This window comes from Drosophila gunungcola, chromosome 3R (genome assembly GCF_025200985.1).
Source record: "Drosophila gunungcola strain Sukarami chromosome 3R, Dgunungcola_SK_2, whole genome shotgun sequence".
Lineage (NCBI taxonomy): Eukaryota > Metazoa > Arthropoda > Insecta > Diptera > Drosophilidae > Drosophila > Drosophila gunungcola.
In genome coordinates this window covers 29,858,246-29,930,334 of record NC_069139.1, presented here as the reverse complement: position 1 = coordinate 29,930,334, position 72,089 = coordinate 29,858,246, and the positions used below count along the sequence as shown (strand labels likewise).

General features: G+C 39.6%; 2 protein-coding genes and 1 pseudogene across 2 annotated transcripts in view; 1 reads left to right on the top strand and 2 right to left on the bottom strand.

The window, feature by feature from the left end:
* LOC128252567 (nucleosome assembly protein 1-like 1) overlaps positions 1-776 on the bottom strand; it is a 2,722-nt gene extending 1,946 nt beyond the window's left edge. Inside the window, exon 1 of the mRNA XM_052980360.1 lies at positions 707-776. Coding sequence (XP_052836320.1) covers positions 707-776 — 70 coding nt within the window. The remainder of the gene's footprint in view (positions 1-706) is intronic.
* Positions 777-13,468: 12,692 nt separating this feature from the next.
* Positions 13,469-69,575, bottom strand: LOC128266400 (neuroligin-2). Its single transcript, XM_053002894.1, is given in 11 exon segments — positions 13,469-16,297; positions 17,795-17,910; positions 18,605-18,756; positions 23,761-23,950; positions 40,545-40,712; positions 42,970-43,101; positions 56,786-56,957; positions 57,021-57,425; positions 60,288-60,485; positions 64,470-65,354; positions 69,165-69,575. Coding segments are annotated over 10 exon segments (4,098 nt in total). The 5' UTR covers positions 65,023-65,354; positions 69,165-69,575; the 3' UTR covers positions 13,469-14,285.
* LOC128266403 (centromere/kinetochore protein zw10-like) lies at positions 48,054-49,966 on the top strand (annotated as a pseudogene).
* Positions 69,576-72,089: the final 2,514 nt, after the last annotated feature.

The following is a 72,089-nucleotide window of genomic DNA, read 5'->3' as shown; positions in this document are numbered from 1 at the left end:
TTCTCTGCTACAACGGGCCACAATTACTTTTAGCACATTAGTTCGGGTCGGGACAGGGGTGAATTATATAATTTAATATTTATTTCTTTAGCACTTTTCGTCGCCGAACTCCTCCGCTCGCTTTGCGAGGCGGTCGCGTTGCCACTGACGCCCCTCCCTCGAAGCACTCCAGACGTAGGCGGATTTCGGTGATCGGCCTTAAGTGTTCACACTAGACTTCGCTTCGTTCGGGTGTTGTGAAAAAGATACAGCAATGCTGCAGGCCTAATGCGAACAAATAAATTTCTTATACTTTTGCCACCACATTTTTTTTTCTCTTTTTTTTTTCCCTCTATGACGCTGGGTCTAAAATAAATATCTTTTTTACCTGCCCCTTATCCCAATAACTCACCTAGTTTCGTTGGCTCTATTAGCACTTTGAATTATTGGCTGTGTATAGCGTCTCTCTTCCTTCCGATTGAAAATTTCTGGCACCATAAAGAAAACTTTTGACTGCGGTATCAACCTCTCTGGTGGAAGGCTCAAAAGGAAAAGAACGCTGGTGCCGCCCAATTATGGCGGCTAGCCCCTTAACAGCGAAGGAATAGAAATGCTCTCTCCCGATCAGTGCTTGACACTTAGCCCTGTTGACCCGCCACATTTGCCACGAACTGATTCCGCCACCTGCTCGTAGATGGCGCCAGAAACTGGGTTCAGTTTATGCTACCAGCGCTACAGAACTCATCGCAGTTCTCGGTTTCTTCGGATTCTTCGTGCTCTTTAGTCTGGGTAGTCATTATTAACTTGCAGAGGGTTTTATAATTTCAGACAGGGTTTTATAATTTGCAACGTAGTGTAGGAGACATTTACGGCCCTATAAAGAGTAAATGTTATTGATCAGCATCACAAGGAGAGTCGATCGAGCCATGTCCGTCTGTCCGTCCGTCCATTTCTACGCAAACTAGTCTCTCAGAAGAGATTCATTGTTTGTCACATTCAAAGATGAAGATGAACAGGTGCCAGGATCATCAAAGTCTTGATCTTCATAGCTTAAGTTATCCGAGATGTCAGCGAGGCACCTATTGGCATTGTAAGTGACACAAAGAACGGCCAGGTACCGTAAAAGCAGTCAACCTTCTGCTTTTCTCCTCCAATTCGATATGCCAGAAAGCATGTTTTAAATCTACGCTAGAGATGTACTTAGTTGTATTTATTCTACTTAAAATACTCTCAATGCTCTTCTGTGTAAATGTGTCTTTTATGGTGATTATTTATTATTTAGCTTCCTGGCATCTAGGCAAAGGCTGTTCTTCCCTGGCTTCCTTACACGAGTAATTGTGTAGCTCCATCCCACCCAATCGGAGCATTTCATCCACAAATCAAGTGAAACTTGGCCATTACTTTATGGTTAGGAGTCCTCGCATGTATATTGCTTTATTGTTTTAAATCTTTCACGTTAATGACTCCCACAAGTCTTGTGTCCTCCTGTTATTGTATCGCGAACTCGTCTCATGGGTCAGGTGAAGATTTTGCTTCTCAAGGCTGCTTCTTTATCCAGGAGATATAGATCCCAATCCCTATGATCGTCGTTCAGATACACTCTAATCCATTCGATATTTTAGATGTTTTGAGAGCAAAATTTCGATACTATCGATAGTATCGTTTACTGTACGGTTCTTTATCGAATGTATATCTCATGTTTTATATATTTTTTTTGCAATAGTACTTTAAACTACCACCACCTCTAATTTAAGTTAATCTAAAATGCATTTTTATTAGAAAAGTTTAATATTTTATTTTTTTCATTTTTCCTACCCAAATTCTGCAACCAAGTCTCGTGTTTTTTGCTAAGATAAGTGATGTAAAAACAAGAAAGAAAGAAAACTTCGGCAAGCCGAAGTTCATATACCCTTGCAGCTATTGCAAGAATTAAATATTTTTGAAAACATTAAAATTATGATTTACTTGCGTATATGTTTAAAAACATTGAAGCTATGATGATTTGCAGCTAAATTATTTTACATATATTTATTACTTCTATGGGAGCTATATGATATAGTCGTCCGATTTTGATGAAATTTAAACCGTAATTCTGAAATATTTAACCATTACTATATGTCGAAGAACTAAAAAAAAAATTAAATAACAGCCAAGTTCAAATTTTTTTTATTTATTTTTTCGATTGTTCGTATGGGAGCTATATGCTATAGTCGGCCGATCCGGCTCGTTCCGACTTATATAATACCTGCAATAGGAAGACAACTTTTGGGAAAGTTTCATGCAGATAGCTTTAAAACTGAGAGACTAGTTTGCGTAGAAACGGACGGACAGACGGACGGACAGACGGACAGACGGACATGGCTAGATCGACTCTCCTAGTCATGCTGATCAAGAATATATATACTTTAACGGGTCGGAAACGTCTCCTTCACTGCGTTGCAAACTGAAATTATAATACCCTCTGCAAGGGTATAAACAGCAAACTTATAATTTTTTTTTATTTATATTTCCGATTGTTCCTATGGGAGCTATATGCTACGTCCTATCCGGCTAGTTCCGACTTATATACTACCTGCAGTGCAGAGACAACTTTTGGGGATGTTTTATGCAAATAGCCTTAAAAATGAGAAACTACTCACGACGGACGGACAGACGAATTTGTTGCTGATCAAGAATACATATATGTATTTTATATGGTCGGAAATGTCTCCTTCACTGCGTTGCTAACTTTTGATTGAAATTATAATACCCTCTGCTAGGGTATAAATATAAATATCATAGCTTTGTACCTTACTAACTGATTTATTTTCTTGGAAGACCTATCACTTAACAGTCGTCAAATTTTATCCTTCTTAACTTGCACTTTTGCAGAGCAATGCTTGAAATGGTGCTGGCTGAAGCTTTTGAACTATGTGTCTGTTTCTAAGCAGAGTGCAGGTTATTTTAAGTTCAATTTGTTTTTTTTTCTTGAGGCGGTGTAGTCTTTTTACACTCCTTTTTTAGTGGGAGCATAGCCAAGCCTAAGACAAGAACAACATCAAGAAGAAAAGCTTGAAGCGCTTCTGAAAACACGATAAAACACTTGCTGTAAGTGGTGGAAGGATGCTGTGGTTGCCAGAATGTTACCCTAATATGATTTTGTTTCGACACAACTTTGTTGCAAGGCCAACACGAAAACCGAAAATAAATAGTTAGCTACAAGAAGAAATACTATAGTTAATAAATTTTACACGACAATTTAGAGCAACAAACAAATTATTAAGTTAACTTTTTTAAAACAACAATTTTAATAATTTTTAGTGAGTCGTTCATATAGACATAAGCTTACTTTCTACTATAAACATTTTCAAATTTAAACTGCAGAAATTCGTTGTAGACACCAAATTTTATTTTCTAAAGATTTTCTTCAATTTTTGTGTTTTGCATTACTAAAAAAAATAATTTAAAAAGAAAGGAAATTTTGAACATCCTACTGTTTACGATTTATTATGAGCTCTTTTTCGAAATGTCTGACAAGAATACATCACTCCATGACATATTAAGGGGGTTCATAAAGAAATTTTTTTTTAATGCAAATTTCCCATCTTTAACATGATAAACAAGAAAGTAAGCTAGCTTCGGCAGGTCAAAGTTTATATACCCTTGCAGTTTTAAATATACTTAAATTTCGATTTATATGCGTATATGTTTAAAAACATTGAAGTTGTGATGATTTTGGCAGCTATATGATATCGATTTCCGATTTGAATTAAATTAAAATCGTAAATCTAACTATCAAATTATTACTATTTCCAAAAGAATTTTTTAAGAACAATTCAAAAATAGAGAAGTTAATTTTTATACCCTTGCAGAGGGTATTATAATTTCAGTCAGAAGATTGCAACGCAGTGAAAGAGACATTTCCGACCCTATAAAGTATATATATTCTTGATCAGCATCACTAGGAGAGTCGATCTAGCCATGTCCGTCTGTCCGTCTGTCCGTCCGTTTCTACGCAAACTAGTCTCTCAGTTTTAAAGCTATCTGCATGAAACTTTCCCAAAATTTGTCTTTCTATTGCAGGTAGTATATAAGTTGGATCGAGCCGGATCGGACGACTATAGCATATAGCACCCATAGGAACAATCGAAAAATAAATAAAAAAAATTATAACTTTGGTGTTTTTTAATTTTTTTAGTTCTTCGAGATATAGTAATGGTTAAATATTTCAGAATTACGGTTTAAATTTCAACAAAATCGGACGACTATAGCATATAGCTCCCATAGGAACAATCGTATAGGATATAGTATAGGAACTATCAAAATTAGCTGCAAATGATAGTAGCTTAAATGTTTTTAAACATACACGCACAATTTTAACGTTTTCAAGAGTATTTAGTTTTTGAAATAGCTGCAAGGGTATATGAACTTCGGCTTGCCGAAGTTTGATTCCTTTCTTGTTTAAAAAAACTTAAGTTAAGAAACTTTCATACTTGCATTAAGAATTTTTCACACTCAAACCGATATTTTTCGCACTTTTTTCAAGTTTTTTTGAGTTCATGGACTGATGACGTTCATTCTCAAATAATCTTACGAAATACAGAAAGAATAAACAATTTTGAGTAATTTATTCACACATAAGACCTCGTGATTTATTAATACAAATTTAGCATTAAAACAATAAACTCGATTTAATAAACGCACCAAACCAAAAATAGATATAAACAATAAACACAAAAACTTAAAAAAAGGTTACGTTTTGACGTAATTGCTGAACAATGTTTCAGGCTAAAAAAAAGGAATCCCTTCTTAACATGGCAAAAAGGTTTGCCAAAAATTGAGGGAATATATGGGCTGCTAAACAGCATGAGGTAGTAACCTGTCCAAGTTACTATATCCTCAGTAAGAGTATGCTACTTGAAGGGGAGTCAATGGGCGGGTAGGCGGGCGGACCTGAAGGTAAGTCTCCAGCGAAATATGCCAACATGCATATGACATACTAACTAGCGCTGCTTTGCATCACCTCACGTCCAACCCCGCCCAATTTCCCCTCCCGGAATACCATTCAGCTGCGTGACAACGTACCCGTCATCACATCACACGCAGACATTGTCTTACAGTTATGACTGGCGTTGCTATTTGGAATTCGACACGTACGCGGTTGTCCCAGGACACGTAGGACGGTGTAATCCGGGGCAAGGATGTTCCAGGGGCGTTTGGTGCTGGCGAAGGGTGGGTCGAGGGGGCTGTATGTGCTGGTGTCGATTTTGACACGTTGCCCGTGGGTGGAAGCTGGTAATTGTGGTGTAAAACTGTAGAATAACAGCACTTAGCTGGCTGCTAATACGAGCACGTGTTTGCTTTGTTGCACAACACGGCGTATGCGCAATACTCATACTTCGCACCGAATCGATAAATAAAACTGCACACAAAAGCCAAACGTAGTGAACTCGTTAGGCCTTCAATTTGCCATTAGCATGCTGTTTTAATTAGGAATTTCTGTTGTTAATCAACAACCCAGACAAATGGCTTGTCGATTGGAATTAGAGAAACCTTTGCACTCAATATTGTCTATCGGCAGCATCTGTGCCGAGCAGATAATAATTATAATCAGCTTAGGGCGGGGAGTTTTCGATTAACTGCTGCCAGTTCTTATGCATATCCTTATTTAATTAAAGTCTAGGGTAAACAGCAAAGGAATGCTGACGGGCGCCGGTAAAAGCAATTGAAAGGGCTTCGATGGGTGGATGGGTGGATTCGACATATGGCGGGCCAAGGAAAATTCACAGATACCGAAAGTCACAAAGGCCAAAAAAAAAGGAAAAGAAAGAGGGAAAGCGCGGGAAAGACACGGGAAAATGTGGCACGCGGCATTCACCGCACAATTCCATTACGTAAAGCAAACATCAGATGGCGATGGCTGCGCTGCATGATTGGGTTTGCTACTTCTTGCGGCTCCCCGACGCCCTTTCCATGTGGGCGTGGCGCCAGTAAAAGCAACATATTGAATATTGATGGGCATCGATTTCGACTTGAAAGCGGGAAAAGTTCAAGCCAACAGCCCACACACACGCAGGCATGCTCTTTGTTTATAATAAAAACATGTGCAATTTCTTGCAGCTACGTATTCGATAGGACTCAACACTATGCAGCAAATTCATTTAGCAAAAAAGCCCAAGTTGGCCATTACTAAAACTTCGATTAAAATAGTTCTCAAAACCCGCTTACCGACGAAATTAACAAATATACGGCAAGCCGATGTTTATAAGGCTTTATAAGGATAGTTACAAATAATAAAGTCGACTTTCCGATCTATTTTTTAATCGTATATGCGTATATCGTTATCCTATTTAAAGAAAATCAAAACAGTAGTTCTGAAAGATCAAAATTACCTTATCAAAAAAGTATGTTCGTAAAACTTAAAAACAGTTTAGTCTTATTAACTACATGGCTCTTTCGACTGCGCCGATGTTCCCGTGTTCTCCCATAAAATATTTATTAACATGGTGGCTTGGTAAAGAGTATATTTGGAAAAAACTAAGTATTAAAATTTGCAGTGATTTTGAAATTTGTATAATTCGAACTGGGCTCAATATTGAAACTAACATATTGTACAACACATATCTGTATAAATTAATACAAGCAGAAACGAGATGGAACGCTTAGGTCAAGTGCCTTGACTATTAGACTTGGAAAAAGACTCTGATCAAGAAAATATATACGTTATAGAAAACGCTTCCTTCCATTATCCTCTTAAGTTTTAGTCAACGATTACAATACACCCTTTTACTTTACGAGAAACGGGTATAAAAAGGTCTAAAAAAAGAGTTAGCGTAAGCAAAACAATCATTACTCTTACCGTCATTTGCGTACTGGTGTAAGTACAGGATATAAATATATATTTTTACTCATCTTCTGTGCTTTTGCTATTGCACTTTTATGATTTGAAAGACTTTTATGAAGATAATTCGACTCCGGTCAAACTTTTGACAGCCGAGTGTAAGTGCACTCAACGCAGTTAACTGGCTGCGGCGTCTGCGAAGCAATTTGTGAACGCTCGTCGAGCATTTAAAACAATTGGTGCCAAACAATTACGCGGAGGGTGGCTCCTGCGATCGAAAGTGGGGCGGAGTGCGTGGAAGGAAGCCAAAGACTTCCTCGCCAAATTAGCGACAAATGTGTGGCAGCGGACGGGGGGCGTGGCAAGGGGGCTGGGCAGACAACGACCCAAATTGCAAATTGCAACAAACTTGAAAGAAAGTGGGGCAACGATGGCGACAACGAGCGCGACGATGGCCGCTTTGTCTGCGCAAGCTGGTAATAAGCAAATTAAACGCCAAGAGAACGCGGCCCTGCAAAGTAGGCAACAATAAAAATCCAGTGGCTTGCCAATGCGAACGGAGTGACTTGGCGCATTAACACCCTGATGCCGCCACATGCCGCCAGCCGCCACATGCAACCGAAGCGCAACATCATGGGGGTTAATTGCCACTCAATGTATGGGAGCACGAACAATTCATGGCTATGCTTGAGCGACCCACACGTCCCAATTTACAGTAGCAGAAACAGACAAAATAGCTGAGATAAATCTATTTTCACAGTGTTTGGCATTTTTTTCGTTACAATTTATTCGGTCTTTTTACAAATGTTTTGGCAGCTGATTGCGTTCTGATCTTTCAGCGCCTACTTATTTGTAAAAGCAAAAGATTAAAAGAAATACTTGAGTAAGGGTCCTTAAGATCTAGGATGTGGATTTTTAAATTTTAATGGGCCTTATTCTCTTGGCCCATAGTTAACAACGTACATTGCACACCTACTTGTATATGGCAAGCATCTGTGTCGCTATTAAATACATAAACCAATTCGGTCCTATGACTAAGTCGCAAAGTAAATAAATGTCAATGTCAAATGGTATTAAGTAAATATTCTTCTAAGAAGTATATAAATTCTAAACAGAATCAATAGCAGAGTCAATCTGGCCACATCCGTCTGACCGTCTGTCTGAAAGTCTGTCCGAATAAACATCGAGATCTTGGGAACTTTAAAGTTCCGAAATATTGGCATTCAAAACCAGATTCTAGTTATGCCTACGTAGGTTGGGGCCACGCAAACAAATCGCAAAAGTATGTCTTGACTTTCTGAGATAAAGTGAAATCCAGTTATTAAGCCTTATATGTTTTTTCGCTCAATAATTATAAATTAATACAAAACTCTTCCGAATCGCACTAAAATTGTAGAGTAAAAGAGTATATTCCATTCGTTGAAATATATGTAACAGGTAGAAGAAGCGTTTCCGACCCCATAAAGTATATATATTCTTGACACACAAATCGTAGAACTATGTACTGTCACTCTAAGTCATGCAAGACCGTAGGTGTTGCACTCTGTGTATGTGTGCCGGTCATATAAATACTTAAGTTGAGGAATGTTGGCTGAGCAACGACAATCTAATGATCGGGGAACTCGACTATAGCCATCTTTCTCTTATTTCCTAGGATCATAAGTGGAGAATTAAAACTTTTATTTAATAAACTCTTTAATTAAAAACATTATGAGAACTTTTTTTAAATATTGTACCTAGAAGTTATTTTTAAAAAGTTCGTTTGTTATCGCAGCTTTAAATTTTATAAACTTTGTATTTTTAATTTAAAATGGCTTCAATACATGTTTTTTGAGAAATCAGCATTTATGAATAATATTAGATTTTTGTTTGCATATATGGGTCATCTTTCAAAGTTATAGAAAGTAAGGTTCTTTATAAAGAATATTTTTTAGAGCATTAAAAAGTAGTTTGGACTCTACAAAGTTTCAAAGTTGAAGAAAGTCCCCGCTGTATTGACCATTTCGCCCACAGTAAACTGGTCCAAGTCACGTTTTTGAAAGTTTCCTGCGCTCTTCAACAATTTTATTTACTTTAAAAGGATTTTAAGCACAGTTTTCCTGCAGTTTTCACTATGCTTTTCCCAGTAATTTCAGTTTTGCAAGGAAAAAAAATGTATGATATAGGAAAAGCGAGAGAGCAAAATATGAAAACAACAGACGTCATGAAATATATGCTTATAAATAAAATGCGCTCCCCCATAAATCTCATACGTGTGAGTGTCCATGTGAGCGTTAGTGTTCCTGCGAAGAGGGATTTTTCGGTTTGTGCGTGCTGACTTGCCAAAGATTCTGGATCAAATTTATAAATTTAATAAAGGGAAAACCATGAAAGATGTAAATGCAAATGGGACAATTGCTTACAAACACGAGCTTTGCAATGTGTTTTGCAGATAGAAGGACATTTAATATATGCGCACAATTTTATTCATTTCAATGTGTTGGTGATAGACAAAACAGGCGGTTTTTCTTGCCAAGTGCTCTTACGCTAATTCGTCTACACCATACTTGCAAATAAAAGTATACACTTAAATAAAATCACTATGCGAAACTCATTAACATATTTTAATAGGTTTACAGCGAAGGATTTTTTTGCTTTTATGTTGGCCTTTTGCACTTGACCAATTTTAATCAGTTGTTGAATTTTATTTTGGTCCATCGAAATTTTATGTCCCATTGAACTCTCAACCGCAGAGAGCAACGGATAGGGTTAATTAAATAGTAAGAGGGAACGCTTAAGTCGAGTACTCCGACTATTAAATACCCATCACCCAGCTAACGAATTTAATTAAATATATATCCCCAGAAAACAATTGGGTTTTAGCTGGCGCCATCTGCCGAGCTGCAGTGTCAACACTACAAACAAAGAGCAGACAGACGGACTTGATTAGATCAACTCGGCTATTGATTCTGATCAAGAATTTATGTACTTTATAGGGTCGGAAACTTCTACATTTTACATCATTTTCAACGAATACAATATAGCCGATAACTGTACGAGAAATGGGTATAAATAGGCGTACTGAGGGAAAATGCCACAAAAAAAGTATTTAATTAAATATTTATATTATTATTATTTTAGCCCGTGCTAGGCGATGTCTGTACATTTGCAAATTTATATTCATTGAGGTTTTCGATGCGTTTAATTTGCATTTAACACATGCGCACTCGTGTACAAATTCGACCGCAAAATTACATTTAGTTTTCGTAGCCCGAAATTATCAACCAGCAAATCCGTTTATGCACTTGATGTCCTTAATGACTTTTGTTGTTCTTCTTCCTATTGCTGTTTTTAGTTGTCTATTCACCAAATTCAATTAACTAAACATTTTTGGTTTGCTTAGAGAATTGCGTTTTATAACCTGTGCGCCGTACCTTTATATTTATTTAAAAAATATTTACCGTCAAATTAGTCTGCGAAATTAAAGAAGATCTGTGTATATATAAAAAAATATACTAATAGAGAGAACAACTCAAACGATTTCTATAAATTTTATTGTATAGGACCCTAGTTTTATTTTGTAGAATTTAAACGTTTTATTTCCACTAAACGACATTAATTGTTGGCCCTTGAATGATTTACCATTGTTCATGTCCGCATGGTATTGTGTAATCTGGCACCTATTAAATTATTTAAATTTTCATTATAAAGTCAAACAAGTGATATGTATAAAAAAGGAAGAAAATAACGAAACATAATTTGCATATTTGTTTATTTGTTGTCGCTGTTTCGTTTTCTGTTTGCATTTACTTTGCCGGTTGGGACTCGTTTGTTCGGATTCTCATTGTTGTGGAATGTTTAACTAGTTTATTGTTCGGGGCTGGTGAATCGACGACTAGCGACTGCTCGCTATGTGGCAAATACAATGGTTAAATATATAATTAATCGTATGTATAACAAAAACACTAACAAAGTGCATTAATTAGTCATGAAGCACTTAAGCTGTTTAATTACAATCGAAAAATCTTGGCAATTTAAAACAGTTGTATACCATATGCATTTTATGTTATGCATGTCGCTCTCAATTAGCTTTAATTAAAAAAGATTAAATATGTAAACAGTAATCCGTTTCGTATCAAATTTAAACTTAATGCGTGTTTCCGTTTCGTATCCAACTTAAATCCAACTTACATCCTAGTATTTGGATTTCCTTGCCGCCTTCCAGACGCTACTTTGCATTTCGCTTGCTTAGGTTCCAGTACATCCTTCCTCCTTTTTGCCTCCTCCATTTAACCAGAAACTAGAGAAAAGTCCCCGAACAGTAAATCAAATCAGAGACCAGTCCCCGTACTAGTATTAATGCATGAATCGTTCCCCGTCTCCAGAAAGTTCCAACCAGTACTGTCCCCACATTCTCGTTATTTACGACTAGTACTCCCTATACATATTTGACTTTAATATACTCTTGAGTTGCTCTAATTTGTGGTTGTCAGCAAATACCGTAGTGCTGGGGAAAATCTGCTTTGGGAATTTAATTTCTCTTATTTCTTTTCTGCTGTTTGCTTGCGGCTGTGTTGCCTGGGAACTTTGATTTGTAAGAGCAAACTATTCGGCTTCTGTGGTTTTTCATGGTTGTTTATGAATTATTCAAAACGGGGTATCCGAGGCAGGAGAAAGAATTTACTAAATTGATTCGAATGCTTCATATTTAATGGGGTAGAAGTGTTTTTAACGTTTGCTGAATTGATTAAGAATAGACGGCAGTTTTGTTGTCTTTCAATTGCCAATGTGTCTTGCAGGAATTCTATTACAAGCATATCAAACTAAAAACTTCCATTTAGCACTTTACAACTCGCCACAAAAGTTGGGCCGAGTTTATTCACTTCAAGTACCATTTCATACACTTTGCACTTCACTGGCAGAACTCAAGGACTGGTCAGAAGGAATTTCTCTTGGCGAAAGAAAACATCAACGATACATGGGCCAAAGAATAAACTCGAGCAAGGAAACTCCAGAGGAAAATTTACTAAAAACTGGGCAGAGCAGTTTAATAGACAGGCACGGAAAACAGATGGTAAACTGGTGAAAACCAGCTTCTTGTTTCCATTCGAGCAGAAAACAAATGTCAATGTATCAGGTCCTCCAGACCTTTATTATATCAATTTATGTGCTTCAGTTTGATCGAACGACTCTGATTAATCTGTTTTTGCAAGGCTTTGTGCTGCCCAGGGTATTTTCTCATAATTAACGAACCTTTTGCCAACCAAATTAGTGCCAACAAATATGCGCAAACGAGAGGCCAAAATGAATCCAAAATGAAAACGCAAGAACAATCAATTGGGTCAAGCAATTTAATTACAAAATTTCAAGGGGGCTCAGGGGCAAAACATTTCTGTTCGTCCTGTTTATGACGGAGATTTTCAATTTCTCCGTAGCTCGTGGCAAACTTTCTGCGTAACCTGCGTGAAAAGTAAGAAAAACAACTCGAAGGCAAAACCATTTGCATAAGGGGCCAGTCAGAAACGACACAATAACTCAATTCGCCGCACAAAACCAAAAAACAACACAGAAGAAAAAACCAAATGCGCCACAAAGGGAGTAAGGCATAAAGCCGTCGAAAAAACTTTTCTGCCGAGGCAGTAAATCCTGCAGGATATGGCCCTAAGCTTAGCAACACAACGCACAACTATTCTCCGGTGTCGAGGGGACGACAACTTTGATGTCCTGGCCGGGAGGAGATCCGAGTTCAGGCAAGTGGAGAAGAGTTAACAACTATGCTCGAAACGCCAAATATTTGAAATATGTGTAGCAACAGAAATGTTGACATTTGAACTGATTTCCAAGCACACTCCATCTCCCTGCTGAGTGTGATTCTCTTATATACACTCAGAAAAAATTACATAGATATGGCGAAAAGTAGCCAGCTTAAAAAACCTGAATTTAAATAGTTTTAAACTTCTAAAATAGATGTTTAATTATAAAAATTGTTCGTGAATCACATAGTTAGTTAAAACTTAAGTATATTCAGGTAAATAACCTTTCCTAGTATCTCCACGTATAATCAAAATTTTCTAGCTCTTAAAGTTTTCCAAATCTCGTCGTTCCTGCGGTGAAAATACACAGTCAATAGAGTCGGAAACGTTTTTTGTAAGCCCCATAAATACTTTTCAATTGTAAATAACTCCATAAGTAAGAATTACCATTACATTACATTTCTTAGAAGGAAATTAACCGTTTTAAACAAAATAAATAGGCAAAAAACTATCAAAAGTTATATTGAAAAACTAGCTAAACAAATGTATTTTCTAAAACCGTTTATCCACCATAATGCTTATGCATAGTTTTTTAACCAAAAAGGTAATCGCGATCTTCTTCATAGAAGGGGTCCTATTTTGTACGAGTGATACAAATGGCAAAACGCTGTGGCAAATTAAGTTAGCGGCAGTGCGAAATTGCTTTGCCCCGAGAGTATTGGCAACAAAAAGATAAAGAAAACAGAAGCCGAACCATAAAAGAGGAGAAAAAATGTTCGTAAGTAGCATTTGTTTGGTAAATTGGCGGCAACAATAGTTGACACAACTTCTGGGGAGCGAGTGGCCAAATTCAAGGCATTCTTATTGGCAATTTCAGCTGTAGCCATTTCTGCTGTCGGTTGTCATGGGAATAAATGTAAAATCAGCCACATACAAGTTGCTTTCATCGTTTAATTTTCTATTTCACTATATTTTCGAGTACATGTATATGTGTTAGCATAAGGATAGCCTAACTTGAAATACAAAGAACATAGTTTTTATCTTATAATACTTGACGCTGGGACTTCGGTAAAATTCAATTCAATTCAACGATAATCCGATTTCCTTAAAATATTTGATTATTTTGCTTTAATAGTTGTTATAAAGTTATCGATGTTTGTAAATACTGTTGCTTATATTAGGATTCTTTGATTAGCTTACAAAGCAGGAGAAAAATGTGGCCATTTTCCCTTCGATTTGCTTATATTTGTGTTGTCAAATAAACTATAGCTTACATATTATTACTCTTTTCGTTTTATATACAATCTACTATGCATAACTGAGCTAAAATTTGCAAAAATATATTTTAATTTAAGTTACCAAACGTTTCAGCTACATAATATGTTTTGCAAACAGTTACAAGCAACTCGCTAAAGCGACACTAGGCAATATTCTCCGGAAAAGTAGTTTTCTTTACGCCATTCGCTGCTTACATCGATATGGCGAACCTTCGCTGCAATCTCCAGGGAAACCTCCACTGCAATTTTCTTAACTAATTTACGCCGGCAGAAACTTTGCTCGCAGAGCTCTAACCAAGTCAAAGATAAACTTTACACCAAAATGTATTATTAAATCTACGCAGACCCCATAAAATTCCGGCCAAAGGAAACCAGCTCTGGCAGCCAGCTGTCTGTCGCCGCATTGCGGGCTCGCCGGGATCGACGGGCTCGGCGGGATGTCCTGAGGGACTTCTTGGCAGCCGCTCCCCGGAGTTTCTATATATTGGTCGTAATACTTCTGCCGGGCGGCGGCTGGAACTGCTGCAGCTCGGTGCGCACGGTTCCAGTGGACGAGGACGTGGACGAGGACGAGGAGGAGGAGTAGGACGAGTCCGTATTCGAGGCATTGGATGCCGAGGAGCCCGATGATATTGTGGAGTCGGTTCGCTGCTGGCATCCAGGGGGATTTGCGATGCCTTCCGTGGCCGTTGTCGTTGGCAAATCCCTGCCGGAGGCCTGCCGCTGCAACTGAGGAATGCGGCTGGCCGGGGCCGGTGCTGCTGGGTCTCCAGGAGGCACCCCAAGAGGGTCCCCTGGAGTCAGGCTGTCCGCCTGCTTGGTCGGCCTGGGTATGAGCGAGGTGCGCGAGGGCGACTTCAGGGGCTGCGCGTACAGGTCCCCGTTGGGCGCTGACCAGCTGCAGAGCGCTGGACTGGCCTTGATGGCGTAAATGCACTCGGTGCGCTCGCCCTGAGGGGGCGTGGTCTCGTGGGCGGGGGGCACCGACTCGAAGGACTGGAAGGATCCGCCGAGCGCCCCCGGCACCCTCTTCGCTCGCTTCAGACTGGAGGCCGGCGACTTGGGCACAATGGGGCCCACGATGAGGGTGTTCTGCGAGATCTGGGGCTCCTTCAAGGGCTCGTCCTCGTCCCTGGCCAGCTGCAGTGGTGAAGTGGTCACGTTGCTGCTGTCCCGCCTCCTCCTGCCCAAAGTGTGGCTGATGGTGCGCGGCGGCGGCAGCGGAGCGCTGAGGCTCTGCGGCGGCAGGGAGTTCCGCTTGCAGCTGCTGTCCACCAGGTCCTGCTCCGTGGGCAGGACCTTGGGGTAGTTGCGCAGCCGCAGGAGCTCCAGCTGCTGGGCAGCCGTCAGCGGGACGACCTCCGCGCCATCCGAGTCCTGCCTGCTCGTCACGTTGATGTCCACGTCGTCGGCATGCACGAAGCTGGTCACCTGCTCGTCGGCCGCCAGGATCATGTCCACCGGATCGGAGTGGCAGTGCGGGCGCTCCCTCAGAGGGTATGGGTACTGCTGCTGCTGCTGCTGCTGCTGCTGCAGGGTGTCCTCGCTGGGCTCGGTGAGTGCCGAGTGCTGCCGCTGCAACAGCATCTCGTAGTGCTGCGGCTCGTGCATGTGCTGCGGGATGAGCAGCGCCGCGTCCGCCACCTCTATGTCCCGGCATATGATCAGCCTGCCGTCGGACTGCACCGGCGGGGGAGGGGGCGTGGCCGGGCTGAAACTGCCCGACTTGGGGGCCAGGGCCTCCTGGCCCGACATCCACTCACAGACCTTGGTGTGGGTGTCCACCGTGGAGCAGCTGAGCGACCTCTGGCCCGTTTTGATGGCCTCGTAGGTGTTCGACTTCCTGGACAGCTCCAAGGCGAAGCTGTCGTCCCCGTCGCGCGACTTGCTGCAGCGCTTGAGCTCCTCGTCGTTGGCCCCGTCGTAGCTGAGGATGGTGCCGCCCAGCTTGGGAGCGGGAAAGGGCAGGGCCTTGGCCCTCCGACGACGCTGGCGCAGCAGAAAGGTGCCGTAGATCAGCAGGTTGAGGACTATGATGATGGCAATGAGGGCGATCAGCAGCTGCATCGTGGCCTCCGACCTGGCCACCGTCTCAGGCTGCCGCTCCTCCCCGCCCTCTTTCGGGGTACTGGCGGAGGTGGCCGAGTCGGGCTCGGACTCGGACTCACTGCCACCCGGAACCTTGTGCACATGCCCGAAGGTGGGCGGCGCGTTGTACATGTTCTCCGCCGCCGCTTCCGTGGACTCGCCACTCCGAGGCGGACCAGCCAGACTGGGCTCCTGGAGGAGCAGCTTCAAGGTCCGCACGGGGTCCTCCGCCCCGTGCTCCCTGGTCCCGTACTTGCTCATGTGCCCTGCAATCACCTCCTGGCCGGGGCCGTGCAGCTGCTCCTGAATGGCCGCAATCTGGTTCAGTTCGTCGGGCAGCTCCTTGTTCCAGAAGTTCATGTACAGCTGACGGTATTTGTAGCCCACCGTGGGCGGGATTCCTGCGTACAAGAAGGGAAAACAGAAAGGTTTGAGTTGTGACTTTCATGAACAAATCATATGGCAAGGGCCAATTGCAAACAATAAGCAGCGCTCTTTATACCCTTGCAGAGGGTATTATAATTTCAGTCAGAAGTTTGCGACGCATTGAGGGACACATCTCCGACCCAATAAGGTATATATATTCTTGATCAGCATCACTAGGCGAGTCGATCTAGCCATGTCCGTCTGTCCGTCTGTCCGTCCGTCTGTCCGTCCGTTTCTACGCAAACTAGTCTCTCAGATTTAAAGCTATCTGCACTAAACTTTCCAAAAAAGTCGTATATAAGTCGGAACGAGCCGGATCGGACGACTATAGCATATAGCTCCCATAGGAACAATCGGAAAAATAAATGAAAAAAAAATTATAGCTTTGGTGTTTTTAAATTTTTCTATTAGTTCTTCGGCAGAAGAATTACAGTTTAAATTGCATCAAAATTGGAGGACTATATCATATAGCTTCCGTAGGAACAAACAGAAAAAAAAAAAAAAAAATTATAACTTTTCTGTTTTTAAAATTTTTCTATTAGTTCTTCGACATATAGTAATGGTTAAATATTTCAGAATTGCGGTTTAAATTTCATTAAAATCGGACGACTAAATCATATAGCTCCCATAGAAATAATAAAATTATATAAAATAACTATCTAATAATTGAGCTTCAAATCATCATTGCTTCAATGTTTTTAGACATATATGCAAGTAAATCATAATTTTAATGTTTTCAAAAATATTTAATTCTTGCAATAGCTATTCTTGTTTTATTTTGCAATTAGCAAAATTATTCAATAATAAGTGCAACATTTAATTTTTTATGTAATTTGGTGTAATGTAATTTTTTAGGGGCTATAAAAATTTAAACAAAATAAATTCAAAATTTCAATTTAGAGATAAAAAAAAATTAAATAAAAAAAAAGGAATTAAACTTTGGCAAGCCGAACATAATATACCCTTGCAGCTATTCCAAGAATAAAACAACTATAAAATATCTAAATATTGAATTATATAAATACCCCTTAAAACCCAGTGAATCTATGATGAATTTCAACCCAATTATTCGATCTTTCCTATGGCAGCTATGTGAAATCTTTTTTCCAATTTTAATAAAATTAAAAACGAAATTCTGAACTATCAAATTATTTTTTAAAGAATTTAAATAAAATTAATAAATAGAAGAATTAACTTTATTTTTGTTTTATTAATGCTTTATCCGGCCGATTTTTATGAAATTTTAATTTAAATTCGGAAATATTAAACCGATACGGGCGAACGGACGGACGGTCAGACCGACAGGCTAGATCCACCTAGTGATGCTGATCAAGAATAAATATACTTGCAAGCTTCTGACTGAAATAATAATACCCTCTGCAAGGTTATAAAAAAATCGATTTGTTTAAACCGCGAGAGTATATTGTTACTGGTACTTTCAGGAATCATCGTCTCAATTGTCAATCACTCACCGATATTCAGGTATGCCTGAGCCCTCCTATTGAATTCCGGCCAGTCCAGGTCGTAGCGATCCCACTCGAGGGCATGTGAGTTGAGGAAGACGCCCTTCCACGGTGCTTTCGGATTGCTGGAAAAACATCGAGGCAGTCGATAAGGATTTGAGCCAACGGATGTCCTATCGCCCAGTGCACACTCAGGCCCCCGTTTGCCCAGAAAAGCATCTCATTTTATCGGCATAATCCGGACCTTCATTTGCTCATTCAAACGACATGGTTATGGCCTTATGGCCAATAGCCACACCCTCCCGCAGCCGCATGCCAAATCGTCCTGCTAACGATCTCTGATTTCAGTTTTGATTGCCACACCCATTTCCATTTTTTGCAGCCTTTATTTTCATCCCAGAGCGGCGTCCACTTGAACTAATAATATTTGCATGTGCCGCCACACAACCCGGCTGCTGTGGAATAATAATAAAAGCGGCAGTAAAAATACTATTCATTTCGCTGTCCAAGCGTTGCAGATTGCAAAACGTGCCGCAGTCGAAGGCAAAGCCAAAGCCAATGCCAAACCAAAACCAAAACCGAAGCCAAAGCCAGCACTCGTAGCCATTCCAAAACTCATGAATATCCCACACTGCATCCTCATCCGCATCCGCATCGCATCCGCATTTGCATGCAGAGCTGTGACTCTTCGTGTTGATGTTGATGGCCCGCCCCCACTTTCGTCCCCCACTTTCGCAGCCCAAAAACTCCGGCTAACTTTCTCCAAATGCACTTTTCACATCCGCTTCTTGGCCTGCAAGTCCGGCCACCAGTACTCACCCGGTCTTTACGAAATTCGTCCAGTATGCCATTACCGCCTCGGAAAGCAGCTTTTCCTGCACCGTGTAGTTGCCGCTGGGAAAAGGACCTGCGGTGGCCAAAGGAGCCCCAAAGATGAACGCCAGTTCCTCGCCCATTATGCTATGCGGTAGCTGTAAGTGAAATATATATACCACAGTGCAGCAGTGTCAGTAAATCAAGTCGGTGGGGGAATTCTCTAAAGCGCAGACTGTTAAAAGTGGCAGGGGAACTTTAAGAACACACAAGGGTAGGTAATAAAAGGGGTTCCATAGAAGCCAAGACACTAATTCAAAACAAAATTATCAAAAAGATTACAGCAAACTTTGCCCAATCAATTGATAGCGCTGTGAAAGAAGATAAAACTCATTCGGGATACAAAGCTTCTTAAATGAAGTAAAGTATACAGGAGTGTCCACTACCGTGTCCAATACAATGATTTTATTGGGAGCGACCTTGCGGGGACTGTGATTTATGGATTAATAGCTTCGCTCGCAGTGTTTTCAACCTTCTTTCCAAAGTTTATATTCCTCCGGCCAAAACTTAATGCGGAGCTCGGTCAGTCGGTCGGTCGGTCGGTCGGACGGTCGGAGATCGGGTGTGAAATGTTTTCAGCAGTATTTTAACGGCTCTTTTTGGCCATTGTGACCAACCGGCATCAATCTTCTTAGACGGGCTGCATAAATATTTAGCTAGCCGAAGACAGGCCGAAAGCGTGGGTGCGGTCCAGTACCAGAATGGGACCGCCGGAGGGAGTCGCTGAATGTAAGTAGGTAATAAAGCCAAGTTTTTATTGTTGCCATGAAAAATGTAACAAAGTCACAAAGCATTTCTGTCTGAGCACATCAAAATGGCACTGCCGACTGTGCTTTTGGTCTTTGGGCGACGTCCTCTGCGCCGCCGAAATCTTTTATGGCATTTATGAATGATGAATTTCGCTTTTGATTTTCTTGCTGCAATTGTGTGAGAATTTGATGAAACGGGTAAAAGGAATTCAATTTCGCCATTGAGGGCCGGGCTTAGTCTAAGCTTTTCGTTGGGCATTCTGTCATAAATATACGGTTCGATGGCCCCATAACAAAATCAAAGCGAATCTTAAAGGTTTTTACGATTTGAACTTCGAATTGATGCGGCACACTGGCGTATGTTTACTTTAGCGGTTACAATTTTGTTGACATTTCGGGAAAGTGGACGGAGGAATATGGTTAAATCAATCAAATGGAGTGCTTGCTGTCGGTAAATATTTTTATATTTTTACCAGCGGAAAATATAAATTTCCCAAAAGTATACATTATACTGCAAATGCTGACTAAAAACCTAATAGTATTTAATAAAACACTTCCGCTTAAATTCTGTTCAATCAGTACAAGTCCCCGCTACGACTGCATAATTAAGGCATGTTCATAAATTGGCCGAAATAATTTATGTATTTATTCCATTGGCCGAAACGTGGGCACTTCCTGTAACAAATAATCGTCATTGGCCAACGGTTCTTGCTCTAAAGTTGCAAATAAAAATTACCGGAGCGGAGGCGGAAATTCAATTTGGAATAAATGCGTAACTTTCGTAATTTATGCTCCTCCGTTGGCCCACTCTAGAGTTGCCTCCTTTTTTGCCCACGGCAGCGGTAGCAACAATTTGACTTAGCGCCATTTGTCGTAATAAACCTAATGGAGTTAATGGCACTCGCAGCGTGTAAAATTTCCAAAAATATTTCCCCCGAATTGGCTTAGGCAAAACGCTTTACGGTGCGACTAAGGATTTGAAGCCTAAGGCAATTTGAAGCCTAAGGCGCGTGAATTTGCCAGGCGGTGCGAATTCCATGCCGCTCGATTTGCCCTCATCTTTCTATAATTTTATTGGACTTCGCAGGAATGCGACGAGGCCAGGTCTCTTTAATTTGGTATTTTTGTGTGGCGGTAATTAAATATTTTCCCTCACTACACTTTCTGACAAAGAGAATGCTGTGTACATTAAGCACGTTTTTCAGCATTTGCCAAACACTCGAGTCGCAAAAACCTTTTTGCGGACTTCGGTCGCAAACTTTCAACCACGCACCGAAATAAAAACTTTAGTTTCCTCATTTTTATTTATTTTCATAAATTTCCTTTCCTTCCCCAGCCATTTCGCATTCTTATCAGTAGGAGAAAGTGCGAGGGGGGTAAATGCCCAAATAGTCGAGGAAAAAACTTTCCCAAGAAAAAAGAAGGCGACCAGACGGGACATACTTCAAATGTTTTTTATTTGTGGGGCTGTTGCGGAAATTCTTGGCATGCTGACCGCGTTTAGAATGCGATGATAATGACGTTTGTCTACGTGAGTCTGTGTGCGCACCAGCACTGTTGAAAATGCCAAATTTAATATGGAAAACTTATTAAACTGTCCTCAAGCCGATGCCGTTTTCATCTCTTTTCCCTCGATTATGCCTAAATAAATTGGAACTTGTTTTGCCAAAGTTTTCGGCTCGCTGAGTTTATTGCTCAGCTTGGGAAATTAGAAAAAAGAATGGAAAAATCTCCAAAGCAGCAATTTAATCCAATTCCCTTGTTGTTTATTTGTGTGCGCTTTTTGCGTACTGTCTTCGGGATTAAATTCAACAATGGTGGACTAATTGATTTAAGAAGAATTCCTAGACCTTTAAGGACTAAATAACGTTTTACGGATGATACGGTTCTTTCATGTTTTTCCAAAGAAAACCCTGAATTTTGAGCATTAAAAAGTAAAGCCTACTAGTACATTTGTATATATAAACTAATTTAAAACTTGTAACATTGTTCCATTTTACCAACTTTATTTGGCTGTCTCTGGGATTAAATCTATTAGGCCATACTTTAAGCACAATCCCCACTTCGCCGGAATCATCTGCGCTCGGCATAATTTTCGCTATTTTTAACTATCGCCCTGAGGCGCTTCTTCATCTCAGTGGAATGGCCGGACACTTCAAGCCAAGAACGTAAGTAGTCTCTTTTGGCCCGTTTTGAGGCCGAGGCAAACAGACAAGACATGTGCCAAAAAGTTTCACAATAAGCCCGCGGCCCAAGGCAGATAGTCAAAGCAGCTGGGGCAACGGGGGCGGGGCGGGGGCGCGGAGTCTGCTGAGTGGGCGTGGTCCAAGCGATGGAGTGGCTGACGCTCGAGATGGAGTGCAGAAGCGCAGTTTATGCACAAATTCATTCGCATCCAGTCAAGTTCTCTGGGCTTTGGCCATGAAGTTGTTGGTGGAAACACAATAAGAGTCGGAATGTTGTGCGTTGTGTGGGCCTTAAGTTGTCTGACTGTTTGCCAGTCTGGTCCCCAAACAGAAAATAACAGAAAATAACAGAAAAGAAAAGAAACAGAAAAAGAGTAGGTTGCGTTGCCGACAGCCAGCGATAATTTGTAGGCATGCCCGAATATCCTTGGGATCCGGTTTTCATGTTAAGGGCCGACCGAGCAGCACGAAATATTTAAGTGAATTTTATTCTCGCAATTTATTCGCAACCAATGCGATGCCTGGCTGCTGAATCCGGCCATATATCAGGGGCATAAACATGTTCTTTTGTGTGATTTGGCTACTTTCAGTCGATGGCAACCGTTGGCCATATGTCAGACTTATTTTCATACTTTAATTGCGGGCTATTAAAAAGTTGTTGCACCCCGCATGCCGCAAGCTGTTGTCGCATACAAAAGACCCTGTTTCCGAGCGGTTCATCTATTTGCAGTTGCAGTTTGTTTTATGGCCAACTGCTCCGCAACTGCGGCCATAAAAATTCGCTTAGCGCAAGGCTTAGAGTTGCCAAAAACATAATACGAAATAATAACTTTACGCTTGGCGGGGGGAGTGTCTCTTTTGTTTTGTATCCCTGTTTGAGTTATTTTCAAATTCATTATTTCTGTATGGTTGTTTGTGGAAGTTTTCCCTCCGTCTGCTGAGCAATTTGGGTTCTGCCAACGGCTTTCTTTAATTTTCTAGGAAGGCAAAGTCGAAGCTCTGAGGACCCTAACCAAGGGGAGTTCTGCGCGAAGATGAAAGGATTTCCTTGGAAATGTTTACTTCTTGCAGGCGCTCAGCCCTCCCCATTTGCTTATCAATCCAATCATCTTAATTACAAATCAATATGCCCATTTAACTGTAGAGTAGCGGAGGTCCGAGGCCACGACAGCTTCATGGCAGCACAAAGCTATCTCTGCGAGGCAATCAGTAACAAATCCATAAGCATGACAAAGCCATAAAAACCGGCAACCTAACCGAGTCGGAGCAGCAAGGACACAGAGAGCCATAACCATAGCCAGACCTCTTTCCCGCCCCTCGAAAGTGACCCCGTCTCGGACTCAAATGACCCCTAAGTCAAAGGATGCCGTCTGCTTAGCGAAACTTGTCTGGCGATGTTTTTGTTTTGGATTCCTCCATTTCTAGCTGCACAGGGAGAAAAATAGTCCCAAAATCACTACTAATTATTCAACACAGTTCTTCTGAAAAATCAGACTGGCTAAAGAGGCCTTCGGGTGCAGCCTAATCTTTAGATATTTCTTATCAATATTGGAGGTATGTCTCAAAATTGACTGGTCGGTTTTATTATTTCCTTAAAAAATAAATCGTTGCGGTGAAAGGTTGCAATATTTGTAAGAATTGTCCGCATATTGCCTTTCATTCCCACGATAAGGCTATTTGTTAAGTAATAAAACCGACCAATCAATTTTTCTTCCATGCAAACCCTACTTTCCATCTTAAGGGAAGCTTGCTATTGATTTTAACCTATATCCTAAAAATAAACTCTCCCTTGTGCCTCTAATCTTCTCGCTGTGTAAATAGTTAGCCATTTCTGTTGCTGCGGGGTTCAATGTCTTAAATACGATCATTTCCCAAAGGCAGCTGCAAACTTGCGAATTGTTTTGGCCGAAAAGCCAAAAACAAGCACCGTCAGCCAGTGATGAACTGGACTTAGCAGCCCAGGGCCACAAACTTTTCAGCATGATTGTTCCATTGTTGGACGGGCAATTCGGGAGCGGATGCGGAGGTATCGAGTACATTATGAAAACTCATTAGATGCCAACTCATGCTGGGCTCATTTCGCCGGACCGCGGGCGTTTAATTTAAATGCGCTGCAGAGTATGTAATTGGAGTCGCCATTCGGGCAGCGAGGAGGGCTAATACTTACGTGGGCATACGGTCCGGTCGCGCTGTTATGGCCAAATACGTACATATAATTGCGCCGATTGACATCCGCGTGGAACATCCCCGTCTGCAGCAGCGGACCAACCACTCGCGCATCGGACAGAATGTCCAGGACCACGTCACGGTGCTCCAAATTAGTGGCCTTAATCGGATTGTTGTACATGTCCTGGTATCTGCGGAGAGGGAGGAAGGAAACAGTAAGTGTGCGGACCGAAACAAGCGGAACATCATGGCAACGTGGCGTATGCGTAATGTGCATTGTTAACATTTGGTGGCCCACTGTGTCTATGGCCATGGGTGTGTGTGTGTGCTACCCGTTATGTGTATTTACTCTCGGTACGTTAAGCTTAATTACGCGGTTGGCTTTTGTGCAGAGCACTCCCAGTGGGACACTCCCAGTCAACAATGGGAGACTAATGCCGAAAATCGTGAATGAACCATGAACATTTCGCTGATTCCAATTGATTTTTTTGCAAGATTTGCGCTTCAGTCCAAGTCAATATAATGAAACCCCCGCAAATCATTTATAAACTAAATTTACCAATTGTTTGCTCACTTCTACCTATCACAAAAAGTTTTGTATATAATTACATGGATTTCACAAAGATATTTAGTTAGTTTATTAATGTCAATGTTACATGGTCAATATCTTATTTTTTTTCACATATATTTCTAAACATGTTGATAATAATTCTCTTGATTGTACCATTGTTTGCTTAAAGCCATTCGGAATAAATACACGAAGTAAATTGGTTGGTAACCTAAAAATAAACCATTTGTTTGTCTACCTCCTTAATTTGGAGGCCTCGACAGTCAAGTATGTTTACCTTTCTATCTATTTAATATAAGTTAGGCAATAACAGAAACTAAATTTTTACTTAAATTTGTTTAACAAAATTAATGACTTAGAATGTTTTATAAAATCTGAAATTACCAAAAAAATTTAGGACATATTATCTATATATAATAGATTTTTGTATGTCCGAATTGATAAATTTGTAAATATAAAATGTAATGTAAAAATGTTAATTAAAATTAACAACTTTGCATTTTCATTTCATTTATTAGGTCATTCCAAATGTAATTCTAGCACTTCACGATCTTAAAAACGCCTTGCGATTATGAACATACAACGAGATACATGACAACAATATCAAATTTGAAAACAGAATATTTAAAAGAAAACTTTTTTGGTTGGCGAAACGTTTGTTAAACTTTCAACGTTTCACAAGTTGTGGAACTATCTTAAGTTGCCTTTAATTTGTTTTTAAAAAGTTTCTTAAAATTCAATGAACCATTTAACATAAGTTGGTACTAATTGAGCATCTTATTCTTATAAATTATTGACTGTTGCATAAACTTTTTGAAAATGCCTGAACTAAACTGGTGAACACAACAAAACCATTCAATTCTTTTGACTAGTTTTTTGCTGATGCAAAAATATAAAGAGTTCCTGGAAAATAATTCATTCTCCAAGTATCAAAATGGTTCCCTGCGCTGCTTTTCTTTAATAAATTTGTTGCTCTCCAGCCCGACATTAGATAAATCGGCATGCTTCTGCTTAAGTCCATCCCAGCATGAAATTATTATGGCGCAGCGGGAAAGAAACGGAGTCAGGAAAAAATACAGATTTCCCCCCGTGCCTGCCTTGTGTTATGTCAAGCACAACACTTGGCCTTTTGCGAGCAGCTGTTGAGGCAGGTACAACATGCCACAGGACACACACTCGCTCCAGGGCATGTGTTCACCGAGTTTGCAACGTCTTGGCGTGGCCTAATGTACAAATAAATAGAGCCATATATTGCACATTTTCGTACGGGCTGTACTTAGTTTTCCATTGCTGCCCGGCTTGTCTGCTTGTATTTTGTGTGCCGTGTTATGCATTTTATTGTCGGCTACTTAAGTTATGCACTTTGACCTCCATTCAGGCAGCACCAGCGCAGGCGACCCCCGTGAAGAAGCCTCGAGCGAGGCAAAGTCAGCGCACGGCGGGGAGTACGGTGCCACTCATGAATGTATGGCCCAAGGTGGCCCGCAAGACGCCTTTCGTTGGCTCCTCTTGCTGCTGTCCTGCTGGATTCAAAGGACGTATTTTTTTCTACAGCAGAGCTCAAAATTATATGTCACAAATTTCATTAATGTTGCCAGCTTGATTTGAAAATAAATGCGGTTCACGATGATAACTTAAGGTTCGATTTAAGGGCCTCGTTGTTTTGCTGTTTTTACAAATTCGAAAGCCTTTTTAAGGAAACACATGCTGAAATATTTGTTTCTAGAACTGTGACGGTATGCGTCAGTTCCAGTCGCCAGAGACACATGTTTGCATTGGAATCTCAGTCGGAATCAGAATCGAAACAGCTCAGCTCCGCTTGATATTTATTTGCGGTTTCTATTATGTAATCCCATATAGTTGAACAGACGCTTAGAGCGTTTTGTCGGAGGTCTCAGATGCGTATGCGCAATAAAAAAATACGAGCCTTAAGTGAATTCAGAAATGAAAAGAAATTCGCCTTCAGCATATAAAGTTTAAAACTGATTGGGGCTCGGAATGTACATGTGTTAAGGTTCCCGCAGCTGCTTAAAGCCTGGATCATATTATCCTCCGCACGGTGGCATTATTATAAGCTCATCGAAATGCCCGCATTAAACCAACAACCGACTTCATTAAAAATGCATGCAAGCCATGATAATTCCGCTTGGGGAGGGTGGAAAAACTTTTATCTGCCCATTGAGGAGAGCTAAAAATGTGTCATGGCAAATATAATTTGGGAATCGCGCGAAATGCAAGAACAAACAAAAAGTCGAGTAAACAAATTTCGAATGCCAGCAGACCAGCACAAACGCATAATTAAAAGTTGGACGAATGTGCATTGGGGAAATCCCATGAAAAACATTGAATAACCCGAACGTGTGGTGCTGTTGGTGAGGAAATAAGATTAAAGTGCGCCGCAAACGAACAACAAGTGGAACAATTCCGAGACTAACGCCAGCCCAAAAGTTTCATGAGCGAGACCAGTGCCGCCGACAAAATAATTAAATATATATACATATGTATTTAGACGACAACGTTACGTAAAACATACACGCACCGCAAAACAACCCACAAAAGCGGTTAAACACACGAAAATACTCAAAAGTAACCGCAGAACTCTCGAAACACCAATCCACAGGCACTGCCACTCCCACACCCACTCCCACCCCCACACACATACACACACTCAAAAACGCCCCCCACAAATGGCCACCGGAAATGTGCACAACAAACACTCAAAAGTATGCAGTGAAAAGCACACACAACAAACCAGAAACAAATAGCAGGTGGAAGAGGTTAACAGAAGCGATGAGCGTCATTTGTTTTGCTCCAAGAGCAGTGCCACGCCCACCTGGGCAGCCCTCCTCCTTTGCGCACCTCAGGTGGAGACCCAGGAATGACCATTCAGGGAACTCACAAGTGTGATGCAATTTGCAGTACCGTTCAAATTTTATTCACGTGTATTTAAAATAGATGACTTTAGATTAATCCACACCTTTACTTTCTCACCAGCAAAGTCCATAAGCAACTCTTTAAAAAAGCTTAGTTTTAATCTTACATTGTTGGGGAACTTCATTTTTAATCCTATCAAATGGAACTAGAGAATAAAAATCCTTGCTAAAGTACAGTTCTCAAATCTATTAGCAGCAAAGAGAAAACTATTTTTTTTTTTTGAAGAAATCAAATTATCATAATTCTCTATCATATTGCTGCAAAAAATTTAAACTATTGCTAATCGCGCTAGTCACGTGTAATCTTCTAATACTATTGTTATTCAGCAAGACTTATGTGTCAGAGCTTAGCAAGTTAACTTAACAGGCTCGGCATGAGTTGAAACAAAGAACATGGCAAATTAGCACCCTCATTTCTCGTGGCTAACCACGATGAAAACGTTTGCCCCTAACCTGGTCGCACAGTGTAGGTTGCTGACTTCCGCTGCTCGTTTCTGGAGCGTGAAGCAACACTCACATTTAATTTCCGAGCAGCGTATGTGACACTTTAAATATTTCCGCACTCAAACAAACACTTCTCCGCCCGAAACACACACTCGCAAACAGAGGCAGAGTCGGAAGCGGATACGGGATACGGAGATACAGATACAGATACAGATGCAGACAGAGCCTGAGACAGACGGAGGTGTTCGCCGTACTTCGTCCGGGTGCACAATTTTCTAGTGCCCTAGACTTTTGGCAGCTGCAGGCTGTAACGAATTTGTTGAGGAGTTTGCTAATGAAGTGCGACTGGTCTTTCGAATAAAATGCAATTTGGTTTTAAATTGCACCAAGCGGGAATTGCATGGCATGAGAATATGCTCCTAATGGCATTCAAACGAGTGGACAATTATCCAAGCATTTTCATTCATTTGGTAGAGAACGCTCGCTCCTTAATGACCTTAAACATTTGAATACATCCCTGGCACTTTAAGTTCGGTTTACTTTAAGTCATTCCCAACCTCAACTGTTTAAAGCACCAGCTCAAATCAGAGTGTGCCCCCGGCGTGGGAAAAAAGGGTGAAATCAAATCCATTTAATCACCCAGAACCCTCGCACCCGATATGCCTGTAGACACAACAAGCACAGCGAAACAACTCCTGTCTCCTATGTGCCTGCGCACATATAGACTCGGATGCGGACCACTAACTGGCGTTAATGCCCGACTTCTGCGGTGGATCGGAGTGCGAAGCGGGGAGTAGTGTGGGTTAATGAACCCCACTTAACGTGCATCCAACGAGGGTCGCCAGCTAAGTGTTCATCCGCAGCCAGGCTAAACAGTCAGGACTCTGGAGCCTGTAACTTGTATGTGTCCTGGAAACTGCCGCCAGTTGCTCCAATCAGAGCCTCAATGATTGACGGAGTCTGCCGTCGGCGGTGACGGGAAAGGATCCCATTTTTATCTAGGCCCAGGACATGGTAAGGGCCAATAAATATTCAAAGGCAACATAAAAAGGAATATGCACATTGTGTTTATTACCCCACATTGGGGTAAATAAATTACAGGCGTACCAAAATTATTTGGTATGGTACTTGCTGTACCCATTTTGCTATATTCAGTAGCAAGAAGAATTCAAATACAAATTTAGAGTACGATTTTTTAAGACGAAAAATACTCGATTTTTGTAAAATTTAAGGCAATACACCCAAAAAAAAAATATAGAGAATAGTTAATATGATAGCTACATACTACTTTTAATTATAATAATTTTAATGAATACCACAATTATAAAAACTAAATATTTTTAAAGAGATGAAACACTTAAACGTTGTTTTCAGAATTTCTTAACATGAAACAACAATAAACGCTATAGTCGAGTGCCCCGACTATTAGGTACCCATTACTCAGCTAAGCAATTTCAAAATAAATATGGTGGCGCGATCTTCCGACAAGTTACGTATGCTAATAACTTCTAAAATAATAGTTCGATTCGAAAGATTTTTGGATGAGTCGAAAGTTCTTGAGGGAACTTGTGGAGAAAAAAATCGTTTTTTTGCTTATATATGTTTTAAAAATGGGCTCCAAAAATTCAAATAAAAATCTGAAAAATTACAAAAGTTACAGAAAGTTCAGAACCATTTTTCCGGACCTAGCGGAAGGGGTTGCACTTAATTTTCCTTACGGTTTCTTATATAAACGAAATAGGATCAGCCAAAAATATTGAAAATTGCATATTTTAAAAATGATAAGTGAACGAAAATACGATTCTTTTCTAAAACCTCACAACTAATTTTGATTTTTTTCATGACCCTAGTTTATTTAATAGATTATATGGTACACACTAGGAAGGTGTTCCGATTTTGTGTTTTCGACCACGGATTTTGAACGAATAACTTCCGGCAGCGGAACACCTTATCCACTTTTTTTATTGATTCAATTTTGAATAATTGTATTCTGAAAATACATAAATGGTTGTTCATATTTTTTTCGCATTTTGTGGGCGTTAGAGTGGACGTGGCCACATTTTCAAAAAAACTTATTCTGCCTGAGTATTCATAACTAGAATCTGCATGTTGTATACCAAATCTCTGGACACGACAGGCCAAGGCGAAAAGAATAAAAAATGTAATCTTTTAAGGTTAGAGCAGAGTATTTTGTGTAAAAAAATTTTAAATTTTTTTGAAAATAATTTAAAAACGGCCCCAACAATTTTTGTTGTACTTTTATTTTTAAAATAGCCCTTGAGATTCCCCAAGTTTTGGTATACAAAACATGTTTTTAGAGAATCGTTCTTAATTAAATGTTATAAACAAATTGTTTCAGGTTAAAGAAAGAAATATTTTCACTTAAAAACGATTTTTAATTTAAGCAAACTAATATGAAATCAGATACTTTGCAAAGAAGTGAGCAACAGGTAAGTAAAACTCCTTAGAAACAACGAAGTTATGCACATTTTAATGTCCTATTGGAAGCCAAACCACGTTCTCTTTAACTGTATATTCTTCCAAATGGTACAATAATTTAATTTATATTTATATCAGCATCATTAGGAGAGTCGAGTTGTGCCCGTCTGTTTGTACATCCGTTTCTATTAATTAGTCTCTTAGTTTTAAAAGTTTCCCATAATTTGTCTTTCTATTGCAGGTCCCCTGAACACAATAGGGATAATATATGAAAAAATTATAGCTTCCCTGTTTTTCAATTGATTTGAAAGTTCTTTGATACAGAGGAATGGCTTGTTGTTTCAGAATAACGGTTTTAATTTTGTTAAAATCAGACACCGATATCATTTAGCGGCTTGTTAAACAAACAAAATAAAAAATCGAAATATTGATGTTTTATAAAATATTTAGTTTTTAGAAAAGCTGCGAGGGTATATGAACTTTGCTTCCTTTCTTGTTAGTTAAGCCTGAAAGTCTTCCCAAACGTTGTCTGTTAAAATAGCTTTTTAAATGTTTCCACGCTGAGATTTAAAATACCTAAGCAGGCTAAAGCGGTCCGAGTGGAAACATTTTTCATTATTTTCTTCACAAAATTTGGCATTAGAAATTTATGAGAGCAGAAACGTACAACAAAGGATACATTTTTATAGTTTTTCCTTTGGTTATTTCTACCACAATCGGCTGTTTGCTGGGTCGAAATATATTTAATTTCTCGTACGCAAGTTTACCACTAATGGACTAGTTGACATGGTAATTGTTAAATTTAACAAGTTACAGAATTTGGTAATAAGCCAGAATTCTATTATTTATTGCGCCCGCGTGGACTTACAACTGTTTCTGGTCAGTACGGAATATAATATAATATATTGCGTATACGCCAAAGGCTCCGCCCAAAAAGCGTTTACCGAAATTGCTTTGCCTCATAATGTGGCCGCTTTGTGTGCTAGTATGGGTGCCGGAGTGTTTGTTGTGGATAAGCACATGAATGCCACGGGCTCACACTCACGGACACACAGGCCTCACCGCTGACAAACGATTATGAATAGCTGCAACACCCCGTGGAAATGCGACCGCTCATGATGGCGTGGCGAACGGGGCAAAATATCTCAGCAAGTGCTTCTTGGCGCGTATGTGCGAATATTTATGCCGCTCACAATGCAATAGGCAGCTTTTTATAACACTTCAACATCTACACTGAGCAGCAAAGTTTTGCCGAGTTGGGTGAGCAGTGGATGCCATAAGTGGTCCGAAGCTTGAAAGCACGGAAATGTGGAAAAGTGATTTAAACATTTCGCGTAGCTTTTAGAACTTATTTGTTTAAGGAAAGAAATAACGAATGATTGGCTAAACTTTGATATTGCAGTCGTAAAAAAATTAACTGGTATTGGCTAGGAGAAAAAATATTAGTTTAGAGAAGTAATAATTGAAATTTAACTCTGCATATCAGTGTGGACGGCAGAACACGTAGTGACGACCCGCCCTTTTAGAGTGTTAGAGGTAGAGTAGTAAAATGAAATATCGGACTGTTGAACTCCAAGTTTTACATATAGTACTAATATATATGCTAGTGCTATATGTCGGTTATTTAAGTAAGCCGGTTACATGAGTAGCAAACATTAAAGGAATACTCGAACAATACAATTTCTTAGTAAAATCAAAATTTAAATAAATTTACCAAAAAGAAACTGAAAAAGCAAATAATTTTATTTATAAATACAGCTACAATAAAAACGCATTGCTATATAATGATATGTATGTGTATATGTGTTGTTGTTTTGTTATGACTTAAAAATCCAAAGTATCTAATATTATACAAGATCAGCTTCAGAATGGTTAGAGCGTTAGCCTAAGTTGTCACTGGCCCTCCGTGGTATTCAATTTTCCTTTAAGGTAACAGCTTTATCACTTTTATTAAAATATTAAAATGAATTAAAATAAAATATTTAAAGCTTGATAGAGTTGTTATTCTTTTGTTTTAAACTTAATAAGTATACCATAATTAAAACGGCAAACGACAATCCTTACCATTAAACTACCTGAAAATGTAATAAACAAAATGCAAAATGGTGTTGGCACTTAATAAATGAACTTTTCACTCAAAATCGTCGGAATTTCCATATTTACTCAGCAAAGGAAAACACTGAAATATGCAAAGTACATAATTGTATGGGTTTGAGAACGGTGCTCCGCTCCGTTGCATAATCAAAAGTTCTCCAAAATGCATGTCAGCGGCAGATCGGTCCGAAGGGGCGTGGTCAGCGGGGGGCGGTGGGAGCATGTGGCCATCAGAGGATGGCCCAAAACAATCGCTGGCCGGATTGAGTTTGAGCTCGCGTACACACAAGAGGAGTGGCAAAAAGCACGCATGTAATTTATGATGTTTCAGCGTGTAAACAACACGTTCCGAGCCGTCGAAAAAAAACAAGCAAAAAGCATAGTGGAACGTACATCTGCACTGCAACTAGTGCAGCAAGTAATTTACGAGAGAAGTTTGGCAAACAAAACGGGAGCAACTGGTTCAAGATGCTGCTGCTGGCGAATATATGGATATGGATACGAATGGGAGCAGCTGGAAACCAAATGCATATTTAGCCAGCATATTAAAGCGAAAACCGTACGGGGTAACAGCAGACAATGCCATTTAAAAGTTTATGGCTTTTTCATCGCCCACCCACACAAGCCAAGGCCACGCCCACATAATTGGCCTCGCAATAAGCGTTCCGTAATCGGTGCTGAAGAGTCAGCTACTAAGGCCAAAGCTAAGTAAGGAAATAGTTATAGTCATAAAGGAGTTTCCACTCTTGTGCATAAGTTAAAATTATGCGATTCATTCTTTTGAAAATGTAATTAAATTTTAAGTCCGTCGATGGCCAAGTAAAAGTTAATGTATGTGTCAAACGATATCGTTTAAAATAGTTAAATAAAGAAGAGCGGTTTCAAAGGAGACTTGTGAAACTTTAACTGCAAATACAAAATGACGCGTATATTCGTATTATTTTTTTGGTCAAGTAAAGAAAAACAAAGTCCAAATTGTAACTAGCCGCTTATAAGAAATGTTGCCTATTTAACTTAACTTTAAATCTTTAGATTTATTTTGTTCCTTTGTGACTTTATGCTGCTATTTTAGGAATGGCTGACAACACTGTCCATTAAGTATGCGACTTCCTGCGGCACTGCCCGGGGAATATAAATTCAGTGGCTCGAACTCACGAACAAGCGCCGTGTGACGGCATGGATCACCGAGCTGACCCGAGCATTGCCTTGCATATTTTGTAAATAATATTATAATAAATAAGTTTATGCCATTAAGCGGCTGCTGGCGGGCCCCCGGCATTGTTGACCCTCTCCCACGGGCATTGTTGTCTATGGGACGCGTGTCTGGCGCGGTTTCATTGCGGAGTAAACAACTTTTGTGGCCAGTCGGGTAATTAAGGAGGCCGCTCCACGTTGCGGTTTATAAATGGCTGAAATTAAAACGACAATATAAAGCTGTCAGCGACACTTTGAGTTGGGTCAATTGTGTCTCGGGAAGATAAGCCAGGGATTAAGCGACTAAGCAACAGTTTACAACCCGGGAAGACGACGAGGAATAAGCTGGCGAGGGGCGAAAATAAGAATCAACAAGAGAGGCGACAAGGCTTTATTCCGAACAAATGAATATTCAATTAAATTACTCGACAGATGTATTTGATTGCTTTTCTCATCTCTCAACAGGCAAACAAATTAAATGCCTTGGGGTAACTACACTTGCAATTTTCTTAAACAATGTGGGAAATATCTTAAGACAAACATAAAAATGGACCATGTTAAAGCATCTATGCTCAAGTTTCTATTTCAGGGGAAAAGTGTAAAGCCACTGACTTAAATCCTTTCGGGAACTCATCCGTGGCCTAAAGTACAAGATACGGATACAGAACTAAATAATTGCCTTTTCACTCCGACAGTGTTTCCCTCTCAGCCCCAAAAAACAACTAGACCTTGTAGATATTTTCGATTGGGCCATAAATCCCAACCGGCTGAGCGAATGTATGTCAGCTTGGCGTTTAAAAGAGCAAGCAGAATGCTCCGGGAATGCCAATATAGCCAATTTCATGGCTAGTGTAAATCAAACACACCTGCAATTAGGCCCTCACATACACGAACACCCATCCGGAGGTTCACCTCAGGAGCGGACAAAGGCAATGGCCCCAGAAACGATTTCTGGCAGTTCTGGCTACTCATTAACATGCAGCACTGAACCTACACCGAGAAATGTATATGTCCTCTTCAGTCAACAAAACAACAGGTCGACATTGAAGTCTCAGTAGACTTCGAGTTTGGAAAAGTATTCTTATACAGACTTGACTGCATTTTAATATACTAATTATTTAAAAGAGCTCTCAAAGAAACTGAAAATAAAGTGTAAGTTTAGACTAAATTAAAATTTTCAAAATTATATCTTTATCTGTTTATCTTTGAAAATATCTACAGTTGGTAACAAGTACCTCAAAGATGGCGAGGTAATTCGAAATATTTTCTTATAAATATCAAAACCGCTTTGTACTGTATTTATCAATTAGCCCACTTTTATTTCTTGAGAAATGAGTATTTAGTAGTCAGCCAATTTAAAATACCATATATATTTTGTTGCCCTTTTTTCAAGCCATTAATGACGCAACTTACTCTCATTGATCATTTCATTAATCACTTAATTTTTGTCATGAGTTGATTTTAATTTTTACTAATAGTTATTTTTTGAAAAGTGGGACATATTTTTTTGCATGGTTAATTATTTTCAAAACAGTATGCTAATTTTTAAGTGATATTTAAAAAAAGTGATTTTTTGAAGCACTGGAAAAAATTGAAAGTGTATCTTAAGTGTCTGTTTTGCCAAAGCAACACAACTTTTAACAAGTGATTTTCAGAATGCAAAACAAATTTAAATTTGTATGCTTAAATTCTTTTCATTGATTCTATTTATTAGGCCTTGGATAATTTAAAGAAAAATGAAATTGATAAAACCTATATAGCAATGTTTTTTCTGCCATGTACTTCTGGTTTTGGCCCTCTCAATGCCTAAGCCGTTTCATGGCCCTCGTTCAGTGGTTGTTTGACGTTGTAGCTAATTTTAAGGGACCACAGGTGGAGCAGGTATATTTCCCTCCAGTGCTGCAGAATCTGTAAGTGTATCTGACCAGCCATTAAACGCAGCAATGGATACACGCGTCGGGCATGCTAAAAGGGGTCGGATAACAGGTCGCTCCAATCCCCTGTGAAAAGCTGGCATCCATGCCAGCCATAAACCAAAAACTGTTGAAGGTGGCGCAACGCCTAAAAGTTTTTGGCGCTGGCTAAAACTTGCGACACTGCAGCAGATAAAATGGCCCACCAAAAGAGGATATGCACACAGAAAAAGTGCATTCGAGGGCCCTTTGCAGAGCCACTTTAAGTTTCTTTGAGTTGGGCCAAAATGAAAACGGGGCATGGCGGCGAAAGCAATTGTGTGCGCTTTAAGGCGCCTCAAAGGAGGATTATGAGAAATTATAAGCGGCGAACTGCAAAATGAAATGCAATCAGCTCACGAGATTGCCGGGAAAGTCATATATATGATGAAGAATATTATTACTTATATGCACTGTCAAGGCAATTTCGGATGTAATGCCCTGGTTGTATCCGCTCCAAGAAATTATTTTAAAGAAGCCCCTCATTTATCTTGGAGATAACATTTACTTGCACTGTGAAAAAATATATCTTATGAAACACAAAGTTACATACTTACGTGTTATACAAAACTGTAAGAAAGTAAAAATGGCAGAGAGCACTTTAATTTCAGCCAAAAATTTGCAAGACATTTTCGACCCTAAAAACTATATATATTTTTGATCAGCATCATCTAGCCATGCCCATCTGTCAATCAGTCCGTCCGTTTATTGTGAGGAAACTTTCCTAAAAGTTGTCTTTCTATTGCAGGTAGTATATAAGTCGGATCGAGTCGGATCGGACGACTATAGCATATAGCTCCCATAGGAACAATCGGAAAAATAAAATTAAAATATTATAACTTTTGTGTTTTTTAATTTTTTTTTTAGTTCTTCGAGATATAGTAATGGTTAAATATTTCAGAATTACGGTTTAAATTTCATCAAAATCGGACGACTATAGCATACAGCTTCCATGGGAACAATAAAAATATTTTAAAACAAATTCAAAAAAATGTAACTTTTTTATTTTGTTTTTTTTTTTTTTAGAAGTTCTTTGATTAATTAATAATTTGACAGTTCAGAATTACGCTTTTAATTTTATTAAAATCGGAAAACGATATCATATAGCTGCCATAGGAACTATCAAATAAGCTTCAAATAGCTTCAATGTAAACATACACGCAAGTCAATCATAATTTTAATGTTTTCAAGAATATTTAATTTTTGCAATAGCTGCAAGGGTATATGAACTTCGGCTTGCCGAAGTTTGCTTTTTTTCTTGATTTTAATGTTTTCAAAATTTGTTGAGCATTCTAAGCATATTTTTAATTGACTTTAAGGGTATAAAACAACGTCCCATGGCTTATCGAAGCAAACAGTGCATTTGGCACATATGTCGTTTTATAAAATTACAAAGTATTGCGTTAAAATAAATCCATATTGCTCTGCCCATATTGCAGACAAATAGTTGAAAATCATTTACAAGTTTAGCAATAGTTTTAGATATAATGTGTGAACACGCAAATTTTATCAATTCCAAAATGTTTTTGGTAAGGACGCAGTCAAAATTTTTTTTGGGCTAAGACGCAAGCAAACAATCCGCGCGATTTTGAAAACAAAATTTGTGTTTTTAAGTATTTCTTCTCAGCAGAATGGCCACATTTCAACCTTATAAAATGTAACATGGGTTACGGCTGGCGTCTAATTGACTAAAATTTAACCCGAATTGCTTTAACAATAAGAGTTTAATATTTATTCGCTTCGGGCGTTACACCCTGCGAGCGCTATGACACTTTCGTGCATTATGTCATGCACCCATGTACACCTTATGTAAATTCCATTAGAGCTCGGTTGAAAGAGTTTTTTTTGTAGCACTACCAATATTTATTTTTATAGGATTTATGCCATACAGCAGCTGAAGAATAACAGTATATTTATACTATTTTTATGGGTTTTTCACCGCATAATATTCTGTTATTTGAACGAAACAGCGATTACAAAAAGTTGCATACAGATAGTTTTGCTTTAACTGTGAATTGGTGGAAAGCTTTTGTTTTTATTCATTGATTAAATTATGAAAATCAAATCATTTGAACAGTTCAAAAATGACAAATCTGTACGGAATGCTGTAATTTAGGTCAGGATATGAAAACTGTATGTAGTATTCGCCACCCTCTTGGTACAATTGTGTCGATACACAGGGCAAAAGGAACTGCAGGTGTTCCACGCAGGATGCATTGGTTGTTAAGGGTGTCGGGTCGAACATCTGAACAACGGACGATTGCCAGTATCCGCGGGTCAAAAGCCCTGGAATGTGGCAACTCCGCCCTTAACTAGAGGAAAACTGCAGGAAAAGTCAGGAGCTGCAATGAAATGAAACGAAACAAAAGCACAGCTGTCCGTCAATGACTGCCTTCGTCCGTTTTTGCGCTGTCCATGGGTCCGAATGCTGTTTGGGCTGCCATTTAATTCAATGACGGACAACAAAGCATTGCCACTGGGGTGCAGTTAACAGAGAAGTGAGAAAAGCGCCAAATATGTGCAAGCAAAGCCTGAAAGGCAGCCTCTTCCTCAGTCCGCCCACACCACCACCACCCACCCACCTCCCCTCCGACGTCATACAAAACAATTTCCCCTGGAGAGTTTCCATGTTCAGTTATTCGTATGTGAAAAAGCGCATCTGTTGTTGATTGTGTGAACTTCCTTTCAATCGTTTGTTTGTCCTTCTTTTTTCTCTCAGTTGTCGTTGTCGTTGTGTTTTTGTTTTTGTTTTTTGTTTGTTGTTTATTCTTATGGCCGCTGTTGTTGCTTTCAAGCCGTTACTGTTTTTGTTGTTGCGGGTGTTATTGCTGTTATCCGCTACAGGCGAATGCCAGCAGCTTAGATAGTTTTTGGACCACTTTCCGCCATTCAAGGGGTATTTGAAGTTGGTGACAGAGTTTGTTCCAAGGCGACTAGACATGACACTCATAGTAATTCAATAAAATGATTATAAATGAAGATACCATTTAAGCATTTGCAAAGAAATTGAACCGAAATAACTTATGTCTAGTAGGTAACTAAACTAACGTGTATTTAACATTATTCTACTGATTACCTTGACTATTGCTAAACTTTATTATTGAGCATTTATAAAAGCATTTAATGTGTTAAGGAATGATAGTGAATCAAAAAAATGTACCCACCATTGTATAAAACGAAGTGTTCCGAAGCCCGATACACTAGGTACTGAATTAGGTATACAGTAGCGGACAAAGAAATCCGGACCGGCAAAAAAAATATTCGTTTTCAATGAGTTTTTTTTTTTAATACAAAATTATTGATACTTTTTAAAACACTGAATTTTTTTTTATTTAAAGTAAGTTTAAAATTACTTAAATTTTTCGATCTCAAGCCAATATGGCACCTTTTAAGCTTCTGTTTTTTGTTTTTGCACCAAAAGTTTAAGATTTAACAAACTAGACGGTATTTATTACGATACACCAAACTAGATACTAATTTAATTCTAGATACTTAATACACTCAACAATTTTCAAAACAAAGAAAACAATTTCTGTTTAAAAAATTTTTTTAAAAAATAATTTTTAGATAATATTTTCTAAGCTATCAGAATTTTTTCAATTTTCTTAAATTTTATGTGTTTTTATTTTCCAAGCTGCCCTTTCCTTATTTTCAGTATTTATAGATAAAATCGACCTTGCTTTCAGAAAATAAAGGAAAACCCCGTTAAGTTAAGATACATTTTTAAATATATATATATTGAAATTTTGTTCTATTATTATAAAACGAAAAAAAAATTGCCTTATGATAAAAATTAATAATTTTTAAAATGCTTAGCCTAGCGTGTTAATGTCTTGGAACATCAAACATTACTATTTATTGGGCCGACTTTTAAAGAAGTAATTTTATTGAATACTTTTCTCTTTGAATTCTGATACGGGTTTTGGGCAAAGTTGATTGTGATGCCAGTATGGCGCAACCGGGTTATTCTTTTTTATAAAGTATAAAAAATATTTTCTTCGTTTTAAAAAAAATGTCTTCTTTCTGTAATATAGACAAAATCGCCAATAAATACAAATCGTAGGCGATTATCCTAAAAAAAACTGTTTGAGTGCAGATAACATCCGATTACTCTACGAATAACGATTATAAAAATGGTATCTTATCCTTCCTGCTATTTTGGCCCAAACAATAAGAAAATTCAACAATTTCATTTCATTTATACATTTCAATTGAATGATTTATACAGTTATTTTAACCGTAGCTTGTTAAGACACTCAGAAAAGCACATTCAACATTCGTTCTTCATCCAATGGGATTTATATTTCCACACGCTGCATCGTCTGGACAATCCGCTTATAATCCTAGCCAAGCATCTTTAGAAACAATTGCATCTTTTGTGCAAATAACTTTATAGGACGCCACCGAAAAACTGAGCTCAGGATTCGTCTGGGACCGAGAAACGTTGACATTGAATGGGCGTGGGTGGATGAGACTATTCCCGGTGCGAGGAGGTCACTGCTGTGCGTTGTGCAATTTATTTATTGCACTCAAAACTTTGCCGGCGAACGGAAAGGAGCGGCACGGGTCGCCTTCTGCGAAAACGAGATAGTCGGTGGCATTGTTTTCGCCAAATGAACGGAGTAATGTCGACCCTCGGGAATGTCAACGGCTCCCAGTAATAAGTATCCCTTTCGTGACATAATAGTGCTCTTCTGCGGCAGCTCTCCGGATCAGTTGTCTAGTCGTTTATTATAATCTATGGCGGCAGTTCCGAGGAGCCCTCTCGCAATAAAATCAGCCCGAAGCCCAAACGAATATCCACACCCGAATAAATTTCAATTTAAATTAAACCTTAAAGCCGGATCCACTGGATTCCGGTGACGTCAATGCCGGAGTAAATTGCCTAACCAACATTTCAGACGGGCGTCGCTAATCCGCGGCACTTAGCAAACAAATTGCCCCACATAAACAATTCTAATTGAGATGAACGATATGGCCGTGTACTTACAGCCATGCAAACCAGTCAATCGGATCGCTCGCACTGCGGCAACTATGTTAAATGCGAAATGCGAAATGCGAACGCCAAGTATGTTTGCGCCCCAGTGGGCCGGTAGCCAGCTTTGGGCTGCGCGGATTTTCATTGCCCGCCGTCATAAATTGGAGCATAAATTTCACTTACTTCTTCAGCGTGGCAGCCAATGCCAAATCGGGGCGTACATCAAAGCGGCTCTGCATATAGAAGCGCAATAAATTATCGCGTTCATTTTCACGTAATCCTTCCTCGAGTGCTAATGCGGCCAGTGTATGATAGGATTCTGACTCCGTGATGCCGAACAATAAATCATAACTGAAAGAGACAGAGGGCGGAGTGAGTGAGAGGGGCAGTTACGGTAGGAGAGGGATAGAGCAGTCAACATGCATAGTTTGTGTTAGGCGCTGGTGGACGGAGGCTATTCCTGTGCACTGCGAAAAAAACAGGAACCGTTTGTTTGGATTAAAAGCAACCAGGCCTTCAAAACAAACAAAATTATGTTGAAGTCTGGTTTTCGGCCTTGGGAAACACCTAAAAAGTTCTCAGTTTTAATAGCTTCCGAGACTTTTGTTGTTATATTAAATAAGTGCACAGTGGCAATAATCTATTTTCCTGCTTTTGGCAGGACTGCTCTGATTAAAAAGAAATGTTAAATTGGTTTATGTTTGAATGTGTTTTGTAATGTTTCCTCCATAATTTCATTAACATGCAAGGGCTTTACAAAATTTTTGTAAAAACGTTTTACTAATCTATTGATTTTAATGCATCCAAATCAATACAAAGTTCATTAATCATTATTATTTTAAAGAACATGATTACTTTGTTTTAAATTTGTTATACAATTATGCAATTTGCAAATGAGAAATTATCTACATGATAAGGTAATTCGAGTATTAATTTACATGATTCCACTCATTTTGAACAACCTCCATAAAGTTAAATGAATCATTTCTTTTGACTTCTTCCGCAGTATATTCCACCTTAACTTCGCTAGTCTGCCATTATTTGTTTCAGTGCACGTTCTGCATTGGCGGAACAACAGCCCAATGAATTCCCATAAAACGCAGTTAAAAGCACTAAAATAAAACGAGCTCTCGTTCCTGTGGCGTAACTTGTTACGCCGCCTGATAAATGGTGCGCCTGGAGCTCGTCTATGAAAAGTGTTCCACTCCAGCCCGGAACTCCGACCACGCCCCACTGGAGCCCCTTGGGCTGCCCAACTGGGCATTGTCTTCCTGTTGCGCCGTGGACATGGCATTAAAAGTTCCTCTCAAGTTGGCCGGAAAGTTTGCCCCGATAAAAGGAAATGCAAAGCTGCTGTAAAACTTGCTAAATTGAAAGGAGATGCCAATGGAACGGCCACTGGACACTTGATCGTGCTCGAGCACCACTCTGCCTGCACTTTGTGAGGACCCCACTCATTTGGTAAGACCATAATCCTTGGTCATCGCTGATTAAGGTGATTAAAGGCCCAAGTCGAGGGGGCTTACCCCGAAAAACGTGTGAAACGTGCTTGCACCTCAATTTCCCAACTCACCCGTAACCGGGCTCTCTACGCCCGGAACTCTGTCTGCCTGCCGTAATTAATGGCTCTTCCTGGCAGCTATTATTCTATTTTTCCCGGCACTGCGTGTCAAACACGTTTGACTTGCAAAAGGATAACAATTAAAATCAAATTAATCACGCATTTTATTAGATTATGCCGTGTTAGGTTGACTGAATAGCTAAGCAGCACGTGCCCTAATATCCGTCGGGGGAAATGGGAGTGCGGAAGGAGTCCTGCCTGGGGGTTTTGGAAGGAGTGAGGAGTCCTGCGAGGAGTTGAGCTATTACTTGTTGCCCAATTGATTGATGGATGGGTGTAATCTAGAAGGGGCTTCGGCGCCGAGACCCTCAAAGTAGCGTATAAGGCTTATTTAATTTGCTATTGGCACACCGGAAAAAAGTGTTTCAAAAATATTTAAAACAAATTCCACTCTAAGGTCAAAGTACTATGGAATCCAAGGTGTTTTTAACGGTTTGGACTATGACCATTTCATGTTCAGTTATTATGTCAATTTAAATTTTCATATAATTTGTTTTCTCAAAAAGATTCATTTAATAAGATTTTAGTTTTACACCTTCAGCTTGACCCCCAATTGAACCCGATTCCCGAACTATCCGGAATGAGCCAAAAGGAGGGTCCAATGGGTGATGAAATAAATGTTTTTCATGGCTGCCATCAAGTCTATTTGAATCGTAATTTTTTCGATGATCATATCTGAGCCAACGCCAACAGCAAAATCTCCGTGTTAAATGGTTTACCCCAGGCCTCGATTTTAACAGACGATTTGACTTCACCTGAGGGCAAACGAACGCATCGGTGAGAGAAATACCAGACGTCTAATCAAGTAACGCACAATAAATAGTCCGGTGAGCTGTCTATCCGGGCCAAATGAAAAAAAGAATGTTTGACAGCTCCCCAAAGCACGGTACACCAGTAAATATCAAACGCAAAGCAATGGGCATTGGTTCAGGTTAGGGAAAAAGCAATCGCAATGGATGAGATTCGGTAGGGAATTGCTTAACAAACCGGCTGAAGTGCTCCGTATAATGCCCCATGACCTTGTACGGTTGATTTGGTATTACATGTCCATCGACAATTGGACCCAATGATGTTGAAAATTGTGTGAGCGCCGTTGGTATGTGCAAGATATCCTGGTAGCTGTAAAGAAACAAGAACGGCACAAAATGCGTTAAAGGTCTTACAAACGAGTTGGGTATAAATGTGGCAGTAGATGGATACATTCAGGAGGAGAGATTGTAGCGGCGCAGCTGGCTGACAGCGGTCACTTTTCACATTGATTTGAAATTTCTAATAAATTTTATGTGTGATTTGTTGCTGGCCAGTCGCTGGCACGTACCATACACACGTGGCTCACATAAAGCCAACAAGATGGCCTACAAGATACGCATATGGTCTTTAGGGCATAGCGAAATTACTTTGCAGAAAATTAGATAATTCCGAGGTGCAGGTCACTTTTTATTGATTTAATATCCTAGCGCTGCAAGCGTAAGCTTATATTATTAAAAAAAAAATTGCTTATTACATTTAAATTTAATACTTAAAAACTAACAATTTTTTCAAACACTTAAATTACAGAGTTTTTAACATTTAATTCTTATACAGTATATGGATTACTTTTTGTTTTGTTTTTATTTTGTTTTTTTTTTATTTTTTTTTACGATTTTATGATTTCTACCTAATACTACTTATTTACTACTTTTTTGTGCTTTTATAAATTCTTCAATTTTATTTAAAAATTGAGTAACGCTCCTTATAGTTTTAAATTGATGGGGGATATTGTTCCATAAACGGATGCTATTAATAAAAAACTGCCTCTTCGAAGAAAGCGTTAAAGTACTAGGGCATAGGTAATTATTTGTAATTATTTGATGTAGCAAGAAGACGAATCAAACCATATGTGCGACCACTTGCTTTAGCTATATGCTTGCTCCATGATAATGTATTGTTAAGGTTATGCCAAAATTTACAACATGAATTTTGGGAGAACACTTGTGTCGATCACCCTTTTACCTATAACGACACACTTCGATTTTTTTTGGATTAACTCGTACTGACACACACATTTATATCCTTAACAGGGTTACTAACATAAATTTGTACGTCATCAGCATAAAGGTGTAAATCACATTCAGACAAGACACTAGGTAAATCATTCACATCTATAGAAAACAACAATGGCCCTAACACAGATCCTCGAGGTACTACACTTGTGAGCTGCCTAAATGTGGAATTATTCATCCCAGAGACTACACCTTGTACTCTATCTATTAGGTAGGACTTAACAAGCTTGACCGCTGTGCTCGAAAATTTAATTATATTTTGGAGTGATCAAGGAGCGTTAAAAATAGTACTCAATTTTTAAAGAGTTGCTGCCTAACATCTTCCACCATATCAGTAATGGCACTTATGTTACCTATTTTCCTCCGGAAGCCAGACTTTTTTCATGTAACAGTGCATTGTCGTTCAAAAAATTCTAATTTTTGAGGACATAAATTGTCACACATGAAACTAAAACTATTAACACAGATAGGTACAGTATTCAGGTACATACATTTCTGAACATTTTTGGCTTAGCTTTTCACCACATATTTGTTAATCAAGTACTGGACATTACTATTTAAAACATGCAATTGACAATCAAAATTGGGAGATTGGGATATGGATGACCATTTGCAAGTAGCAAATTCAAGCTGAAGTACTGTTAGGTCGATGATCTTATAGTCTCTATAATTGACAGAAGTTCGAAGGTCAAGTCATAGGTCAAGAATATTAAGTCATGTCTGGAAAAAGCTGGTAGAGATACCTGGTCATAAAGTAAAATTTTACTGCGGTCATTCACAAAAAATAAGTCAAGAAGTGTATCACAGGTATTTGAGAAGTGTGTAGGCAATGTTTCGTTGGCGCTATACAGCCCCATACCACTCAAAAGATGGCTGTCTTTCAATGCAGTTTCAAATTCACCGCGGGATTGCAAGTTTAAACCAAAAACTTTAAAGTGGGGTGTGAAATCAAATTTAACTTCGAACATGGCTCTCAGCAGAGCTTGGGCAAAGGTTCGGGCAGAGCAAATAGTGCTTCTCTATGACAACGGAGTGGAAAGCGTCGGAACTCAAAATAAAAAATAAATAGGTTACTGAACACTTTAATTATTATTAAATCTGTTATTATGTTGAGAAGAATAACTAATTTTCTACTGTATTCATTGTTTGTATTTATTTTGCATCTGAAACGAAATTTCTAAAGAATTAGTTGGTTTATAATACTGTAAATAATATGACAACGAGCTTCTGAGCACTGACTTGCAATTTTTTATTTTATGTATTGCTAATACTTTTAAATCCTACTTTTCTAGCCTACTGGGATCCATTGCAGTGATGGGTTTGCTCCAAACCTCGGCTCTGCGATCATATCCAATGATGTTGTATTTGGACTCATCAGTAAACAAAACCTTTTTCCAGAACTCATAATCCTTGCACGAAATCCTTCATTGCTTAGAGCCCTTGTTATTGGATCTGTCAGCTAGTTCCTGGACCTGGACCTGGTTGTCCACAAGTTGGTGCCGTTTAGTGCCTGTTGTTGTTTTTTGTTTCTGGTTCCTTTCTCATGTCCTTGGGTTGTCCTGGTTGTCGTTGGTGTGTTCGATGGGAGGATCATCCGGGCTGACGTTGCCATTTCGCCCGATTTGGATCCGATTCGTTTCCGGTTATCACTCTTCGGGTGGAGTATGTGATCCATTTGGGGTACCGGGTACGCGTCTCGCTACCTATAGTCTATGCACAGTCTCCATTCTTTGTTTTACTTCTCTACGAGGGTTCTATGAGGTTTGTGCTGAGTTCGTCAACTTGTTTCTTTATTTATAGAGTAAGAACTTATAGTTTCCTACTCTATGCTCGAACGACGAGACACGACGGAGCCATCAGTGCGAAATCGGCCCTTTTACAGCGCTAGCACCACGCACCAAGCAGTGCAACGCTAGGCCTTCCTGCCTCGAACCCTGTCCACGGCGAGCTATACCGCCTCCCGAATCAGGGAGTGTTCCAAATAATAAAATGCAAATAAATCAAAGCCCAATACCGCGTAAAGCATAAATAAAAAAGAACGGTACTTTACCGTTAATTATATGCTAAAAGGAATATTAGAAATAGCTATCTAACGAAACGTATTTTCTTTTGTCAGTGCCTTTTTTCAGTTTTTGGTTAATAGCTGCAAAAGTTAAGACAACATTTTGGTTTTCCTCTTATAATTAAATTTAAACCAAGACTGCATCATTACTTTTATTAGAAACGCTACAGTGCTGGCTAAATTAAAAAAATAGGGGTCGTATGTAGACTTTAGTCCGCCACTGTATCTGCATGAAATATATGAAATCTTGTGAATGCCATTCGATTCACAATTTTATGACGAAGCGATGTATGACATTCCATATTTTGGCCATTACTTCTCAGCGCTTTGATTAGAAAAACTGCTTATTTAAGTGTTTTTTTTTAGGTTTTTGGAGACTTGTCAAGAAACAAAAACCTAAAGAGTCCTTTCGTTGTAACTTGGCCAAAATTAGACGTAAAGCCACAAGAGTGACTGTATTGTATAGCTGGCGACCTATACTACCACAATCGGTTTTGGAAGATGAATATTGATTTGATGCAAAAACCGATTTCTAAAAATAAATTTTTTGACAAATTTTTGCATTTTTAATAAAAGGGAAATATCATTTTTTGAAAAAATTTGATAAACCGAAAAATTGTTAACTGTGAATGTGTGTTGGTTGAAAACCTTACGACGAACTCAACGGTGTAGGACAGTCCAATCTTTGAAAAATATTTCCCAGGTCCTGTGAAACATAAACCCATCTTTACAAAGTATTTTTGTTTTTTGCTTATTGAAGGTCTGTCCGCCGGCTTTCAATGAAGAAACCGAAAATCGTGTTTAATGTAGCGGGCTTTTGTTATTCAAATAATCGAGGAACAGTTTTGCCAGCAACTTTATTCTTTCTAGTAAGACCGAAGTTTTTTAGATTCACCCGTGTGCTTTGGTCATACTGTCAATCAGCTGGACTTGTTGACAAACAAAATAATTTGAGAATGCAAAATCGAAGAGGCTGAATATAAACGACGACAAAGTCCAATTTAGTATTAGAATGGTGGCATTTGCGCGGCTTTTTCTTGTTTTTGTTGTTTTTTCCCTCCATTTCGCTTCCAAGTTCAAATCCAACAACACCAGAGATTACATACAGGGCCTGACAAACATTCATCGAGAGTTCATCCCGAACGTCTGGCAAGGCTCTGCACATTTCTTGTATTTTCCGCCGATCTGAGTACCGATGTGCAAAGCGGCACTGTTGAAAAGTTTTCGGGTTTTTACCTCTCGCTCTCTCTCATAGGCGGCGAAGGGTTTTCGTTGATCTGAGTACTAGGCTAAATTGACGTAATTTTACCTTTTTAAAAGACATTTGGCAACCTAAGATATTTTTTGTACTCTTAGTCGTATTTTATTTCATTTGAATCGCAAAAAATATCGATAAGCCAAAAGAGCACAATATTTACACAATAATTCTTCACAATTTATGATTCTATCGCGAGTTTACTCACAGGTTAAAATGCCTAAAATATAAAACAAAGGCCGCGCCATCCAAGATTGACTGGCTTTAGGTGCAGCTGATGATGGGAAATGCTTTTGCATTCCTGTCCTACAATTGCTGAACAGTATGAAATATTTGAAGAAGTTGATAATCTTTCAATTAAATCAATAAAAATATTGTTGAAATACTCTTTGGTTTTTTTAGCAACCATAAAAATGATCTGGCTTTTTCTAGCTTTTTTCAAAGGCTAGTTTAGCTTTTTATTTGACCCAAAGAGGTGGCAACACTGGTACCGACGTGCAAAAGGGCACTGTCGAAATGGTTCGCCGGTTATTACCCTCTCGCTCTCTCTCATAGGCGGCGAAGGGTTTTCGTCGATCTGAGTACTAGGCTTTAAGCTATAAAGCTATCGATAACAAGCCTCTCAGCGCGGCGGCGTTATCGAATTTTTGAACAATCGCCACAGCCGCAAACAGTTGCGATTTTATTTGATTTAAATTGGGAGGCAGGGCAGAAGAAGCAGGCAGCAGGACATGGAGGAAACGACGCCGAGTATCAAGGTGCTGGAGGAGGCGTTTCACGGCAATGGGATCGGATGCTGCAGCGTGGAGGCCACCCAATCGGCCATTTTGAAAGTGCTGACGCGGGTGAACCGCTTCCTCGAGCGCGCTCGCAAGTACATCGATGATAGCTACGTGGACTTCATGCCCAACTACACCACGCCGGACATTTACCTGGAGGAGTCGGCCTCCCTGACCTCGGGAGATCCACGATCTCCTGCAGACGGTGGGCTCCGAGAGCTTGGGCGCCCTGGACGAGGCGAATGCCAAGTTGGCGGAGGCCCATACCTCCAAGGATTTGCTGGTTACCCTGGACCTGGTGGGTCGTTTGAGGGCGTTCATCTATGGCGACGACTTGTCGGTGGCCACGCCCGAGGTGCGACGCGTCTTTCAGCCTCTCGCTTGCTACGAGACGTGCAAGGTGAAGTACCATTGTCAGGCCTACCTGCTGGAGCAGAGCCTCCAGGAGCGCTTCGATCGACTGGTGCAGCTGCAGTGCAAATCCTTTTCCACATCGCAGCATGTGTTCAGCATAATTGGCGATCATGTCAAAGATAAGATGCTGCAGCTGCTGGTGGATGAGTGCCTGAAACCAGCCGTGTCCGAGTCCATGGAGGAGCATCAGTCCTCAACGCTGTGCGAAGATGTGACTCAGTTCGAGCAGCTGCCAGCGGACTCGTTCATCGGGGGGCAGTTCGTCGAGCAGTACAAGACCTACTACCGCAACCGACTGTTTAGTCGGGTTCTGGAAAAGGCACGTGAAATCATCCAGCGGGGTTTGCAGGTGCTGGTGGCGCCCTACACCCTATCCCCCGAAGTGGCCAGCGACCCCTTCCTCTTTCCACGCTGCATGATCTCCAAGAGGGCACAGGTAGGCCAGGTTATACCTTATACCTAACTCATTTCAACTTTTAGGACTTTGTCAAACTGATGGACCGCGTCCACCGAATAACTGGGCGAGGATGTAGCCGATCCTCTGGCCGGCGTCGTTGCCATCATCCTGCACACCTATATCAATGAAGTGCCCAGGGTGCACCGCAAGCTGCTCGACAGTATTCCACAGTAGGCGGTGCTGTTCCACAACAACTGCATGTACTTCACCAACTGGGTGGCCCAGCATGCCGACAAGGGCATCGAAAGTATGGCGGCGCTGGCCAAAACGCTTCAGGCCAACAGCATTTTCGCGTGCACGTCAACTACCAGGCCTCTATTTTGATGGATATGATGCAGGGCTTCGAGTTCGAGAACCCGCACACGCTGGGCTCCAATCCGCTAAGGCTGGTGCGCCAGTGCCTCCGCCAGCTGGAGCTGCTGAAGAACGTGTGGTCCAATGTGCTCCCAATGCCACCTTCTGCGAGCTGATCAACACCTTTGTCGCCGAGCTGATCCGCCGCGTGTTCCCGCTGCGCGACATTTCCCCCACGATGGCCTGCGAGCTGAGTCACCCATCAATTTGGTGCTGAAGCGGGCTCACACCACCTCCCGCGAGCCGAACGAAGTCGTCCAGGTCTTCAGCTGGCTGAAGCTGCAGCAGCTGAAGGCCATGATGAACGCATCGCTCAAGGAGATCATGGAGCTGTGTTGCGACGGCGCTGGTCCACTGACCGCCAGCTACAAGTCGGACGAGAATCGGCACCTCATCCGGACGCTCTTCCAGGACACGGATCATCGGGCTAAGGCCATGGCCCAAATTGTTTAAGCTTCACACTAGAATGGATGGGTTTTTGGCGAGGAAAGAGTAGTGATTCGAGGAACCAAAATGGAATCGGAATCGATGAAATATCACTTTTGTAGATTATTATTATCACTATTATTTTTGCGAAGGAGGAGTAGTGATGTCAGGTGTCAACTTGTTTTGCTTACAAAATGTGAATTGATAAAAACACCAAAAACATTCCAAATAATATTTCAAAACGGAAAATGAATTCAAAACTATATATGTATAAATTTTTGAAAAAGTAATTTGACAAAGAGCTATTCATTTTAAGTAGTTACTGGCTGTCTATTTGGAGTTTTCAACTGTTAAATAGAATAATATTCAAAGAATACTTCCTTCAATCACAAAATTCAAACCATCCGACCCGCAGCACAAGACACTTCTCTATTTTAAGATTTATTTACTTAGTAATCCCCAAAATCCTCACCATAGTTTGCCTCATGTCGGGCTTGGAGGAGTAGTTGTAGTAGTCTATGATCGCGACCATGGGTGACTGTGAGGATGCGTTGGGCCTCGTCCAAATGGTGCAGTGCCTCCTTGGCGTGGCCGAGTCCATAAAAATGTTTAGGGAACACAAATCCTGGAAAATTGTTTCCTAAAAGCTGTTATAGTTGTGTGCTCCTATGGTGTTTAGTCTCATTTTGACGAATAGAGGGGTGCATACGACTTATGAGCTACTTTCACTTGGATTAATCTGCATGTCACGAAAGAAGATGTCTTCTTCAGTTACGTGCGTATCAAAACGGTTTAAAATCCCCCTATAATGGTATTTACCATATTCACATATTCAAATGTTTCTTACAAGTAACCAAATGCCTTCCATCACGTCTGTGCGCTTATCAGTGGCACTTGCGTTGCTTCCTGAAGCTATGACATCTTTTCAAAAGTATTTTTTCCATTCAAAGCCATAATAGAGCCGCAGTGCAAACCAATTCCCAGGCACATACTCGTGCGGATTTACATTCGTATTTATATGTGTGTTGCCAGCACAAACAGGGAAACCCAACCCTTTTTCCGACATAAAAATGCCACGTGGATATGAAATACAATCAGCACACGTATAGAATGCTATTGCGATCCCTGGTTTGAAGTTGCTCCTACTGCAAAGCATTTCCGTTCGATGCAATATTTACGCTTTTTGCTCTTTTTACCCGCTTGAGTGGCTCTTTTGGCCTTCGTTTGGGCGGACCACCGCACCCCGTATTGATACAAAATTGCAGTGGCGAAATGGTTCAGTTGGGTGCAATTTCTGGCATAGTTTGCATAAAAATCCACATGCCAGAGCTCCAACTGAAGTGTCGATGGCACAGAAATTGGCACAAATTAAGAAAGGACCGACGGAATAATAACAACACGAATGGAACAAGAAGGGCAATACGAAAATCTGGAATATTTTGGATGCCTGAGTTGGACAATTGTTATCTGGAAAATGCAGACCAGGAGGAACGAAGCAGCTGAGGTGGAATGCTCGTAGGAGAAATTCAAATGAACAATCTGCATACTCAGCTGGGGGTAACCTTGAAGCAAATGACAGTCCCCAGTTTGCATAGTCATAATATCTGGTTCGCCTCTCACCGATAATTCTGGGAATGTGGCTGGATTAAGCCCGAAGCAGTCTTATTCATTTAGCCTTTTTTGCATGGATTGAACTTAAGTCCAAGCAGCTCTGGGCGAAAAATTCAATTGGAAACGATGCCAACAATTCCTGCCATTCATTCACATGCTAAGCCGAAAAAATACCGAAAATTGCCATCTGTCGGTGCATGTGTGTGTTAATTCACTCAACACCTTGGGATCCCGTTGAGGAGGGACAATATAGTAATCCATTTAAGCTAAGAGCTGACTTCTGCAATTGATGCAGTGCCATCAAATACTTTCGAAACCAAATAAGGCTTTGCTGCTCTTTAAAGAAATTTAACTTTGAGACACTTCGAAAATGTTTTCATGTTTATATTAAACATGAAAGGAAGTAAACTTGGCAAGCTGAATTTTATATATACGTGAAGCTATTGCAAAAATAACAATTTTCTGAATAACAACTATTTTCAACCTATTTTATTGCCTATAAAACATTGAAGCTATTTTGATTTTCTGATTGATTTTTTATCCAATGAAAGCTATCGTTTTATAAATTTAAAAACGTAGTTCTGAAATAAAAAACCATGACTTCATATGGAAGTAGATTCAAATGAATTGAAAAAACAGCGAAGTTCTAATTCTGTTTGTATATATTTGCATTCATTTTTCCGACTGTTCCTATGGGAGCTATATGATAGAGTTATCCGATTTTAATAAAAGTAAAGCCGCACTTCAACCGCATTTTTAAAATATAAAAAATTATCTTAAAGAATGTTTACAAAACTTTAAAAACAGCAAAATTTATTAATATTTATATACCCTTGCAGAGGGGGTATACAAATTTCAGTTAAAAGCTTGCAACGCAGCCGTAATTCTTAAATATTTAATATCTTGACGAGAAACGGACGGACAGACAAACGGACAGACGGAAATGTCTTTATATTCTATATACGTTAAAGGGTCGACTGAAATTATTAGTCCCTCTGCACGGCTATTAAATACGAGAGACCGCTATAGTCCCCGACTACTAGATAATAAATTTTGAAATAAATAAATGGTTTTAAGCTGGCGCCATCTGCCGAACTTCATTGAAAACACTACAAACAAAGATATCTGAAATTAAATTTTGTGACGAAAAATAAATAAGCATCGGCTAAATAAATACACTTCTTAAATGTTCCCATTCGGCACGCTGAGATAAAAATGCTTGTGTAGGCAAAATACCTGGCTAAAGCGGTCCGAATGGAAACATTTAAAAAGTCGAATTCGTCACAAAATTTGAATTCAGATATTTTGAATGTTTAAAGTGCGATCGTCACGACTTTTTTAACTCGTTAACATTGAACTCTGATGTTATGTTTACACGATGACGTCATAAAATCTTGATATTAAGGACTTTTATAAAATGGGCTTTGGCCAGAAAAACTGGTCGCCCAGCCCGTAGTGCAATCTTTAAAACAGGTGAGGAACATAGCATTGGCAAGCTAAGTAACTTTAATTAAAGTTATTTTATACCAAATCTAAAATAATGGTATTAGTAATAGTATTTTTTCAGTGCAGAAAAAGTTCTGCAGCCCATGTTCCTGGCTTTCGTGGTCATCCCGACCCTTGGCTATCGGCACATGGCCAAGTTTATTGCTCAAGTCTGCACCGCACGGCCACAGCTACGTGAGCTTGTGTTTTCCTCTGACTTTGACAATTTGTGGAAGCTAAAACAATTCGGACAGTCCCGAGAAAGTAAGTTGGTCCTGGCTTTAGGGAAAGACCCCTTCATGGCAATAGTTGTCGCTGCTGCAAAATCGTTCGTTATGGAGCAGTGTGATTTATGATTTTCATATGGAGCGGAGTTTATTTCTGCCCTGTTGTTGCTTCTTATTAGCTTGGCTGGTGCAAAACTGTCGCAAGTTGAGCTGCAACAGCGATTAACTCGTTAGGCACACAATATGTGCGAGCTCTCTCTATATTTTGTTTGTGGGGCCACAGATACAGATACTGGATACTGGATGCACAATTTGTCAGTGTGCTGGTGGCAGGAACGAAGATTGATGATGTCCTTAAGCCTGTATGTAGCTACTTGAACGACACACACACACACACGCTGGCAGCGAGTCCTGTGCAGGCGAAGCGAACATTTATTATGCCCCAGTTTAGCCTTGTCCCTATCACGGCTATAGTTTTAGCTTTAGTTTTAGTTCTGGTTTGTATTTGTGTTTCTGGCCGCGCTTAAGCTGTCTGCATCTGCTTGCTTTCTATTTAATGAATTTTTAAAATGCAATGCCTTTTATTTAACGCAAACACTTGGTGTCAAATACTATGTTTATGCCATGAATTTCATCAGTTCCTGAAAACTGATATGTTATATATTATTTGGCTAATTATTAGTACTATTACCATCGCCAAAGCGAACATGAGAACTGAGTGAACACAACATTTCACGCATTTGGTCTTCACACGTTTTTACCCATTTCATAAATTGATTGCATGAAATGGCCATCGCATAAACACAGTAAAAGCTGGGCACTATTTGTGGGCCAGCATGACGTATACTCGATATCGCTGTTTGTTTGCCTTTCCTGGTTGCATTTTAAGACGATTAAAAATACAACAAATGAATTTTAGATTTGATAAAAATATACTTTTTAATTTATTTAATTATCCTATGCATTTAAATTCTTGTATTTTAAAATAAGCAGCTTAAAGACTACGGGTTTCGTTGCAATAAGCGCATTAAAAAGCGGCTTTGTTTCACGAAGTTTTTATTCCGGAATTCAAAAATTACAAGCAATAATCAGCTTAAAGCTATTTATTCGCAGTGACAGAATTCTTAAGGAACGCATTGCTCATTTGAGGGCCAAGTGGGCAGTCAGAAAACATTTTAGACAATAGTTTGACAAGCATGGTCAGAAGTAAATAGAGATCACAAGCCCTGTTTTTCAGGAAAACACATTAGGCTGGGCAGTAGGTAAATAGTTTGAATAAATTAACAAGTTGGAATAGCATCCATTCAAATCAATGGGCAGGATTTGGAGGAAAAGTTCAATTAAATATGTAGGAGGCTTAAGACCCAGAGACAAAGGCTTATGCCTGTGAGTGAGAGTGGGTTAAACAAATGCGACTGCGACTCTCCGTTTGCTTGCACAAGTAGTTGTTACCTGTTTGTGTTTCAGTGGCTGAGTGTGAGTTGTGTGCCCTTGCAGTAAAAGCGATGAGCACATTTGCTCAGTAATTCATGCATAATTCATTGCATTCATTTAACACTCGCTCGGGCTGGCACACATGCTACTCAACCACCACTCACTCACTCATTCCCTCGTTCGTTCCCTCAGTTATTTAAGTAAGCTGCCACACGAGGCTGCAATTCTCAGGCTCAAACCGAAGCTTAGCTCATTCATTAAAACATTCCGAAATTAACTTTTCAGTTAGGGTACTACTACTTTCCTAGGAGTTTTGCTGATCAGAAGATGTTGGAAATAGTCGTTTCCTTTTCAAGCACAATCACTTAAAGCTGTTTAATTAAAGAGTTAATTGAAATTTTAATTTTTAATTACAATTACATTTTTAAAAACCTGTTATACTTCTTTCAGATTCTTTATTTAAAAATTGTGTTTGACTAAACGTACAAAGTGCTTATGTTAGACAGTCTAAATAGAATTTAACCATATTTTCATATTTTTTGGGGGTCTTAATTTTTTGAACCCTTTTAAGTTTTCTGTGGGCAGTAGGGCATATAAAATTTCTTATACCTCTACTGCTGATATCTACAATTTACGTCAGCCAAAGTTCTAGCTTGGGTTTTCAAGTTACAGTGCCAATTTGTATTAAGGCCAAGAAAGCAAGTAGAAAGTTTTCAAAGGCATACACACACGCAGAGAAAGCCTGTTGTAAAGCTTGCTGCATCATAGTGTTTGTTAGCGGAATGGCTGACAGTTTGTGGGTGAGTATGCTGGCATAATTAACATAATTACTATTATTGTGCCCTTGTTGATTTAGTTTTACATATTTAGTTACATGCCTTTTTTCGTTTTGTATGCAAATTGTTTTTCTCATCCCTCTCTCTTGTGTAGACCACTTCGCATAGAAATGGACTCCCACACAAGCGCAGGATGCCCCACACACATGCAGTGCATTCTGCTAAATAAAAATGCATTTAAGTCGGGATTGCTTTCAGGAGTTTTTGTGTCGAAGCCTTAATGGATAGGGATACTCGCGTCCTGATAGGATAAGCCGCTGAAATGCGTGCAATGAATATGAAATGTAAATAACACTTGTTCACACACATTAACTTGTGCCCAGATCGAATTTAAAACTCTTTTTTCAAGAGTTACTAAAAAGTAGTTGAATTTTTGGTTCAAACGGGCTCACTAGTTCGCCAATATGGCATAAGGAGTCAGATTTTTACACCCATTACTAGTAAAGCGAAATGTTATATTTTTTTGTTAAAAATTATGTGTTTGTATGTTTTCGACCCAATAAAATATATATATCAGAGGAACCAAAAAACCGGAACACGGGAGCTATCTGTATTGTAATGGCAAAGCTTTTAGGTGAGCAAAAGCAGGAACGCAAAACAAATACCTCAATATTTAATTAATGAATGAAAGCAGCAATATTTCTCCTAATTAGAATTAAGCAGAGGCAAATAAATCTTTTCTTAAACTCGAGCGAAAGCTTGATTAACTAATCAATTAAAAAGCAATTAAGTGGAAGTCCTACCATCCATCACCTACTTGGTGGGCGTTTCCCCATCAAAACTTGACCCACAGTCCAAGTGGACACAAGAGGTTTCGGGCAACGGCCGATGCAAATTCCAAACCATCGTCATGGACATTATGCGTGATTAGTCAAGGTCCTGGGCGGACTTAGAGGGAGATGTTGGGCCCAAAGGACTTTACGCCTCATTGACATCATGGCTCTGCAAGCTCGTAAATTTACCGAATCATTAGGCAGGTCACAAAGCCGCCAAATTCTATTGGGCTGACGAATTGTGTCAAAGGACACAAAACACTATTCGATTGAAGATGCCTGCGCAAATGAAGTAGACGCATTCACATTCGCCACAAAAAGCACCGACCGAAAAATAGTGCTAGGGGAATAACACGATGTGACCAACCAGATCGAAGTAACTACGCAAAAAAAAGGTAAATCTCGTACATACAACTGCTGTCTTAATGCAGGGAAAATTGATATTCATAGTGCTGTTTTACCTCACGCATTTCAACATAAAAGAAAAGCGTTTTAGCTCATATAAAATAATAAAATAAATTCTCTCTCAGTTAAATGATAGATTGTTTTTCTCCGTGTGAGGGTACTGAAAGGCATTAGCCGGTATTGCGGCTGTTTATAATGTTCCGAATTGCCCCTAAATAATTCAATTGGTCGAGGACTACTCACCGACGATGGCGCAAACAATCGAGCAGGACATCATCGTCCTCCGCCCCCACGTGCTCGTTGAGCGGACAGTCGAGGGCATGGGCGATTTGCATGGTCAATTGCAGCGACTGATTGCTGGCGGCCCAGTCGGACATCGCGGATCCGGACATGAGGATGGCCCGGTGGAAGAGGCCTGCGGTGGGGGCACACAATATGGTCTCATCGAGTTATGTCAGTCGTGGTGCAGCTGACTCACCTGAGGCCACCGGCGACACCATTAGGTAATTGACACACGCCGCGCCCGTACTGTGGCCCATCAGAGTGACGCGCGAGTTGTCGCCGCCGAAGGCGCCAATGTTCTCCTTGATCCAGTGCAACGCCGCAATCTGATCGAGCAGGGCGTAGTTCGCTATGTTGTGCGCATCGATGCTGGGCCTCAGGAACCCTTTGAGCGGAATCCAGAGAAAGCGGTTAGCCTGAAGGAAATTATCTTTGAGTCACGAGCTCACCCAACGCTCCCAGCGGTAGTTGACGGTGACCACAATGACCTCCCCATAGCTGGACAGGACGGAGCCATCGTACGGGTTGCCACTGTTCCACTCGAAGGACTCGCCGTGCAGGTAAACCAGGACTGCGTACTGCTTGGGGGTACTCTGAGGCTCTACAAAATGTAAGAACAAAAGGGTTTTTTACTTTCTGTAACAAAAACCAGAGACTTGCATAAAAGTCGCCACGACCTGCTATTTCTTTTTAGCCCAAAATAACAGTTGTTTAAAGACTTATTTCATTTGTCAAACAATAAATACTTTTCAAATAAACCTCAAGTATTAAAAAATCAAAACTTATAATATTTTGAACGAGTCAATTGATTATTTTATTCTGATTTGTTTGTAGTTTCTCGCTAAATTCCACATGGAATAGAATATTATCAAAGAAATTTAAAAAACTGCTACACTCCTTTTGGTGGCAGAAATATAAATTCACACCCTGACCCTATAAACCATATGATGGTATATTATCACTGTGTTTTAAGAATGCGTTTTTTAACTTTTAGTTGTAGGTGTCTTAAGTAGGCATTGCTGATAATGTATCTCCGGAGCGGGTTAGCGGAGTTGGTTCAAGTTTTAATTATTTCGCATTCGTAGATAAAGCTACTGATCCTCAATCTACAATCACATAAAAGGGAAAAGTCTTTGTCTAAATTCCTTTGAACGTAATGAGAAACGTACAATAAGGTAAGTAATTTCAAATTTGGCCTCGGGAGTTAAATTAGGAGTTAGAGTACAGCATATATAAATTACAAAATAAAAATTACTGACTAATTTGTATATAAAAAGTTAAAAAAAATTATTTATAAAGAATATCATCTGACAAATAAAACCAAAATCATCTGGAACTTTTACGTTTTAGAAATAAAATAAATTATATTTTTGACTACGAAATAAAAAACAAGAAAGGAAGCAAACTTCGGCAAGCCGAAGTTTATATACTCTTGCAGCTATTGCAAGAATTAAATATTTTTGAAAACATTAAAATTATGATTTACTTGCGTATATGTCTAAAAACATTGAAGCAATGATGATTTGCAGCTCAATTATTATACCCTTGCAGAGGGTATTATAATTTCAGTCAGAAGTTTGCAACGCAGTGAAGGAGACGTTTCCGACCCTATAAAGTATATATATTCTTGATCAGCATCACTAGTAGAGTCGATCTAGCCATGTCCGTCTGTCCGTCCGTCTGTCCGTCCGTTTATATGCAAACTAGTCTCTCAGTTTTAAAGCTATCTGCATGAAACGTTCCCAAAAGTTGTCTTTCTATTGCAGGTAGTATATAAGTCGGAACGAGCCGGATCGGACGACTATAGCATATAGCTCCCATAGGAACAATTGGAAAATTAATTGAAAAAAAATTATAACTTTGCTGTTTTTTAATTTTTTGTTTAGTTCTTCGACATATAGCAATGGTTAAATATTTCACAATTATGGTTAAAATTTCATCAAAATCGGACGACTATAGCATATAGCTCCCATAGGAACAATCGGAAAAATAATTGAAAAAAATTATAACTTTGCTGTTTTTTAATTTTTTTTTAGTTCTTCGACATATAGCAATGGTTAAATATTTCAGAATTATGGTTAAAATTTCATCAAAATCGGACGACTATAGCATATAGCTCCCATAGGAACAATCGGAAAAATAATTTACAAAAATTATAACTTTGCTGTTTTTAATTTTTTTTTTAGTTCTTCGACATATAGCAATGGTTAAATATTTCAGAATTATGGTTTAAATTTCATCAAAATCGGACGACTATATCATATAGCTCCCATACAAATAATAAAATATATAAAAGAACAATCAAATAATTAAGCTGCAAATCGTCATAGCTTCAATGTTTTTAAACATATACGCAAGTAAATCATAATTTTAATGTTTTCAAAAATATTTAATTCTTGCGATAGCTGCAAGGGTATATGAACTTCGGCTTGCCGAAATTTGCTTTCTTTCTTGTTAGGTAGTTATTTTATATAATTTTATTGGGAGCTATATGATATAGTCGTCCTATTTTGATGAAATTTTAACCGTAATTCTGAAATATTTATCCATTACTATATGTCGAAGAACTTATAGAAACATTTAAAAACACCAAAGATATAATTGTTTTTTATTTACTTTTATGATTGTTCCTATGGGAGCTATATGCTATAGTCGTCCGATTTTGATAAAATTTAAACCATAATTCTGAAATATTAAACCATTACTTAATGTCGAAGAACTAAAAAAAAAATTAAAAAACAGCAAAGTTATAATTTTTTTTCATTTATTTTTCCGATTGTTCCTATGGGAGCTATATGCTATAGTCGTCCGATCCGGCTCGTTCCGACTTATATACTACCTGCAATAGAAAGACAACTTTTGGGAAAGTTTCATGCAGATAGCTTAAAAACTGAGAGACTAGTTTGCATATAAACGGACGGACAGACGGACAGACGGACGGACAGACGGACATGGCTAGATCGACTCTACTAGTGATGCTGATCAAGAATATATATACTTTATAGGGTCGGAAACGTCTCCTTCACTGCGTTGCAAACTTCTGACTGAAATTATAATACCCTCTGCAAGGGTATAAAAATGACTTAAAACAACTGTTATTTTCTGAAAAGTACTGTAAATAAGTGTACACAAGCTTAGAACCAAATTGCACATCAAATTTTAAATTTACAAAATTCGATTTCGTAAACTATACAGCTAAATAGCCATTTGTGGCAGTTAGAGTGGGCTTGGCCACGTTTTGAAATAATCCTGCGCTGCGTAGTCATAACTCGAAACATCTTGTTAATTCTCAACTCTCTAGTTTCATACGGATGGCTATATCAACTCGTCCTGTCATGCTGATTAAAAACATATATACTTCATATCTTCGAAGAGCAACTAAATAACACCCTTCGCAAGGGTATACAAACAGCCCCACTTAAAATCCATAGCTTAAGTACGATTGCCATCCTGGCAGACTCACCGTCGTGCGGCACATACAGATTGAGATACAGACAGTCCTCGCTCTCCGTCCGCAGGTAGGGCAAAAGGCGACTCAGGTGTTTATGGCGACCACGGGACATGTTCTCGCTGCCGCGGAGCGATATATCCGGCAACTTCTGCGGACAAACCGGGGGAAGATGACGCGCTATCTTCAGGCCCTGCCACGGTAAGGGGGCACCTGGAAAATAATGGACAAGTGACTATAAAAACGAGTAAAAAGCGAAAATCGATTATATAATAGCCTTCTCTTACTTACGTAATTAAATACTTGAAATTCGTCAAAGCTTTGTTTAAAGATATGTTATTCTATTTAAATGATTGTCTAGTTAAAATTTACAGGCTTTCCGTAAGGCAAGGCACTGTGTTTGTTAAGACGGCCGATAAAAACTCATCATAATTTATTGAGCTCAACTTAAACGTAGTTTTTTTTTCTTGGTTCTCACATACAAAAGTTTTTGCATGAGATTCTTGTTCTTATCTGAACTATCTTATCTGCTGACCTGAACGAGGCTTTCCATTAACCCACACCAGTGTTAATAAAGTTAAGGTGTGACCTGCACTTGTAGGTATACAATTCCAGATTGTAATTTACGAATCTAGTTTAATTGCCATATTATATGAAAGCAAAGTGTTAGCCCCATATAAATAAAACAAAAAGTTTTGTGTTTTGATCAACCAACTCCCTTATTATTGAACTACTTATTTTACGAAACTGTTGATATAAGAACAGTTGTTCCAATAAAATTCCCTCAACAATACAGTACGCCTCATTTCCTAACGTCCCAACCCTTTGTGGCCAAACACATTTCGTTCTTTCCTCTCACTGTTTCACAGCCATTCGATTGCTTTCGAAGCGCTTTGGCCAAAAAGTCAATTCCGTATTTATGTAACACGGTCAACAGGCACTTGAAAACGCCATAAACAAGCAAACACACACCGCCTCCACACTGCAGAGTTCCACACTCAGGGCTTCCTGCACACAAGGGCCATTGGAGACCAGAGGACACTCGTTGCTCGGTATTTGGTATTTGGTATTTGGTGTTTGGCATTTGGTCCTGGCCGGGTCCGATTCGAGGCCAAGTTGACTGCGGTTACGCTTTGGTGTTGCAGTTAACGTCAAACAGTGCTCGCAGCTGCGGGGAATCGCCGGTGAATGGCCAACCGCGATTTGGTCAAGTTAGTTCGGATTCTGGTCACTGCTCCAGGTCCGAATTCATGCGGTTAGGAGCACACATGCCAATCCATCTCGGGGGCGGGTTGGCAAATGCTTACAAATTTTGACACCACATTGTTACGGCTTCAGATTGTTTTGCGGTTATTTAGCAGCGATCGATATGCAAATGCCCGGGCTTAGGCAAATTAAGTGGCTTCAATCACGCAGACTTGATTGAAAATATTATTTCGAAATTGCTTTGAGTGGGGGCGCCCGTCAATTGAATAACAATATTCACACAGCCCTCCCCATTGGCAATAATTGGTTCAAGTCCAACAAATATCACACGAAGAGAAATCAATACAATAAAATATCCGTATTAAAAATTTTGCTTGTTAATGTATGACTATCAATTTAAATAAATAACACATGTAACCATTACTTCTTAAAATGGTTTCGATAATTTATACTAAATTGTTCGTAATACTTATCCACCCAATCAAATATACTAAATCTTTTCACAACTACTTATAAAGGCCTTGTTATTTTCTGTGCACAAAATTTCAATTTCAACAAGTTTATTCATCAAAATCAATTCTCATTTCAATTTCGCAGTGGCGCGGGTGCCCAAAAATATGCAACATATACATTTTGACACATTCGCGGCGGACAAATTTCATTTCGTCGCGTTATTGAGCCCATAAAAATGCGAAGAAAAGAGCAAACTCCAAACATGGGGACTCGTATCCAATATGCGAATGTGAGCATTATTTGCATTTCGTTATTAATAAATTTCGCAACAGGCGAAAGGAAGAGGTTCGGCAAACTCCAGTGGAAATAGGAAACGCAGAGCAGGATCGAAAGCAATGTGTATTTGTTAGGTCGCTGCGCACAAACCAAATCTATCACACAAACGAACACGACTCTGTTTGCATACGGGTCTGAATGTCCTCCTTTTGACAGGCTCTCTACACATTACGCATACGCAACGTGAGCATATTTGCATTGGCTTATATTTGCTCCGCGAATTCGAAGGCAAGTTGTATCAGCGACAGCATGTTTGCAATGGCAAGCCCACAACAACGTCCCCTGGCAAATATGGCGCCTCCGCCCGTCTGCAGTTGTCACTGCTGTTGGTGTTGCTGCGGTGCAGCGATATGTTGCTGCTGTGTTGCTGCTTCGTTGCTGCTGTCCGCTCGGATTGAGTGCACGGCACTCAAGTGCTCAATAAACTCAGCGCGACAAACGGCCAAGAGCAAACTGGAACTGCCACTGGCAACTGCACCGCAAAACTGCAACCAAGCCCATCTGACACGCAAATCGCGGCCAACACTTTCGACAGCCTCCGGGGCGTGTTAATTTATTGTCTTTACGTAATGCAATTCAAAGGCACGAGGAACTATACCGCCGAGCGTTGGACCTACACTAAAAACATTGCTATTAAGTGCTTCTGTAGTTTGTTTGTTTGTTGTTTTTAGCTTTATTTAAAATGCAAAAAACTCTAGTTTATGATATTCATCACACTCTAATGATTATTATTCCCAATGAGATATGTATGTTCATCAAATTTAATGACTTATCTGCCTCTAAGGCAGGGGAAATCACGAGTTTATGCTAATTGTTAAGGGATATATTCGACTCACGTTAGAAGAATAGTTTTTAAATTAATTTGTAATGAGCTGATGGCAAGTTACCAATTCTTTAGAAAAGAGGAACATTTTTGGCCCGAATTTTATTTAAGTGCAAGCCAAATAAAACCGGAGATTCTAGTGGCAAGGAGGAAGTCCTGGTGCCAACAGCTGAAGCTGCGCCCAGTTTATGGCTTGAACAACAGGACTAAAGCCCCAACTTCGGCGAGAGTGTTGGCAGCTTGGCGGCCACAAATCTCACAGACCAGTTGGCACCGCCAACGTAAATCATGCTTTGATAAACAAACGAAAAGCTCATATAACACTATCGTTTTTCACCCTTAATTAAACCGGCAAATATTCGTGTACAAGATCCGCAACATAATCGGCCAGCATATGGCCAAACGAATGGCCAACTAGGAGGACTTACATTGCAATCCTTGTAAAAACAAGCTGCAATAATAATAGCCATTCGAGTCAGGAAGCCCACACACGTGGGACGTGTTTTTGGCTCCAGCATCCTGCTGGATCGGTGCTACAAGGGGCAGATGTCAAGTTCTGAAAGCCTAATGCCGGGGCAGCTTCAACGATAATTGCTTAAATTGCAGGCTAAATTCTAAGTGCCCAGCAGCGTCCCAGACCAGCAGGATGTTCCAGCGTGGACAGCAGGGGAAGTGGGGCGGCATGTGTCGGCCATTCAAGGCGCCCCTTCCATTCGAGTTTTGGGGTTTTTGGGCTTCGAGGTTTGCGGGTTTGCCTGTTGGTGCTACAAAGTGGCAATTTGCCATCATTTTTGCGGTCACAAACAGTGCTGGCTGCCTACGGCGGGTAAGGTAAACGGAAAGCCAAATAGCTAGGATTTTGCAGCTTATTAGTATGTCCTGTCCAAAATCAAAGGCACGCAAACAAGCAACAACCTTTTGTTTCATTAAATCTTGTTTATTTGGAAATTAACATGCGGCTATCAATGTCAAAATGTACATGTGTTCACTCGTGATTACCCAAGGGCTTAAACTATGGATTTGTATGCATTATTTCTTGTTGATTTTGATAATGATTTTGTGTTTGAAATTCGATGGTTCGAATTTAGATTTATGCAACATTTTACATAATATAACAAATGCCACGTGGATTTTAAGCAATCAGCTGTAATCCCATCTGATGGCCATGAACTCATGTAAGCCACAAAAAAAGTGCTACAGACTATGGCATTTAAAAAAGTAAGGATTTATGTGAAAACATTTGCCTCTAAAAAATTATATATTTTAATGTTTAAAGTCCTGCTCTTTTCTGGTTTAGTCTAGAAAACAGATGACAGCTCGAGGGAAATTTTGAAGTTAAGGTGGTCCCTTTGGGTCTATAACTACAGATGTGCACTCACCTGGTGGCATGAAGCGTCGATTGCCGGTCGGAGCCTCCGCGTAGGGCAGCCCCAGGAACTGGTCCACCTGGCGGAGTCCGCTGGTAACCTGGAAGCGACGCGTGATGCCCATGAGGCGCCCCTGCTTCACCAGGATCTCCTTCGTGTACTGGAGCTTGTCGGGCACCACATGTCGCCGCCCCGGGTGATGGGTGGTTGTCGCCGGAATGGCGGCTGGGGGGACGTCAGGGCCACCAGTCGTTTCATCACTGGCGAACAGCTGGGCCACGCTCTGCCTGAGGTGCATCTCCAAACTGGGCGGCGGGGCCTTGGCGCCTCGCAGCGCCTGGAGGCCCATCGATCTGCCCGGATCCGGCTGAACCGTCGTCGTGATGTCCCCGATAAGCGGCGATGGCTTCGAGGTCGGCCGCAATTTCATTGCGTTTTCCAGTTCATTTCCTTTGTGCAGCTGCCTCTCGGCCGCCACGCCCCACGTGCAAACGTGGCTTAATTGCTTGTGATTGCCGCCAACTGTCAGCAGAAATAGCCAAAATGCTGCCAAACGAAACTTCATGGCTTTGTTTTCCGCCTCCGGGACCTTCCTGCTGTTCTCTGATATTTTCAATTCTAATTTTGTCGTACGCTCTGCTGTTGGCAAACTTTTCACATTCCGCTCGTGTTTGTCTTTCCCGTTTGGCTAATTGTTCTTTTTCGGCCTCGCTGTTTTCCTTCTTGGCTGTGTTGGTTGGGGCCAACTGAATAGCTCACAATTTCTGGACTCTGTATTTACATGGATTTACTTTGAGCATCTTAAATAGTTGCGACCGTTTATTTACTTGCAGTGTCGGGCTTGCTCCTTTGTCCAGTTTTTTCTGTATTTAATTTAACTTGCTACAAAAGTTTCGACTGCTTTCGTAAGAAAAGCGAGCATTGTGTGCGAAAAGAAAAGCACAAAGAAAATTTTGGTAAAAACACTTAGTAAATTGAAGGCGGCTAACAATCTCATTGTCCTTTAATGTTTGTTTCACAAGTTTACTAATTCTGTCATTTACATATTCCCTGAACATTTTAGTAGTGGATCTTGTTCATACATTTCTCTGTCCTCCAAAACCCAAAAAAAGTGTTAAGCTCAAATTTTAAGAAACAAAAACAATGTATATCACAAGTAAAATTGTAAATTTAAACGAAAATTTGGTTAGTCTTCATGGAACATGAAAAAATGTAGAAAAGCAAAAGCCGACCCCCTTCAAGACAATTCATATCCGAAATTAATGGCCCGTTCTGATTGAGTCATCGTTCAGTTCTCAGTGCCCCTGCATTTTCCAACTGGCATGCCCTCTCATGTGTGGCTGACAATCAATGTGCTGTTCATTTTCAGAATTTCAAATATTATTTTAGGACTTTTCGATGGTGGAATGGTGGAACGGTGGAAGTCAATTATTTATAGTGGCCCATTAGTTATGAATGCCTTTGGACTTTGTCAAATCGATTCGATCAAGTTGAAGTGAATGAAAATGAAATGAAAGAAACTTCCTACACTCATTCCATTGCCTTTCATACTAAAAGTGATAAGAAGTTGCCATTAAATCGGGTATTTGTATACAAACACGGGCGCTGAACAATCGTCCGTCATTCAAGTCGTGACATATGGAAAATAAGTTGCGAAGGCTTTTCAGAGCTTAGTGCCTCGTAGTTTCACATTTGCGTAACGTAAACAAGGAGCGTTCAGAAATAAATGGAATGGAAAAGCCAAAGATTTCCCATGACGATTAATCATAAAACCAAAGTACCAATGAAAATTGAAACAGGTTCCTCTGTTTCTGTTCCATCTCGATTTATGTCGACACGCCAGCGAAGTGAGCTAATTTCGCTATAAAAGTTAAAACGCCAATTCTAAAAATGAAAAGGAATTTAAATGTTTTTTTACGAGCGCGCTAAGAAAAGCGCAGTGACGTAGGGAGGGGGTGGCACATGGGAGGCACATGTGTGTGAGGGCCTAAAATGTGAGGCATAGTGTGGGACACCGTGTGTGTATATATATCAAAATAATTACAACGCACTGACACACTAAAAGCATTTCTCACAATAACAACAAATAGAGCAAGGGAAACACAAAAGAACACAAACTTATTGAATGAAAAGTGCCAGCCGAAAACTGAATGCCCTTATTTATACTTAAGATATAAATTTACTTCAAGAGTTGGTGGAAAGGCAAAAAAGGAACGTTAAACTTTGTCTGTGCCTTTTGTTAATGTTTTTTTATTGAACTAAAATGTACTATACTCAATTATATAATATTTTTAAAAATTTCATCATCATCCTAGGAAAAACCTTATAATTTAAGTTTGGAAAATGTAATTAGTTACTTTAACTAAATAATATTCGGAGGTTATCTCTTATCTCTACCTATGTATGTATATCCCATAATAATTCTATCTTTATACGAAAATATTGAAAATGTATTTCTTCATTTCTACGAAGTACCATAAATCCAACATCAGGGTATCAGCAAAAATCAAACAGCCTAGAGAACGATACAAATTTCTAAAAATGATTTTGTTATTTATTGCATTTTTTGTCAGTCTTTTTACTGACACAGTGTGTGTTTCTCCGGATATGGCTTGTGTGTACGGGTGTTTGCATCACAAACACACATAAATGTCAAATGCTGTATACATAGAATTGACCTTAACTTACGCGAAGATTGGGTGGGAAAAATTGTGTTAGAGTGGAGTTTATCCGAGCACTTAGACAGCCGTGAAAAGCGCCTTTGCAGAAGTGAGTTCCATAAATTCTCCGACCAACACGTTCGAAAGCTAATAGAGTCCACATGAGCGGATGTTGCTTGTTAGATATCTTGTTATAACATTTCTATTATTTTTAGAACGAAACGAAAGAGAAAATCAATGCTATTTCAGATATGTTTTCTTGGCGATCTGTCGGTTTAACGTATCCACCAAGTGAAAGTAAATTAAGACAGCTGTCGGTGGCCATTAAATGCAAATTGCAAAAAAACGAAAGCTGAAAGTGCAGGAGATGCAAATGCTTGCTCCTAAAAATGGGACTAATAAAAAATAAATAACAAAGAGAAATAGAAACACAGTGGAAATGCAAATTTAAGCATTAAATGCACAGCGTTAAAAATAAACACCAAGTGCCTAAAAATAAAAACGAATGAGCAAAAATATTCACGGAATTTTGCTGCATTGTCCGCGCACTCCACGAAATGTCGTCACCAATGGCAAAAATAAATAAATAGAAGAATTCGCGAAAATAAAGGAGAAATCACAAGACAAACTTGCCAGTTGGCAGCTGGCAGCTGGCGAAAGGCAAATCCAAACGGAAACAAGTTGGGAAAATGGGAAAATCAAGGAGAGTTGGAGGAGCGGGAAAGTGCAATTGGAATTTAAGTAAAGTGATTTGATTTGGATTACTCTGTCGCGAAGTCACTTATTTTCTGCCGGTCCACTTGGGCTGGTCAAAACAATTCGTGGAATGCTTTTCTTGCTCTGATGAAGTCACTCAGCCGAGCATTTGGCATTTCGATTCCTGAAACGCACAATTTGTGGGTCAATTGAAGCGTGCCGCCTGCTTGAATAAAGTTTAAACGGGGGCGAAAGTGGATCCCCAGCCCCACCGCATAATCAATAGCGAAACCCTTTCGACATAGTTTCCAAACAGATGTGACAGTGTCATAAATTATATTCCACCAGCGATGTAACAATTCCGGCGAGATTTCCACCCAACGCTTTTGTGATGCAAATGATGACAGGAGGGCCACGTAGCAGGGGTGCCATGGGTTAAGGCCCCTTAACCCCCCGGAAAACAACATTGTACAGCGCACGGACACAACGCCAAATTTGCATAATTAGCACAGAAATGTCGACGCATCGAAAGCTGTCGCTTCTGACACGCCAAATGAAATGGGGACTATAAAGTACGAGCAAACAACAACAAATTAGTTGCAACTAATTTTAGCTGACTTGCAGAAAACAAAATTTGGAAATAGGCAAATGCAAAACCGCGACAAACAGTTCAACAAACCCCAGGCTAAATGCAAATGATCGTGCCGAATTATGAGATTTATTTTGGTCTCCCTCGTAAAAACACACAGAAGTGGGCGATGGGCATGGTGCACTATCGAGCAAATTAAGAGAAAAGTTTATTTTTAAATAATTCGGTTACTCAAAACACAAACACATTATTTAAATTTGTTTACACAATTGTTTTGCGCAATGAAAAAGGATTCGGTTTGGGCTTCGAATTTAGTAAATATATAAGCCTTTTATTTAGAATACTAAACAGTTCATTTGGAATTTGGAGCACTCGAATATTCATCTAATAAACAATCTGCAAAATATTTTCTTTTAATTTGTTTGTCTTTATTTTTTGTTGCTTATACATCTGTTGAAATGTTCACGAACGTCAGACACCACTGAAAATGTGAATATTTTCTATTTTTTGCACTTGTATTGGGAAAAATGTAAAGAGAAGTAAATTTATGCACTTAATTTAAATCAAACTTTTGAATATTAATTATTGCGCGTATTTTTCGTCGAGAAGAAGAATTTCGTTTATTAATTAACACAAACCATCCTGGTATTTTTAAAGAAGGACGACCAGTGAAGCGCATTTATTAATAATTTTCACGGGCTATTTGATTATTGCATTGCAGATAATTATGCGCGTTGTAAACTTTTCAATATTTGCATTTACCAATTTGCGCCTGATCAGTTGTACCTTTGATCTGGCCAGTAGAGCAAAACAATTTTGGCAGGGGCTGTGTTTTCGTTTGTCACTGTCTGTGGATTTGCACAAATAAATCAAAGACGTTTTCGATTATTTTTCATTTGGCTTCGATTGAACCACACTCAAAATAAATCACTCTGCAGCGACTTTTCTTTTTTTAACTGATTAACTTTGCTGCCTTCTGCGCGTAAACATTTTCACTTGGCACGCGCTCTGCTTTTGTCCCCCTTTTGCAGATATTTATTTTTGGATCGCGCACAAGATTTATTTCACTGCTGTTTGGCTTGGCATAAGACTTTCCACTTAACAACCCAAACGAACACCGGAGCGATCCACAACCGACGCGATCTACGATCAATCTGGAACTGTTCGCGGTCTTATCCGGCGGAAGAATTGCTAAGTATTCCCGGGATTTTTTCTCTTTGACAAGATCTTCTCTTCGGTGAGAGAATTTTATTTTTGTACCAGAATGTCTAGCGCACGAAATAGAGTATTCTGTTTTGTTTACGACATTTTCGGTAATTAGCAAAAGCTAATAGGATAAGTAATTATACCCGTTACTCGTAGAGTAAAACGGTATATTGCATTTGTTCGACCCTAAGAAGTATATATATTCTTGATCAGGTTCAATAGCCAAGTCGATCTAGCCAGTGCGTCTGTATGAATGAAGAGATCTCGGAAACTATACACGCTAAAGATTTGGGATTAAGAGTGCAGATTGCAAGTGTATATAAAAACGGAGGACTCTGTGTGGCTGTTTCGGTCATATTTTCCGGTAGACACAAAAATGTTCAAAATCGAGTTATTATTTTAGAAGTTATAGAGTTATCAATTCCTCTGCCGCTGCTCGGCTGCTGCTCTGCCGGTGATCGTATATGTAAACAGACAACACGTAAGAACTGTTAACGGGGGTGGGGGTGCGGCACTTTCCTAGCTTCAAGTGCTGGCAATGGCTCCTCCTAGACCCCGATTTTTTTGTCTGGAGAGTTTAGTTTAAAATTTGTTATCTGGGTAACGGCTATTTAATAGTCGGGGAACTCGACTACAGCGTGAAAAACATAACAAATATATTTAAAGCTATTACATCGAAACAAAATTCGATAGTCACTCCTGGCACATTACATTTAATACGATTTTACAATAATTACTTGATAACGGTATAATCAAAATGATTAATTACAAAAAAGGATAGTTTAAAATCTTCTACTTTGTAGACGTTAGTTCTTCGCAATATAAAAAAATAAATTTGCATTTACACTTTTGGCAATTTAAATCCTTTTACGTTTTTTCCCTTTTTAAACATACTGTAATAAAATTACTTACTTATGAAAATATAGAAAGAACCTTCTTTACGGAAATTCAAAATTAATATATCTGCACATCCCTGCATATAGCATTCCTTAAACTTCCTAGCGTTTTCGATGTCTCATGGGGGAAATTTCCGCAGCTTCCGCTCTATTAATACAGAAATAAACATATTTTGAAGCCAAGTGGAAAGATTTCGCTTATCGAAGACTTCCTGCAGCATATCTGTCTCTAAGTCTAAGTGCACAGACCGGAGCCAAGTTAAAGGTTTATATCAGCTTGGCTCTTAGCCAAGAACCAACAAAAAAAACATGCCAACAAGTGAACTCCCCCGAAAAGAGACTAAGCTAAAACCCGACCTAGGTCTACCTCGACCTGCCAAGGGTTTTTGCATCGCAGCACGCAGTAGCTAAGTGACTTGTTTGACTTCTTCATCGTGCCTTCACTTCATCGTCAATTTGGTGAGGCCACTGAGAAAAGGAGAATAGTCGAAAAAGTTTTTAAAGGAGTTCCAAATTAGAGCAAAAAGAAATACCGAAAGTTAAGCTAAGTCTACCGCATTTTGGGTACCCTTGAAAACGATCTGTTTATTAACAGATTTTATTACTATTGTATAACGTTTATTAACTATTATCTTTTTGCCGGTCTTATCCTCCAGCTTTTAGTTTTAAGCCGCTTTAAGTCAATACTTTCATTGAATTTTTCTTTTTTCATAATTTTTAAAGTAATGGAAAAAATATTTTTAATTCGCCTATTTATCTTTTTGATTGTATCAACTGAGCAATCTTAATAACTATAAATACCGATATACCTCCATCACCGACACTCAAAACGTCAGGTGTCACAGTTTTTAGGACCAATTCTCGCACCTTTCACACCCATTTCAATGTGTGCAGCGGCAAAAAGGATAAATGGCAGTCAATTTCAGAGTTTCACGTTTGGCTTCCCTTTTTGAGACACACGCAAAAATCGACTGTACATCGAAATTGATTTACACGGCTGACATTTTCGAAGTAACTCGAGTAGCTAATTTACGACCATCAAAGTGCGCCAATAAATTTTGTTTAATTGCAAGTTAATTAAAACCGAAGCCCCATGCTTGAGACTCAGTACTCGGAGCACACACACCTCCAAAGAAAACGCTACTGGCGACGTCAGCGGGGCATTTAAAAATAGACCGAATTCGACGTCAAGGAGGCGGCATCTTCACAAATATACGAACAAGAAGAGCTGTAAAAATACCAATAAAAAAGTTTATAGAAATATGAAAAATAGGAATTTGTGTGCATTATTTTAAAACCTAGTGGAAATAAGCAACTCAGAATGAAAATGCAAATTTGCATTCGATTGGGTTCAGATTTTCTATGTACGAGTTTTGTTTGCGGACTGTCAATTTGTTATTTTTGTTTTTCACATTTCCGAATATTTTCGTTGAACTAAAATTGGCTTATTTTATATATCGAATATCTTAGTTGTGTTACTTATGGCGCTTGAGGTGCTAAACAAATTCAATCGGTTTGCTTTTGTTTACAATACGTTTTAAGAATTTAAACTAATTGGTAAAAACAAAGTAAAGTCCTGTCAGTT